Raw genomic sequence first — 72089 nt, forward strand, 5'->3', positions numbered from 1 at the left:
CCAGCCTAGGGGGGCTGCCCCTGAGGAGGTCTTGCGTCGTCCGCCTCACGAGGCTTGGCCCCTCGCGAGGGTCTTGAGTGGTTTTTGATGAAGATGGGCCGTACCAGGCCGCTGGATGAGCCACGCCCTGGGCCGTAGGCCGGCAAGTCTGGGTACCCCCGTTCCCAGGACGCCGACATGCACCTATACAATTTTCCATTGTATTGAGTGTGTTGGGGACACAAGATACTCTTTGTTATTTGGTTGGAGGGTTGTTTGAGAGATACCATTTTCATCCTACGCCTCCCAGATTGATAAACCTTAGGTCATCCACTTGAGGGAAATTTTCTACTGTCATACAAAACTCTGCGCCTGGAGGCCCAACACAAGTCTACAAGAAGAAGGTTGCGTAGTAGACATCAGAACCCTCCATGGACTCGGGCAAGCATTAGCCTTCGTGGGTTGAAGTCTCCATCAACGTGGACGTACGATAGCACCACCTATCGGAACCATGCCAAAAATTCTCCATGTTTGCATTGCGTTTGCACACTCCAATCCCATCCCTTTACATTCTTGAAAATTGCATGCTTTACTCATTCCGCTGCCTATACTCTTCTCATGCTTGCTTGAGATGTATTGGATGCCCTTTAACATATGCTAAACTCAACCTTAACTGGAAGAAATTAAAAACTGCCACTTTTACATGTTAAGGGTCTAATCACCCCCCTCTAGACCCCTCTTCACGATCCTTCCCAGACTCAGGCATGGACGTGCCGGCCCGAGTGGCCTCCACCAGTGGTGGCGGAGCTGAAGCAAATATCGGATGGGCTGATGACCGGCCTAGCCTCTCCTTAACGACCTCGGGGGTGCTTCTCCCCGAAGTATTGATGGGACGAGGTGTCGACCTTTTCCATGACGGCCACCTCTTCGACCCTCATCATGTCGACGTTGGGGGCCAGGGTGGACGTCGCCTCCCTTATCCCGTCATGCACTGGGGGAGGAGCAGCAGGCTCTGGAGTCCCGCTGGTGGATGGCAACCCGCTCGAGGAGCCGCTGGGGATCACCCTTGGCGGACTGCGTAAGACAAAATGCTCTATGAGTTTTCCCTTGCCAAAAATAACTTGTCAAATAGAAAGGCAGGATATAAAGACAACGACTTACCCTCGAGGCGCCGGTTTCTTCCTCCCCATCGCGAGAAGGTCCTCTTTCGAGTTGTCGGAGAGCTCGACTCTGTCAAACAACTTGCCAGCGGCTCCTAGCCTCCCAATTATGATTAACCCCTCTCGCAAGAATCCGCAACTACAAAAGAAGAATTAAGATAAATCTAACCATATCTTCAAACATATGGATCCAAATCAGCCACTTATGAATCAAGGCATAAACTAGGGTTTAAGCTTCTGTCACTCTAGCAAGCCATCATCTACTTATTACTTCCAAATGCCTTTCCCTAGGCCCAAATCATGGTGAAGTGTCATGTATTCGACATTTAAATAACACCACTAGAGGAAAGACAACATATATCTAACAAATTCACATGATTACTTATAACACGACTTCTCCCATGTCCTCAGGAACAAACGTAAGTACTCTCAAAGCATATTCATGTTCAAGATCAGAGGGGTATTGAATATCATTAAGGATCTGAACATATGATCTTCCACCAAATAAACCAACTAGCATCAACTACAAGGAGTAATCAACAATACTAGCAACCCACAGGTACCAATCTGAGGTTTCAAGACAAAGATTGAATACAAGAGATGAACTAGGGTTTGAGAGGAGATGGTGCTGGTGAATATGTTGATGAGGGTTGACCCCCTCATGATGAGATGATCGTTGGTGATGATGATGGCTTCAATTTTCCCCCTCCGGCAGGGAAGTTTCCCTACCAGAACAGCTCCACCGGAGCTCTAGATTGCTTCTTCCCAGGTTCCGCCTCGAGACATCGGCGCTTCGACCCGAAAGCTCTCTCTTGATTTTTCCAGGTCAAAACCTTTCATATAGCAGAAGATGGGCACCGGAGACCTGCCAGGGGGCCCACAAGCCCTAGGGGTGTGCCCAAGGGGGTAGGAACGCGCGCCCAGGCTTGTGGCCACCTGGTGGGTCCCCTCTGGTAGTTTCTTCGCCCAATAATTTTTATATATTCCAAAATAATTCTCCATAAATTCTCAGGACTTTTGGAGTTGTGCAGAATAGGTCTCTTAGATTTGCTCCTTTCCGGTCCAGAATTCTAGCTGGCGGCATTCTCCCTCTTCATATAAATCTTGTATAATAAGAGAGAAAAGGCATAAGTATTGTATCCTAATGTAATAATAACAACCCATAATGCAATAAATATCAACACAAAAGCATGATGCAAAATGGATGTATCATTGCACAACTCCTAGATGGTTCCATCTATCATGCTGGAACTACCCAGTGTCCCTGAAGGGTCTCGGCCATGGCTGGCGAAGGAGGATGGACTTGCTAGAGGAAAGGGATGCGGTATCGAATCTGGACGCTAGAGCTAGACGAAGCAGTAGATGGGAAGAATGGGAGCGTGGTCAGTTGCGTTGTCCTCCCTTTTGCTCTTATAGGCTTGTAAAAGGCCAAGAGTCCCCCTCGTTGCCCCGATAAACTCGGCAAAGATGTTGTTGAGCATATGGGGGGAAACAAAATCTTGATGATACCCCTGATAAAACGAGCACGATCTCCACCTCGAAGGGACGTGCCAGTAAAAAGTTTGCCTCGGGCTGTGATTTGAGGGGAGCAGTAACTACTTGACCTGTCGTGCGTGGAGCCGTTTCGATATAGTTTTTAGACTGAGTGGAAGTGTTCACACTGAGGTACTTGGCCTTCGGGAAAAGGGAACTTGTTCGGTTAAGCTTCGTCGGCATCCCTCCTTTGAAGGGGTGGTGCAAAAGTTACGAGGAACTCGTCTGTTGAGCCAAGGACTTCGGATCCGAGGTTATAGTCCTCCACATAAAAGACCAGTTTGAGGGCTACTAGCGATGTCCTGGATAAGGGGGTGCTAACCCACTCGGCCCATTCTCCTCAGATTAAGCAGACAAGCCTTCATTCGTGACCAAGGGGGACTACGGAGGTCGTATGCAGGAGGCATGATCAAGACTGCCTCCCTCGAAGAGTTGACATATACTCCAAGATCTCTATCGCTGCCTAGCTCCTACTTACTGACCTTGTAACCCTAGATATCCTCCCTGGCGTGTATATGAGCCATATGGTTTATCCCATAGAGGGGACATCAACACAAAATCATTCACGTAGCCCAAGAGTTAGAACACACGTTATGATCTCGAGGTAGATCAACTCTGTACTCGATATATCTTCATCAATACAAAAAAGAGCAGGATGTAGGGTTTTACCTCCATCAAGAGGGCCCGAACCTAGGTAAACATCGTATCCTTCGTTCCTATTACCCCCGATCCAAGATCCACAGCTCGGCACCCCCTACCCCGAGGTCTGCCAGTTTTGACATCGACAGTATGTGACTCCTCCAATGGTCCAATTAGTTTTTGTTCTAGTGCTTTATATATTGAAATTTTTTGGTACTATGGTGACATTGTTCTTAATCTTGCATGTCAAATTTATATGGTCCAAAGTAGTTTTGATGCATGATATAGCCTCTAGATGCCGAAGTGCAGTCGTGCGAATGATCATGCAACACTTTCTTGACGGATGCGGGAATTCTTGATTACTTCTACCATTTGGCGAACAACGCCGGCATTTTGCCCTTCCTCGGAGATAAGTGTGATCAGTACCTCCTCCTCACAAATACTTTTGTGCAAAGTTTTCATTTTCACTCTAGGGCGAAACCACCCACGGTCACATTCAACTTATATGATGTTCCTAGGGAGATTACACTAGATGAGTTTTGCGAGGCTTGTTTGATCCCACACGAGGGCAGCCTACAGATCCACATCCTGGTGACCTTGCAGAATTTATATCTAACATCACTGTTGGGGAGACGATAGAAGTTTCTGAGGCTAGAGTTGCTAGTTTACATTTCCCTATTTTGTGATGTTATTCATTATTTGCTGGGAGGTGTTTGACTGAACGGTGGTAGAATGGGACACCCAGCTCTCGGGACCTTGCTATTTTGTGCCATGTTGTTTACAGCGATAGGACCTTTAGTTTGGGCGCTATGATTGCTCGATGGTTACACACTAACCGCTCGAAGGGAGTGATCTATGGTGGTATTTATGCTTCTCGCCTCGCTAAACATTTTGAGATACCTATTAGGGACGAGGAGGCAGAGGAGAGGCTCTTACCTGTGAGACACCTAGATTATGCTATCATGGTTGGGCATGACTATTGGCGGAGGCAAGATGCGATTTCGCTATAACTTATTATTTAGTCAGGGCACTCGTGACACTATTACCCTGCCTGCACCCTCTTTTTTTAATCTTTACTCAGGTAGGTACACTATCATGCCCGCGGATATTTATGCTTATTGGGGCATGGAGCCGCCCCAAGTGGTTGAGCCAGAGCTGGCACCCGTGCCTGAGGCGGCCGCAGATCATGTCTACCAATGGGATCCACATGATCTTGTTTATCAGTGGAACCCCAATGAGCCTGACGTGGCTTGAAATTGCGCCGATAATTCGCCAAAGAGGAAGGGATGATGCAGCACAGCTACGATAAGTATTTCCCTCTGTTATGAAACCAACGTTATCAATTCAGTAGGAGAACCAAGCAACACTATGTAAACGGTACCTGCACACAAAGAACAAATACTTGCAACCCGACGTGCAAGAGGGGTTCTCAATCCCTCTAAAGTAAACAGATAGATAAAATTGTGATAGATTGGATAAATAGACCTTGCAAAAACACGAAATAAAATATGTAAAGAAAAGTGCAGCAAGGTATTTTTGGTTTCTTCGAATAATAGATCTGGAAACAATATGTTAAAAGATAGACTCGGGTGCGGTAGATTTCACTAGTGGCTTCTCTCAAGAAAATAGCATACGGTGGGTAAACAAATTATTGTTGGGCAATTGATAGAAGAACAAATAATTATGATGATATCCAAGGCAATGATCGTGTATATAGGCATCACGTCCAAGATTAGTGGACCGACTCCTGCCTGCAACTACTACTATTACCCCACACATCAACCGCTATCCAACATGCATCTAGTGTATTAAGTTCGTTGAGAAACGGAGTACTGCAATAAGAACGATGACATGATATAGACAAGATCTATTCATGTAGGTATATACCCCATCTTTTTATCCTTAATAGAAACGATACATGCGTGCCTTGCTACCCGTTCTGCCACTGGGTGAGGACACGACAAGATCGAATCCATTACAAAGCACCTCTTCCCATTGCAAGACAAATCAATCAAGGTGGCCTAACTAAACCAAAGATTCAAAGAAGAAATACGAGGCTATAACAATCATGCATATAAGAGATCAAAGAAAACTCAAATAATATTCATGCGTAGATATGATCATAAACTCAAACTTCATCGGCTCCCAACAAACACACCACAAAAAGTCGTTACAACAAATAGATCTCCATGAACATCGAGGAGAACATTGTATTGAGAATCAAAAAGAGAGAAGAATCCATCTAGTTACTGCCTACGGACCCGTAGGTCTATGGTGAACTACTTGCGCATCATCGGAGGAGCACCAATGAGGATGATAAACCCCTCTGTGATCATGTTCCCCTCCGGCAGAGTACCGAAATAGGGCTCTGGATTGGATCTCGTGGTTCTGGAAATTGCGGCGGCTGGAATTGTGTTTTGATCGCTCCCGTAGGGTTTCTGGAATATCTGAGGATTTATAGGGCTGGGAGATGGGGGAGGAGACCTCCATGGGCCCACCACCCATCAGGGTGCGCCAGCATGGTGGGCCCCATGGGCCTCCCCTCTGTTGCTTCCTTGGCTCACAAGTTGTCTTCTGGTCCAAAAAAATCTCCAAAAAGTTTCACTGCGTTTGGACTCTGTTTGATATGGATATTTTGCGAAGTAAAAAACAAGCAAAAAATAGCAACTGACACTCGGCACTATGTCAATAGGTTAGTCCCAAAAAATGAGATAAAGTTGCCACAAAATGAATGTAAAACATCCATGAATGATAATATAATAGCATGGAACAATGAAAAATTATAGATACGTTGGAGCTATATCATCATCCCCAAGCTTAATTCCTGCTCGTCCTCGAGTAGGTAAATGATGAAAACAAATTTTTTTTGTGGAATGCTGCCTAACATGTTCATCGCATATTCTTTTCTTTCGTAGCATGGACATTTGGACTTTTAGATGGTTCAAAGCTATAGTCTATATTTGACAAGAAGACTTTAATACTCAAGCACATCAACAAGCAACCATGCCTTTCAAACTATCAACACTAAAGAAAGTTATCCATATCCCATCATGCTCAATCATTGATCCATTCACGAAACACACTCTAATATTAGATACATCCAATGCACAAGTATGATCAGAGTGCTTCCTGATAACCCACAAGTATAGGGGATCAATTGTAGCCTCTTTCGATAAGTAAGAGTGTCGAACCCAACGAGGAGTTAAAGGTAGAACAAATATTCCCTCAAGTTCTATCGACCACGGATACAACTCTACGCACGCTTGACGTTCGCTTTACCTAGAAGAAGTATAAAACTGGAAGTACTTTGTAGGTGTTTTCGGATAGGTTTGCAAGATAATAAAGAATGCGTAAATAAAAACTAGGGGCTCTTTAGATAAAGACACAATAAAGTAAATATAGAGAGTGTGGAAAAGTGGTGGTAGGAGTTGCAAAATTGTCCCTAAGCAATTGACTACTTTACTAGACCGATAGCAAGTTTTATGTGGGAGAGGCCACTACTAGCATGCCATCCCTGACTTGGAATTCTATGCACATATGATTGGAACTATTAGCAAGCATCTGCAACTACTAACATTCGTTAAGGTAAAACCCAACCATAGCATTAAGATATATTGGTCCCCCTTCAATCCCGTATACATCAATTTCTATGCTAGGTAGAAGCTTCTGTCACTCTTGCCCTCCAATACATAGTCCTATCAACATACAACTAACCCTATGGTGTGATCCATGCGTGCTCTCATATGATAGGCACCAAAGTACAGAAACATAATCACAAGCAAATAAAATCAATCATAGCAATTCATCTACCACCGATAGGACAATAAAAATCTACTCAGACATCATAGGATGGCAACATATCATTGGAATAATATGAAGCATAAAGCACCATGTTCAAGTAGAGGGTACATCGGGTTGCGGGAGAGTGGACCGCTGTAGATAGAGGGGGGAAGGTGATGGAGATGTTGGTGAAGATGGCGGAGGTGTTGGTGTAGATCGCGGAGATGATGATGGCCCCGGCGGCGTTCCGGCGCCACCGGAAGCGAGGGGGAGAGAGCCCCCTCCTTCTTCTTCTTCCTTGACCTTCTCCCTAGGTGGGAGAAGGGTTTTCCCTCTGGCCCATGGTCTCCATGGCGTGGGAGGGGCGAGAGCCCCTTCGAGATTGGATCTGTCTCTCTACATCTCTCTGTTTCTGCGTTCTGGTAATCTGCCCTTTCGTCGTTTCTTATATATCCGGAGATCCGTAACTCCGACTGGATTAAAACCTTCGCCATGATTTTTTCCCAAAAACTAGCTTTCTTGCAGCCAAAGAAGAGCAGCAACCGCCTTACGAGAGGCCCATGAGGGTAAGGGGCGCGCCCCCTGCCTCGTGGCCACCTCGGGCACGGTCTCGCGTTGATTCTTCATCCCATATTTCCCAAATATTCCAAAAATATTCTCCGTCCGTTCTTATTCCGTTTGGATTCCGTTTGATATGGGGTTTCTGTGAAACATAAAACATGCAACAAACAGGAACTGGCACTGGGCACTGGATCAATATGTTAGTCCCAAAAATAGTATAAAAAGTTGCCAAAAGTATATGAAAGTTGTATAATATTGGCATGGAACAATCAAAAATTATAGATACACCGGAGACATATCACTTCCTAGTTCTTGCTTCATAAGAGAAGATGGAGACTCAAATAAAAATAAAAATTGCATAAAAGTAAATAGATAGGCCCTTCGTATTGGGAAGCACAGATTTGTAGAGGTGCCAGAGCTCAAATCTTAAATTGAGAGATAAAAAATATTTTGGGAGGAATACTTTCCCCGTCAACAAAAATGACCAAGTAATTATGTCGGGGATATCTTCCGACATATGCCAGGGGTGGATTATCATGGATGGGGACAAGAGTACGTCGTCGGGCTCTAGAAGCGGGAGAGAGCGAGACCGCATACGCCTATGAGTCTTAGCCAGGTTCGAGGCTCTCCTTGGAGATAACACCCCTAGTCCTGCCCTGCGGGGTATCCACATGATGACTATAGTAAATAGAGTATCTACAAGGTTGCTCCTTGAGTTGTTGGGCTAGAGGAGGAAGAAGGGCAAGGCTAGCTCTACTTCTCTCTCCATGTGTGTGTGATCCCTAGGGTTCTGAACCACTTACATGGGGAAGCCTGGGGAGTTGATATCGGCCTACCCCCAGGGGTTCATTATTAATCGGGCCGGGTGTAGGACCCAGCCGTCAGTGTCTTTGGGCGCCGGCTTCTCCGCCGGCTGCTGGGGCCCACCGCTTGGTGGGTCCCGCCGGCTGCCGTGATCTCGGCAGACAGGTAGGGCCCGCCGCTGCGGGCCACGTTGACTGCTTTATACTTAGCCTCGCCTCTGATGACGGAGGGTTTGTCGGGGGGCGTGGCTATAGTCCCACCGCCTGGGGGCGCTCACTGTAGCCACACCCCGTCTCATCTGGTTAATGGCACGCAGACTCCGAGGGGGAGGAGGGCCGCTTGCTGGGAGTCGGCCCGCCCTTGTTGCCGCCTCCTTAGGGTTCGCCACCTTCTAGTGGCTCACGGACAGGTTTGGCCCACCGCCTGCAGGCCGTACTGACCACCCGTCGTGGGAGCGTGGCTCCCTCTGACGTAGGTGATGTCATGGATTGCGTGGCAATAGCGCCGGGCGAGGGGTGTCCGCTTGGTACACCGCACTCTGGCCATGCTCTGCCCTGGATTCGGGGGTGGCAGGTCGCACTGTAGCCACGCCCCATTCTGTCATGGTTAAGTGGGTGCAAACTTTGAGGGGACGAGGTGCCGCTTGCTAGGAGTCGGCCACCTCATGGCCGCCTTTGAAGGTCTAGCCATCTTCCAGCAGCCGGCCCGTCTGAACAGGCGACCTAAAGGGTTGGCCTTTTGTCCGGGAGGCGTGAGGGGCGCAGCTAATACCATGGGGGGCTGATGACGCTACCTGTGGTCATTTACTCTGATAGTAGTCCCCGAAGCTGATGGGGCGCGACGGCTGAGACCGAGGAGCCTCGGCAGCTTCTTGCTCTGAGTGTTTTGGTAATCTTGCTTCGTCGGCCTTCTGGAGATGACGACTGGTGAATTCGAGTCATCATGGTGGAAGCCGGGTGGCACGCCAGCCGAGTGACGAGCTTGCCACCCATTGCTCGTTCGCCACGCGACGCCAGCAGACCAGGCCGGCCTGCCCGCCCACGTGCATGACGGGACGTCGCCGCAGGCCCGGGCCTGCCACTACAGGGCCTCGGCGTGTGCATGGATCCACTACGGCCGACGCGAATGGTTGCCCTTCCAGGGCTCATTAACCGCGAGCCGTAAAGGCGCGCGATACGCTGGGTCGTGCAGGGCGTGGGTGCAGTTAATCCCACGTTCCCCCACACTTGCCCCCTCGGCTCTGCCGCCGCGGGCCTATAAGTAGGGGGAGGAGGGGGCGGCAGAGCGCACACGCGCCCTCCTGGCCCTTCATCCTCTTCTTCTTCTCTCTTGCTGCCGTCGTGCCCTCTCTCACCGCCGGAGCACAACCGCAGCCTGCCATCGTCGGACTTCTCCACATCGTCGCGGCTTCATCCACGCGCAGCCACCTCGCGACACCACCGAGCGACCAAGCCCATGGCACGCGGCGGCCGCTCAGGCGACTGGGACGGCTCCTACGTCCATGACGACTACCTGGAGTTCCTCCGCCAAACGCGACGGCTTCCTCGCGCGTCGAACGTGAAGGTGTGTGTTCCTCCCGAGGCGGAGATCTCGCTGGCGCCGGCCGACGGCGAGCGTGTCGTCTTCCGGTCGCACTTCCTCCGCGGCTTCGGCCTACCGGCGAGTGGGTTCTTCCGCTCGTTCCTTGACTTCTACGGAGTGCAGCCCCACCATCTAACGCCGAACACGGTGGTGCTGCTCTCTGCCTTCGTCAGCCTCTGCGAGGGGTATCCTGGTGTGCTCCCCTCGCTCGATCCGGCAGCTTTAAAAAAATGTATATCGAAAAAATCATTGTTGGTGCACAATCATATTTTCCGGACAATGTTGTGCTTACCATCAGGCGCCTTCTTGGATTTTTTCAAATTTTCCTGTTCGGCGGTGACAACAGTTAGCTTGGTCCGACATTCTTCAAGCTCCTTCGACAGCGTGTTATTTTTCACCGTGAGTACCTGATGATATAATGACCCTTAGATCAGTTGGGCCAACTGCTTCAAGTCTCGGGGGCTATTGGCACATGATTATTGAATCTACTCAAAGTTTTTACCCACATATCCTTTGAAAGCTGGTGAGTGGCCCCGGCAAGTCCATCCCGAGCAGCTCGGATATATGCATCCGCAAAGCTGAGGGTGTTGAACGCCTCTTCGGAGAAACTTGGGTCGCGCATGGCCTCTTTCCGCCGCCGATTATTCATTGTGCTCTCCACTTCGGAATTGGTGACGGATACATTATCTGAATCCTCTTGGAGATGACAACCCGACATTGTGCGCGAATCAAACCTAGTCCTTGTGGCAGGGTCCGGGGCCGGATTGGTCGATGCATGGCCGGCCAGGTCCCCGGATATAGTCCAGCGTATGCTCTTCCTAAAATATGGCCCAGCGGAAAACGTCACAATTCGGTCTATCCGCCAAGTGCATGTTAAAAACTATAGCTCTTTGGTGAAGGTGGGGGCCCAGTAGTATCACTGTTTGCCTTTCTTTTCAAAGAGTCTCCTTGCGCGGGCTTCGCCTTCTTAGCGGACGCCTCTGATACAGCTCGGTGAGACGAGCGCCGCCCCTTCGGAGCATGAGAAAGTGTGGTGGGTGAGGCGTAATGGGAAAACTCTTTTGGAGGAGACATCTCCTGAGTACTTACATGAGAGGAGGGGAGAAGGCCGGGGTAATCGGCTATAATGGCCACTTCCGTGCCATCGTAGCTCGCCTGATAAAAGACCCCCTCCTTAAGTTCTATAAATATATCTAGATCTTCTTCAAGTCCAGGATTCAGGTCTCGGACATGGTCCTGTGGCTGCGGAGTAGGGTTGTAGAACCCCTCGACGACCTTTCTCCACTCCTATCAAAAATTGTCGGATTAAACTCGACTAGCATAGCTCAGGAAAGAGATTGAGTAAAGGCCAATAATCAAAGAAAAACTCACCAAGTCGATGGGGTCATACATGGGAAAGCCTTCCCCACAATTCAAGCGAGTGAAGTCTTCCTTCTCCCCTATGTAAAGGTCAGCTAAGATGGTGGCCAGGGGGGCAAAATTGTCTGGACCCTTGCGTCGACAATGGGATGCATTGTCCTCCCCATGGTAATTCCACATAGGAAAAGCTCTAAATTGGAGCGGCTGAGCGCATCGCGTTATTGAAATCGCCATTACCTCGATTATAGATGGCCTGGTGTAGTCAATTACTCTGATCTTGCTTGCTAGCCTCTTGACCTCGGCACTGTCTTCTTCCTCGAGGCTTCGGCGACGCCAGCTGGTGCGCTTCTTTAAAGTAGTACTGGAGAATTCGGGAAGACCGTGCCGGATTGGGTCCGGAAGAACGATGTCTTCAACATAAAACCATTCCAAGGGCCACTCTTCGGATGCCTTCTTCGGAGTGCCGGACAAGTATCATGTCCGGGCTATGCGCCATACATCGGCGCCGCCCACCTCGAATATAGATCCCTTTTGGGAGCGCGGGACGAGGAAAAAATATTTCTGCCATAGCTTGAAATGAGCCTCACATCCTAGAAACAGCTCCCAAAGAGCAACGAAGCCCGTGATATGGAGGATGGAGCCTGGCGTCAGATTGTGCAGTTGGAGGCCATAATACTCCAGGAGACCTCTGAGGAAAGGGTGGATAGGAAATACTACGCCTCTCAAAAGGAAGGAAACGAATCACACCCTCTCCTCTTTAGATGGATTGGGGAAATTCTCCGCCAGGGCTTCACCATTGAGGGAAGTTAATCCAGCCCGAACGGAGACTAGATCCGCGGGAGGAAGATATCCCTGCGTCTAAAGTTTATTCATATGGGCGTGGGATATCGAACAGCTTTACTAGTCGCCTTTTTGAGGGCCGCGGGGGCGTGAGGAAGAGCTAGGAGCGCCAGCCATGTTTGGACAATTTCCTATGGCGATTTCTAAGGCTTTCCGCGTGGTGTGGAATGGCATCTAAGATCTAATCTCCTTAAATAGAAGCCTTCTTTGCGTGGTCGAGGGGTTATTTGTAAAAAACACCTAGACCATTTGTATTCATTTGACACGTGGAAGCCGAGGCGACGGCAACAAAGAATCAATAGTATATGATATTTAATGTGGAGCCGAATTATCATCAATCCGAAGTATAAGGGAGAACCCACCTTGCAAAGCCGAAGACATAAAGCCGGATACTATGTCATCACTGAAGGCAAGTTCGGGGGCTACTGAGGGTGTCATGGATAAGAGGGTCCCCAGGCGTCCGGGTTATGTGACATGGGCCGGACTGATAAGCCGTGAAGATACAAGATAAGAAGGCTTTCCGCCATGTCCGGATAGGACTCTCCGTTGCATGGATAGCAAGCTTGGCGGCCAGATGTGTAGTTTCCTTTCTCTGTAAACCGACTTTGTACAACACTAGCCCCCTCCGGTGTCTATATAAACCGGAGGGGTTAGTCCGTAGAGGCTATCACAAATCATACAGGCTAGACATCTAGGGTTTAGCCAGTACGATCTCAAGGTAGATCAACTCTTGTAACCCCTATACTCATCAAAGTCAATCAAGCTGGAAATTGGGTAGTACCTCCATTAAAAGGGCCCGAACCTGGGTAAACACCGTGTCCCCCGTTTGCTGTTACTTTCGATCTTTAGACGCATTGTTCGGGACCCCTACCCGAGATCATCTGGATTTGACAACGACAGACCAATAGATGGGTCATGCCGGCGTGTGCTGTCTTGAATGGGCCCACCATGTCTAGACCCCAGATGGAAAACGGCCAAGTGAGGGGGTTGGTCTTGAGTGTAGAAGCCGACATGTGCTGCTTGGAGCTGAAGTGTTGGCATAGTTTGCACTTCTTGACCAAATTCTTGGCGTCATCCAAAGCAGTCTGCCAGAACAATCCACGGTGGAAAGCTTTGGCGACAAGGAATCTGGAGGCCGCGTGGTGGCTGCACTCGCCTTGGTGAATGTCTCTGAGGATTGCTTTGCCCTTCTCTGGCTCTATGCAGCGTTGGAAAACGCTAGTCACGTTGCTCCTGACAAGCTCTCTATTCACTATTGTGTATGATGTTGCCCGACGTTGCACCTGTGGGGCCAAGATCTCCTCGGCTGGTAGCTCTCCGCTCACCAGGAAGTTGAGGATGTGTTGCGCCCATGATGGTGCTTCAACCACTGACATCACGGCCACTGGTACCAGGGCGGTTGGGTTGGGAGGCGGCGGGACGGAGTCGGTCGCCGCTTTCTACATTGTTGAAGTCCCTGAGCCGGCTGTTGCAGCCCCCGGGCCGGGTGCAACTGCTGCAGTCCCTAAGCCGCCTGCTGAAGTCCCCGGGCCGACTGTTGCGGTCCCCAAGCCGGATCTGACTGTTTCAGGGATAGCCGGCACGAAGATGGACTCTGATTCTGGCGAAGGCTTGACAGACGGCGTGCGGAGGTACTGGAGGGAGACGTCAGCTGGTATCGCTTGCCGGGTGGAGCCGATCCGTGCGAGGGCATCAGCTTTCTCGTTTTCAGCCTGTGGCACGTGAAGGAACTCGCACCCATCAAAGTTTTTGCTAATCTGCTGGACGAGGAAGCGGTAGCTCGCCATGTTTGCATCCTTGGCGTCCCAGTCGCCAGACGACTGCTGGACTACCAAGTCTGAGTCGCCGTAGCACAACACTCGGCAGATGCCAATCTCTTTGGCCAGTCGGAGCCTGTGGACGAGTGCCTTGTACTCGGCCACGTTGTTGGAGGCGGCAAAGTGAATTTGCAGTGTGTATCTGAGCTTGTCGCCTCTGGGAGAGGTGAGGATGATGTCGGCTCCCAAACTGGTGAGCATCTTCGAGCCATCAAAGTATATCTACCAATGGGTGGAATCCGGTGCTGGCGGCAGGAACTGAGTCTTGGCCCAGTCAACGAGGAAGTCGGCCAGCGCTTCGGACTTGATGGCGGTGCGAGGCTGATAGAGGATGATGTGGAGAGCTAGCTCGATGGCCCACTTTGCCACCCATCCTGATGCATCTCGGTTGCCTATGATCTCGGCAAGTGGGGCGGTACAGACGACCGTGATGGAGTGTTCTTGAAAGTACTGCTTGAGCTTCTTGGCGGCAAAGTACACCCCATTACACATCTTCTAGTAGTATGGGTAATTCTCCTTGGAGGCCGACAATACCTCACTCAGGTAGTAGACGGGCGTCTTGACCGGCTGTGCCTCTCCGTCTTCTGGGCACTCGACCACGATCACGATGCTGACCACCCGGCTGGTGGCGGCGATGTAGAGGAGCATGGGCTCCTTAGCAGCCGGAGCCGCCAGGACAGGCGGCATGGTCAGCATCTTCTTGAGCTATAGGAAGGCTTTGTCCGCCCTGTCGTTTCACTCGAAGTGAGTGGTTTTCTTCATTAGTTGGTAAAGGGGAAGAGCCTTCTCACCCAGCTAACTGATGAAACGGCTGAAGGATGCCAAGCACTCGGTGAACTTCTGGACATCTCGCAGCCGGGTGGGTCTCTCCATCCGCTGAATGGCCTTGATCTTCACAGGGTTGCACTCGATGTCATGTTCAGAGACAAGGAGACAAAGGAGCTGGCCGGCTGGGACTCCAAAGACACACTTCTATGGGTTGAGCTTGATTTGGAAACGACACAAATTATCGAAGGTCTCCTCGAGATGCTCCAGGAGGGTGCCGCGCTTCTCCGTCTTCACCACAGTATCGTCTATATAGACATGGGCATTTCTACCGAGTTGCTTGAGGAGGCACTTCTGCATGCAATGCTGAAACGTGGCATTGGCATTTCTCAAGTCGAATGTCATGGTTAGGTTGTAGAAGGCTTTGAATGGTGTGATGAAGGCTGTCTTCAGCCGATCACACTGGTTCAGCTTGATCTGGTGGTAGCCAGAGTAGGCATCAAGGAAAGACACCAGCTCGCATCCGGCTGCGGAGTCAATCACTTGATCTATCCGAGGCAGAGAAAACGGATCTTTGGGGCAGGCTTTGTTGAGGCTGGTGTAGTCAGTACACATGTGCCACTTGTTTTTCTTCTTCAACACAAGGACTAGGTTGGCAAGCCACTCCGGGAAAAACACTTCCAAGATAAAGCCGGCTGCCAGAAGCCAGGCTATCTCTTCACCAACAATTAGTCTCTTCTCTTCTGACAGGCGGCGGAGGGGTTGCTTGACTGGTTTTTCATCTGATCTGACATGTAGTTTGTCCTCGGCAAAGTCCGTCGGAACACCCGGCATGTCTTTGGGAGACCATCCAAAGATGTCCCAATTCTCACGGAGGAACTCGATGAGCTCGCTTTCCTATATGCTATTGAGGTTGGTCCCCACGATAGCGTGGCTCTCTGGGTGTTCCTGGTCCAAGGGTATCTTCTTGGTCTCTTGGGCCGGCTGGAAGGAGCCCTGGGCCTCCGACACCTTGGGGTCTGGCGACAGGTCCGGCTGCTTGCTGGACATATCCACAACCCAGTCAACGAGTCACTTCTCTGCGGCGATGATGAGGGACTCGGCCAGCCGACTGCTGGCGGAAGCACATGCGGCTGACTTCTTATAGTCGCCGGCTATGGTGATGATGCCCTTGGTACCCGGCATCTTCATCTTGAGGTAGGCGTAGTGCGGCACCGCCATGAACTTGGCCAGAGCAGGCCGGCCTAGGAGCGCGTGGCAGGGGATCTCCAGGTCGACCACCTCGAACCAGATGGGCTCGCGGCAGAAGTGATCCTTGTCTCCGAAGAGGACATCTATCTTGATCTTGCCACTTGGAGAGCAGGAAAGGCCAGGTACAATGCCGTGGAAGACAGTCCGACTGGGTTGGCGCTGCTTCTCCTTGATGCACAGCTACTCCATGGTGTCGCGGTAGAGGATGTCGATGCTGCTACCGCTGTCTATCAGGACTCGGGAGAAGCGACATACTCGCCTCTCTGTTGAAAAGGTGGCATCCAGCACCATGGCGTAGGAACCCGGAGAAGGCATCACCTTCGGGTGGTCGGCGCGACTCCAGCTGATGGGCCTCTCGGACCAGTGCATGAACTCTGGGACTTCAGAGGCGACAACATTCACCTCACGATGCTGTTGATGCTGGCTGTGCCTGTCGTCAGCCACACTAGTGAAGACGACGTAGGCTCCATGCTCTTTGGGGAATTCATCTTGGATGGAGGCGACTGGACGGGAGGCGGAGGCGGCAGGCGGAGGCGGCGGTCCTTCGCCCTTCTGGGTGGTGTGGTTGGACGGCTTCGCGCCGCTGTGGAACTTGCAGGGAGCATCAAGGGTTTGCTCGAAGGATAATGCGGGCAACCAAGAAGGCTTGCTGCCCTTCTGACGCTTGGGGCCGGGCTGCCCCTGCGGCTGCTAGTCTTCAACTGTTACCACCTGCCGGCTGGTGGAAGCCGGCTGCGGGGCCTTGCGCTTGTTGTTGTTCGGGTGCTGGCGCCGACTAGAGTCACCAGCCCGCATCTGAGGAGCTGGAGGGAGCACCTTCCCGGACGTGTCCACCTAGAGCTCCGACTTCATAGAGGAGTCGGCAGTGGCGTACTTGTCTGCTATGATCAGCAGCTCGTCGAGCATGGCCGACTCGTCGCAGAGGAGTCTGTGCTTGAGCAGGGTGCCTTCTCTGCACCCGGCAGTGAAGTACTCTATGGGTTGCACCTCGTGCACCGCTTCGCAGGAGTTGCACAGTTCTGCCCACCGCGTCAAGTAGTCACGGGTGGACTCGGCCGGGCCATGGACGCACAGAGAGAGCTGGCGGGGCTTGGGCGGTCGCTTGTAGGTGCTCGTGAAGTTGCGGATGAAGACATCGGCGAAGTCCAGCCAGCTGTTGACGCTATAGGGCTTGAGGCTGTTCAGCCATGTCTGGGCCGTGCCCTGGAGCATGAGGGGAAGGTACTTCACGACAACGCGCTTGTTTCCATTTGCTATGCTGACAGCTGTGGAGTAGTCGACCAGCCAATCCTCCGGCTTCACGGAGCCGTTGTACTTGGGAGTGTCTTGAGGGAGCGAGAACCCTTTGGGGAAGAGCTCGTCGCGAATGCGGGGGCCAAAATAGGCCAGGTCGATAGCATCTTCTTCTTCTACTGCCAGGGACCGGGCAAGCAGCTCAATCCGGTGGCGGGTATCCTTCTCTTCGACTCCTTCACGGGGGCCAAGCCGGCCTCCGAGAGTCGGGTGCTCAAGAGGCGGCCGGGAGGCTCGCCTCTCCCTGCGCGGGGGGAGGCGGACGATCACCCTGCTATTCGACTGATCGAGGGTGGCCGTCATGGTCGCGCTCGATGGTGATGTGGGTACGCCACGTCCGACTGCGGCTAGCAGCCGGCTCTTGATCTCGCTGATCGCGGGTACTGCCTGTCGGGGACCAGGAGGTCGCCCCATGCTGTCGGCGGGGGAGGGGGAGGGGGCCAGGCGGGAGGTTCTTAGCCTGCAGGCCGGGTTCCACCACGCGGCGGCCAGCTTCTTTCTGCGCGGCGGCCGCGTCGAGGAGCTGTTGGACATGATCCGTCATGCAGCGGCGCCCGTCGCCCTCCAGGTGATCTAGCTCATCTGCCGTTGCCTGGGTGGCGCGCAAGTTCTCCATGGGCGTGGCCTAGACCGGGCTGTCGGCCCCCAACATGCTGGCGATGGCTGTGCCACGCTGCCGGACCGTGCCCACACGGCAGGGTTCGCCAGCAGCCGGCGTGCCGCAGACGTCGCGGTCGATCTCGCGCTGGTAGGCTTCAGTGAGGCGCCTCATGGCCTTCAGCTTGTTGGCGCTGTCGATGAGCGAGACGCGGAACATTTCCAGCGTCGCGCCGTCAGTGTCTGCCTCTATGGGAGTGGACAGGCCCCGCACTGCCGACTGCAGCGGGTCCTGGCCGGCCCCATCAGAGGCTCCGTCGTGGCTGATGACCAGCACCTCTGTGACGGTGCTGGTGCCGCTGTCCGCAGGAGGGAGCGGGTCGTCAATGATCACCATGTGGTCGGGGAAGGCGTTAGTGGGCGTCACGTCGACAGGTGGGTCGGTGGACCCGACAGACTCCAGGTTAGAGGTAGGATCATTGGCGATGTGGAGCTTGCCAAGGAGGTCGGCGAGGCAGCTCTCGGAGCTGGCCGCACCCGCGTCGGGTGCAGGCTCGTCGGAGAGGCGGATCCCGCCGATGAGATCAGCGAGGCTGCTCGCGGCGCAAACGGCTTCCGCGCTGCGTAGCGCGTCAACGCAGACGCCATCGGGCGTAGTGGGCTCGCTGCGCTCGCCAGGAAGGAAGAGGGTTCCCATCCAGAACCTGTTTCCGGAGGACGGTGCACCTTGCCCCATGGTGGGCCCCAAATGTAGGGGATATCTAGCGACATATGCTCGGGGGTGGCTTATCACGGATGGGGACAAGAGTACATCGCCGGGCTCTAGAAGCGGGAATGAGTGAGACCGCATACGCCTGTGAATCTTACCAAGGTTCAGGGCTCTCCATGGAGATAACACCCCTAGTCCTGCTCTATGGGGTCTCGGCATGATGACTATAGTCAATAGAGTAGCTACAAGATTGCTCCTTGAGCTGTTGGGCTAGAGGAGGAAGAAGGGCAAGGCTAGGTCTACTCCTCTCTCTATGTGTGTGTGTGATCTCTAGGGTTCTGAACATCTTGCATCGGGAAGCCTAGGGGGTTTATATAGGCCTACCCCCAGGGGTACAATGGTAATCCGGCCGGGTGTAGGACCCAACCGTCAGTGTCTGTGCGCCGGCTTCTCCGCCGGCTGCTGGGGCCCGTCGCATGGTGGGTCCCGTCGGCTGCCATGATCTCGGCCGACAGGTAGGGCCCGCCGCCTGTGGGCCACGTTGACTGCTTTATACTGTAGCCTCACGTCTGATGACGGAGACTTTGTCGGGGGGAGCGTGGCTACAGTCCAGCGGCCTGGGCGCTCACTGTAGCCACACCCCGTCTCATCTGGTTAATGGTGCGCAGACTCCGAGGGGGACGAGGCCGCCTGCTGGGAGTCGACCTCCCCTTGGTGCCGCCTGCTTGGGGTTCACCGCCTTCTGGTGGCTCACGGACAGGTAGGGCCCGCCGCCTGCAGGCCGTACCGACCGCCCGTCGTGGGACCGTGGCTCCCTCTGACGTAGGTGATGTCATGGGTCGCGTGGCAACAATGTCGCGCCTGGCGAGGGGTGTCCGTTTGGTACACCGCACTGTGGCCACACTCTACCCTGGATTCGGGCGGGGGGGGGTCAGGTCGCACTGTATCCACGCTCCGTCCCGTCATGGTTAAGTGGGTGCAAACTTTGAGGGGACGAGGGGCCGCTTGCTAGGAGTCGGCCCCCTCGTGGCCGCGTTTTGAGGTCTCGCCGTCTTCCAGCAGCCGGCCCGTCTGACCGGGCGCCCTAAAGGGTAGGCCTTTCATCCGGGAGGCGTGAGGGGCGCAGCTACCCCAGATGTCTTGAAATGCCATGGGGGCTGATGAGGCTACCCTTGGTCATTTACTCCGACAACTTCCCAATAATTTCCATGCTAGATACATCACAGGTGGTTACCAAACATAAAATAAAGTTTATTCCTTTTTCAACCATTCTTTCACAATCCATGGCTAGTCGTATTCACGGGTGCCTTCGGTACTAACACTTTCCAAGGAATTTATTATTTCACAACATAAAGTAAATTTCTTTTTCATTTTGGGACTGGGCATCCCTATTACCACCACACTCCCGTGCAATGACAACTGAATAAACACTCATCTTGAGAATAACACATCTAACATGGAAAAATATTGGCCACCCCCGCCGCTTCATGAGCGCTACGGGCACACAAAAAGGAAATTCATTTTCAAAATTAGATATGGCGCATAAAATTTACTTCGAACGGCACGGAAATACCGCATATTGGTAGGTATGGTGGACTCATATGGCATAACAGGGTTTAAGTATTTTGGATGCACAAGTAGTATTCCCACTTAGTACAAATGGAGGCTAGGAAATAGATTGAGAAGCAACCAACCAAGAAACGAAAATTCACATAAACGAGCATTGAGCATAACTAACACCGAATAATGCACCACAAGTATGATGCAATTTAATTGCATAACTATTGACTTTTGTGCTTGCATATGGAATCACAAACCTTAACACCAATATTCTTACTAAAGCATAATTACTCACCAACATAACTTACATATTACTATCATCATATCTCAAAACTACTACAAAGAATCAACTTTATTTTGTCCAGTAATCTACATGAAAGTTTTTATTATATCCCTCTTGAATATCTATCACTTTGGGACTAATTTATATAATGCAATTGATTTTGACAAGCTCAAACAAATTTAAGTGAAGAACATGAGCACAAAAAATTTCATCTCTCAAAATAATATAAGTGAAGCATGAGAGAATTTGTTCAAAAATTTACTAACTCTCAAATTAGTCTTAGTGAAGCATGAGAGTATTTATTCAAAAATTAAAGCACGCCATGCTCAAAAAGATATAAGTGAAGCACTAGAGCAATTCCATAGCTAAAAAAATTAAGTGAAGCACATAGAGCAATTCTAACAAATCATAGCATAATTTTGGTTCTCTCAAATAGGTGTGTACAACAAGGATAATTGTGACAAACTAAAAAAGCAAAACAAGAAAAGACTCATATAATACAAGATGCTCCAAGCAAAACTCATGATATGTGACGAATAAAAATATAGCTCCAAGTAAAATTACCGATGGTTGTTGGAAGAAAAAGGGGATGACTTCCAGGGCATCCCCAAGCTTAGTTGCTTGGTTCTCGTTGAATATTAACTTGGGGTTCCATTGGCATCCCCAAGCTTAGGCTCTTTTCACTCCTTGTTCCTTCATCCATCGTGATCTCATCCAAAACTTGAAAAATTCAATCACACAAAACTTAACAAAACCTTCGTGAGATCTGTTAGTATAATAAAGCAAATCACCACTTTATATACTATTGCAAACCCATTCATATCTTATTATTGCATTATACCTATTGTAACTTTCCATGGCTTATACCCCCGATACAATCCATAGATTCATCAAAATAAGCACACAATGCAACGAAAACAGAATCTGTCAAAAATAGAGCAATTTGTAGTAATCTAGACTCTAACAATAATTCTGTAACTCCAAAAATTCTGAAAAATTAGGACAACATAGGCAATTTGTATATCAATCTTTTGTAAAACCTTCAGAATTTTACGTCGGTTCTGTGAATTTTAACAATTTTATTACTGGAAGGAAAAGTTTCTGTTTTCAACAGGATCAAATCAACTATCACCCAAAGCTATCCTAAAAGCTTCACTTGGCACAAACACTAATCAATACATAAAAACACTATAATAATAGTAGCATAATTGTGCAAGCACTCAAGAACATGAAGAAAAAGGCAAAAATAAATTTTATTCATTGGTCTGCCTCCAACAAGAGCTATCGTTTTATGCCCCTAGCCACGCATAATGCATACATTCAAGTATTGCCATCTTTAGTTTCCACCTTCTCAATCACACAACTAGAATTCTTCAAGGATTTAGCATGCATATTTTGAATAACAACACTTCTAGGAATAAGATTAAAGAATTCATTCTTGCAAGTAGGGCCTTTTACCACTTCAACAAATTTGGGGTGAATACTAATCATTTTAAGATCTTCCTTGTTGCTACTAGAAGTGGCACCCTTGTTCTTAATGACTTTTTTTGATTTGCAAATTTTTCTGGGAGTTCTTTTGATATTTTTAACAGAAGAAAATGGCGAGCTTAAGTTACTTAAATTTCTTCCTACTTATCAATCCGAGAGGGACTTTCTTCTACTCTTTTGTTGGCTATGGTTTACTTTTCCTTTAATAATCTAAGAACATCTCCTGCTTTTGAGCCAATTTTCTTAGAAAGATTATGCATCCTTTTATCCAAATTTTCCATATGTTCTCCGGTGATCATCTTCTTTTCAATAGCTTCTAATATTTGCATAGCATGCTCAAGAGTTAAGATTGTTTCATTAGTGATGATAGTGGTGCACCCACTAGATCTCCCATAGCATTAAAAGCTTCCAAAGATGGACACATCAAGAAATTTTCACCGGTAATCGTATCAAGGATGAATCTATACCAAGTGGTAATGCCCACATAAAAACTGCAAAGAAGAACAACGATCCATTGCTTATGAATAGATCTATTATGAGCATTGCAAATCCTATACCAAGCATCTTTTAGATTCTCCCTCCCCTTTGCTTAAAGTTAAGAACCTCATTCTTGGGAGTACACGCAATAGAGGAAGAACTAGCCATAACGACAATGTAGGCAAGCAAGGCAACACGAAAACCAAAGATCAAAAGAGAAAAATGCGACATGGAAAAGAAGGCAAATAAAAAGGAAATTTTTTGTGAAGTGGGGGAGAGGAAAACGAGAGGCAAATGGCAAATAATGTAAATTGCAAGGATATGATATTTGTGATTAGTAACCTGATAGATGTTGATGATGTCTCCCCGGCAACGGCACTAGTAATCCTTTTGATGTGCCTTGAAACCGCGTCGGTAATTCCCCAAAGAGGAAGGGATGATGCAACACAGCTACGGTAAGTATTTTCCTTAGTTATGAAACCAAGTTTATCAATCTAGTAGGAGAACCAAGCAACACTATTTAAATGGCACATGCACACAAAGAACAAATACTTGCAACCCGACATGGAAGAGGGGTTGTGAATCACTCTACGGTAAACATATAGATAAATAGATCTTGCAAAAACATGAAATAAAATAAGTCAAGAAAAAGTGCAGCAAGGATTTTTTTTGTTTTTTCTGATAATAGATCTGAAAACAATATGATAAAAGATAGACTCGGGGCCGTAGATATCACTAGTGGCTTCTCTCGAGAAAATAGCATACGGTGGGTAAACAAATTACTGTTGGGCAATTGATAGAAGAACAAACAATTATGACGATATCCAAGGCAATGATCGTGTATATAGGCATCACGTCCAAAATTTGTAGACCGACTCCTGCCTGCATCTACTACTATTACTCCACACATCGAGCGCTATCCAGCATGCATCTAGTATTTTAAGTTCCTGGAGAAACTGAGAATAATGCAATAAGAATGATGACATGATGTACACAAGATCTATTCATGTAGGAATAGACCCCATGTTTTTATCCTTAATAGCAATGATACATGCGTGCCTCGTGATAGGAATAGACCCCATTTTGCATCATGTTTTCCTACTGTTATTTATATTCTTTTTATACATAATAATGCTTTTTGGAGTAATTCTAATGTCTTTCCTCTAATAATATGCAAGGTTCATACAAGGAGGGAGAACACCGGCAACTAGAATTCTGGACCTGAAAAAGCTACGCCAGGCCACCTATTCTGCACAGCTCTGAATGAGCTGAAACTTCACGATGATTTTTTATGGAATATATAAGAATTATTGGAGCAAATAACTACCAGAGGGGGCCCACTAGGTGGGCACAACCCACCTGGGCGCGTCAGGGAGCCCAGGCGCGCCCTGGTGGGTTGTGCCCTCCTCTGCCCACCTCTGGTGCCCCTCTTATGGTATATAAGTCATTTTGACCTAGAAAAATAATTGGAGCTCGAGGCCGAACTTGAGCAGGAGCACTTTTGCCCTCTGGTGGAGCGATTTCGCCATGGGAACTTCCCTCCCGGAGGGGGAAATCATCGTCATCACCATCACCAATGATGTCTACTACACAACCTTCTTCTTGTAGACGTTGTTGGGCCAACAAGTGCAGAGGTTTGTAGGACAGTAGCAAATTTCCCTCAAGTGGATGACCTAAGGTTTATCAATCTGTGGGAGGCGTAGGATGAAGATGGTCTCTCTCATACAACCCTGCAACCAAATAACAAAGAGTCTCTTGTGTCCCCAACACACCCAATACAATGGTAAATTGTATAGGTGCCCTAGTTCAGCGAAGAGATGATGATACAAGTGCAATATGGATGGTAGATATAGGTTTTGGTAATCTGAAAATATAAAAACAGCAAGGTAACTAATGATAAAAGTTAGCATAAACGGTATTGCAATGCTTTGAAAAAAGGCCTAGGGTTCATACTTTCACTAGTGCAAGTTCTCTCAACAATAATAACATAATTGGATCATATAACTATCCCTCAACATGGAACAAAGAGTCACTCCAAAGTCACTAATAGCGGAGAACAAACCAAGAGATTATTGTAGGGTACGAAACCCCCTCAAAGTTATCCTTTCTGATCGATCTATTCAAAAGTCCGTAGTAAAATAACATGAAGCTATTCTTTCTGTTCGATCTATCCTAGAGTTCGTACTAGAATAACAACTCAAGACACAAATCAACCAAAACCCTAATGTCACCTAGATATTCCAATGTCACCACAAGTATCCACGGGTATGATTATACGATATGCATCACACAATCTCAGATTCATCTATTCAACCAACACAAAAAACTTCAAAGAGTGCCCCAAAGTTTCTACCGGAGAGTCAAGACGAAAATGTGTGCCAACCCCTATGCATAAGTTCACAAGGTCACTGAACGCACAAGTTCATCACCAAAACATACATCGAGTAGATCACGTGAATATCCCATTGTCACCATAGATAAGCACATGCAAGACATACATCAAGTGTTCTCAAATCCTTAAAGACTCAATCCGATAAGATAACTTCAAAGGGAAAACACAATCCAGTACAAGAGAGTAGAGGGGGTGAAACATCATAAGATCCAACTATAGTAGCCAAGCTCGCGATACATCAAGATAGTGCCATATCAAGAACATGAGAGAGAGAGAGATCAAACACATAGCTACTGGTACATACCCTCAGCCCGAGGGTGAACTACTCCCTACTCGTCATGGAGAGCGTCGGGATGATGAAGATGGCCACCGGTGAGGGATCCCCCCCTCCGGCAGGGTGCCAAAACAGGGTCCCGATTAGTTTTTGGTGGCTACAGAGGCTTGCGGCGGCGGAACTCCCATCTAGGTTTCTTTTCGGGGGTTCTGTATTAATAGGAATTTTTGGCGTCGGTCTCACATCAGGGGGGTCTCCGAGTCATCCACGAGATAGGGGGACGCGTCCAGGGGGTAGGACACGCCCTCCACCCTCGTGGACGGCTCGGGACTCTTCTGACCCAACTCTTTTACTCCGGGGGCTTCTTTTGGTCCAGAAAAATTCGTCAAAAAGTGGCACGTCAATTTGACTCCGTTTGGTATTCCTTTTCTGTAAAACTCAAAAAAAAAGGAAAAACAGAAGCTGGCACTGGGCTCTAGGTTAATAGGTTAGTCCCAAAAATCATATAAAATGGCATATAAAACATCTAAGATGGATAATCTAATAGCATGAAACAATCAAAAATTATAGATACGTTGGAGACGTATCAACCAACAACTCTCCCATCTTGATGAGGGCAATCTCCATCAACATCTTCAACAACACCATCTCCTCTCAAACCCTAATTCATCTCTTGTGTTCAATCTTTGTACCAGAACCTTAGATTGGTGCTTGTGGGTGACTAGTAGTGTTGATTACATCTTGTAGTTGATTACGATATGATTTATTTGGTGGAAGATTATATGTTCAGATCCATTATGTTATTTAATACCCCTCTGATCTTGGGCATGATTATCATTTGTGAGTAGTTACTTTTGTTCTTGAGGTCACGGGAGAAATCTTGTTGCAAGTAATCATGTGAACTTGATATGTGTTCGATATTTTCATGGTATGTATGTTGTGATTCCCTTAGTGGTGTCATCTGAACATCGACTACATGGCACTTCACCTTATTAGGGCCTAAGGAAATGCATTGTGGAGTAGTTATTAGATGATGGGTTGCGAGAGTGACTCAAGCTTAAAACCTACTTTATGCGCTACTTCGTAAGGGACTGATTTGGATCCAAAGTTTAATGCTATCGTTAGATTTTATCTTAATACTTTTCTCATAGTTGTGGATGCTTGCGAGGGGGTTAATCATAAGTAGGAGGTTTGTTCAAGTAAGAATAGCACCTAAGCACCAGTCCACCCACATATCAAATTATCAAAGTAGCGAACACAAATTAAACCAACATGATGGAAGTGACTAGATGAAATTCCCGTGTACCCTCAAGAACGCTTTGCTTATCATACACTACAAAAAAACACATCCGTGATATTTTGAGCCGAACGAAAAAAAATTATGTCATACTTATGACACTTTTATGACGATAATTGTGACAAAAGCCGTTATCATCATAGAGGTGGTGGGCTCCTACTTCTATGAATGAAAATCATGACAGAAAATGGGCTTTTCGTCCTGGGCGGGCCGGAGACGCAGCTACATGACATTCTTTGGGCCATCCATGACGGAAAAAACCGTGGTAGAAGCGAGGGCGAGGAAAATATCAGGGAGTTCCCGGTTATGGTGGCTGGACGGAGGCCGAGCAATGCATGTTTCTCTCGTACATACACGCGTGCGTGCGAGGCGTTGCGCTCTAACTGAACCCGAGCGAGGCGTTGCGCTCTAACTGAACCCGAGCGAGGCGTTGGGCTCTAACTGAACCCGAGCGATTGCACTGCAGGCTATGCGTTACTGAACCCGAGCGATCGATCGATGGCTGTTAACTGAACCCGATCGATCGATTCCTTCGCTACTGCTGCTAACTGAAGCCGATCGATGCTGCCTCTAGATGAACAGTGAACGTTGTTGAGGGGGTTTGGATGAACAGCTCCCGGTGGGGGGGTTGGATGAACAGGAACCCGTGGTAGTAGAGGCCATTGCTGCTCGATGAACAGTACCCCGATCGATCGGGCCGGTGGATGAACAGGACCTCGTGGAGGGCTGGATGAACAGGACCCCGTGGAGGGCTAGTTGAATAGTAGCCGGTGGAGGGCTGTATGAACAGTAGCCGGTGGAGGGCTGGATGAACAGTAGCACGTGGAGGGGTGGTTGAACAGGGCCCCTGTGGAGAGGGCTGGTTGAACAGTAGCCGGTGGAGGAGCGCGCGGTGGAGGCTGGATGAACAGGAGCCCGTGGATGAACAGTCGCAAGTGGAGGCTGGAGGAGGTGGACGGTGGATGAACAGTAGCCCCGTGGAGGCTGAAGGAGGTCGATTGTGGAGATGAATAGTATCCAGTGGAGTCCCGTTTTGTGGTACGCCACACCCCTCCCGATGAACAGGACCTCCGTTTCGACCATAGCGCTCCAACACAAGTCCTTTTCCTCTGTTTTGCAGTACGCCACACCCCTCCAGATCAACAGGACCCCGTTTCGGCGGTAGGAGGTCCGTTTCCTCCGTTTTGCGGTATGCCAGACACCTCCCGATGAGCTGGATCCCGTTTCCATCGTGGCCGGTCAAACACAAGGTCGTTTCCTCCGTTCTGCGGTATGCCATGCCTCGTTTCCATCGGCTGTTCCGTCCAAGCGGTTGGCTCCCGATGAACAGTAAGCGTTCCGTTGCCTCCCGATGAACACGACGCATTTCGTTGCCTCCCCATGAACACGATGACGGCGCAGTTTCTCCGTTCCGATCCAACCACAGCCATGCACACGAGCCCTGGCCGTACATATCTGCGAGTAGGCATTCGAGACCCTGCCCGTATGTACGTACGTGGCCATATTTACTTTCTTGCACCCTGGCCGCTGTACGTACGTGTTCATGCTACGTGCGCGCCTCTACTACCAAACATGCGCGACCCTACTATGACACGTGCGTGCCTCTACATCGACCAGTATATATGTACACGTTCGCGGCTAGAATGACATCGCAACGTACGCTTTGACCAGGTGGGTCCCGATTGTCAGGCACTTCCTTGTGTGCGAAGATGTAGCTAGTGGGTCCCAGCAGTCAGGGGGGAACGTTTTTTCCGCGAAATACGATGGCCCGTCCGGTGTGTCCCTGCTGTCAGGTGGAGGAATAATTATTTTGCACGTAATAAGGAGGAACTTCCTTGCTGCGGCCATGGACCCAGCTGTCAGCCTCTCAATGTACAGTACTCTTCCGATGGAAGTCATTCGTTGACCACATTGACCACGCTGCGCCGAGAGCACCAAGGCGGTGGATGACGGCGAGTCCTAGGAAGGGAACAACGTGGAGCCGGCCGGGGAAGACGCCGCGGTGGATGCCCACGCGGAGAGGAGTACGAGGGTTCACTGGTTCGACTGCGGTGTGAGGCTGCCGTCGCCGCAGGTCCTGGCCAAGGGTGGGAGTAGTAGCGGGCGGTAAGGCCTCCGCGGCAGCACAGCCGGCCACGGGAGGCAAGAGCACATGGTGGTTTGGATGGCTGGAGCAAGAAAACCAGAGGTTGAAGAAGCAGGACGACCACTGGATGTTAACAATCAAATGATCACTGGTGATAGAATCGTTTGTCGACTAAGTTGAGAAAGCCCTCCGTCCGCGTCAACTTAGTAGGCCCACAAGTCAGCCTCCCACTATGGTGGGTCCCAGCTAGCAGGGGGAGTATTCATTTTTTGTGCGTAATAAGGATGCACTTCCTTGCGTGCGAAGATATAGCTGGCGGGCCCGAGCTGTTAGCGGGAGTATTCATTCTTTTTGGCGTAATAAGGAGGTACTTGCTTGCGTGTGGCCATGGACCATGTGGGTCCCAACTGTCAGCCTCTCCATGTACGTCCCTCTTCCGATGTTGTCACTTGTTGACAACGTTGACCACGCCGTGCCGAGAACACCAGCGCGATGGACGACGACGAGACCCGAGAAGGGAATGACCCGGAGGCGGCGAAGCCACAACAGTGGAGGGATGTGGGTGAGTAGAGGGATGGCCTTGCCAGTGGTGGGAGTAGTAGGGGCGGTGAGGCCTGCGCGGCAGCACAGCCGGCCACGGGAGGCGGGAGCAGGTGGTCCCGCCGGCGCTGGATTTGGCGGCTGGAGCAAGAAGATCAGAGATTGAAGAAACACGACGGCCGTTGGATTGACATCAAACGGTTACGTCTGCTAGAATCATTCCATATAATAGGCTCACAATTCAGACCATTCCATATTTTTTTAATAATTTATATTTACCTCATTGCAACTTCTTATGCAATTTATTGCAGTCCATTTTTTTGTTGGCCAGGGCCAGGGTTAAAAATTTAGATGAAATTTCGCATATTTCTGTGGGTTCCAAACTATTTTTAATACCGAAATGTCGAGCCATATTTAAAGTACTTTGAATATATATTTGAATTAGGTTAAAGCCCAGTGAAATTGGAATCTAAAAATGTGAAAAAATTCAGAAATTATAAAATAATTGCCAATTTGTCATCTGTTTTTTATATTTACAGCCCATTTCATATTACTTTCAAGATTTGCAGGCGTCATGAAAGAGTTGCATCCCATAAGTAGGCCTGGATTGGGTATTCTTCAGAAAAAATAAACTGGGCTCATTTTCACAAACAAAAAATAGCTGGGCTGGTCATGTGGTGAACATAAAATATAAGCCTGGGCTAGACGGTCCACAGCCCAGTTGAAACCCTGCTCCATCTCAACAATAACAAAAAAAATACTGCTCGAGTAGCTACGGCCCAGGTGCCAGCCGATCTTGTGCTGTTCTCTTGTCTATTGACTATATACGCTGACAATGTCATGGGTCCCAGATGTCAGGAGTATATATATAACAAAGAATGAGGAACTTCCTTGCGTCGGGCCATGGACATGGTGGGCCCCTACTATCATCCTCTCCACGTACAGTCCTCTGCTGATTCCTCTTGTTTGCTGACCATGTTGACAACGTGAGCGGGCGGCGCCGCGGGGAGCGCAGCAAAGTGCGCGGAGGACGACGGCGAGGCCTTGGAGGTCGGCGTTAATGATTTAGGAGACGGCGGGACGGCGATGCATGCGCTGAGGCGCAGCCAGCCGTGGGAGGCGGAAGCAGGCGGCCCCGCCGGCATTATTTTGGTTTTGGCGGCTGGAGGAAGATAGGACTGAAGAAACACTGCAGACTATAAAAGCAACAAGAGTACTTAACAACCTTAACTGGAACCAGCAGGGGCACTTAACAACCATAGCTGAAAGCAGTATCAGTACTTATATAGGTTCAACCATATATAGCACGCCTCGAACAGTGCTACTTAATTTGCCTATAGATAACCAAAGGGTGAGGCCGCCAAGCACCAGGACAAGGCCCAGGTGCCACCCCGCGCATCCACGACCTTCTGAAAGCGGCTTCATCTCGCAATGTGGTCAATAAATAAGATATTCGCTTTAGAGCCATGGAAAAGCGGGACCATAATCTTCTGTCCTATTCTCCAAGATGGACGGGCCTTCATTATTTGAGACCACCCATGAATAAGTATCTTTTCACCTCCAAGGGGAATGGAGTAGGTCGACATAAACATCATATTGTGACTAAGCGCAAGTCTGACCCGACCATGGTCAGGCATCTGTATAGGAACAATAAACCCGGGCAGTTCCTGTTTGAAGAAGATCACAGCGGTAAAACTGTGCATAAGCAAGAGTTTATGAACAACATATATAACAGAAAACAGCTCATACCATAAGTTTCTCAACACAGTTGGACCCGTTCAACGAGTGCAGGAGTGGCACACATATCCCACATGGCCTTCCACCATTGAAACGCCCGACAAGGACCTCAAGATGATCAATAAAGTGTAGGAACTTGTGGATGTCGTCCAAGTCAACTTCAGTGCCATGAGTAACACCCGAGTTCTTATAGAATAACAAACGAGTAGCCTGCTTAACTCTGAGAAACCTACATGTGCCACCAATTATAAGAAAATATTAGTTAGAAGTAGCATCTTCGTGAGAGATTCGTTGCTACTTCTAAAGTTAAATTGTGATTAGTTAGACAGAATAGGTGGAATAAGAAGTAATCAAGGAAGAAGCAAGAACTAGATACAAAACTAACATGGATGAACAATTGGAACAACGTCGGGGTGGAAGATCGCAGTGAAGATGAGACCAGGTTCTGCTATTTCCATCATCATTCGTGCGCCAACTTTCAGTCTGTAACACTTGAGAAAGTTTATCCATGTTCGGCCATAAAAAAGCAGCGATCTTCTTGGTTCATGAACCCAACTCGAAACTTATATACATGGCTTGTCTTCATTGTGACCATTAAACTGGTGTATTCAGTTATGGCAAGGCCGAGCATCTTGAGTACATGTGTTCTGGCAGAGCAAGGAATGCACTGCAGGAAAAATAATATGAGAACACAATGTATTCCCTATATCCAAATCTAGAAAAAATTTCCTCCTTCATGTCAGTGTTGACCATGGTACTAGTACCTTTTATCCAAATATAGCAATCCAAATTTCCAAATTAGTCGAAACATGTTCAAAAAACCCCACCCTCCCAGATAGAAAAGAGGATTCTAGGAACATACTGTGCGTGTTTTAAAATCCTCTGTTAGGATGAGAAGGAACAAGTGTGGTCTCTCGCCGAGGGCACAGAAACCTGTAGGGTCCTCGCACTTCGGGCACTACAAATGAAACACACTAGATTCAGTAGGAAGAAAAATGCATCAACGGCGGCAGCTGCCATCCTAGGAGTACCCGCGACCAAGGGACTTGGATTTATCAGGGATGGATGGAGAATTCGTACCAGGTTCTCCATGAGAAAACCCTATGCAATCGCCGAGCGGGGGTTTTCTCTAAACAAGTAGATGAGGGAGAAGGGGATTCAGGCCCAGTGAAATATGGCCGCTTCGTCCGGGGTTCAAGCTGGTAGGGTGGTTTTTTTGTGATTTGACGGCTCATGGGGCATTACTGCGGCGCTACGACCAGGGTGTGTCTACCGTGCAGTTGTGCATTCTAATTTGGTGCATATGGCGCGTGGACCCCGTTGCCGGATGCCACACATATCAGCGAAAGGAAGTAGAAATACAGGAGTAACTAGTTACACATAAATATATTTTTGACAGAGATACTCCCTCTGTAAAGAAATATAAAGATCTTTTATATCACAACTTTATACATAAGAAAAATCAAGGGGAATATATATATAACATATATATTTATGAAAAACGGAGTTTTTCTTAACATGGTATAGACGAGTTGGTGATGATGGTGTGCCTGCCATCCTGCAATATAGGCCGTCCGATTTATATCTGACGGATAGGAAGGAAACTATGGCAATTTTGCAAAAAGGTCCACACACCTCTCCACATTTGCAAATAAGGCCTTCCCTCATTCATCCTTTTCTCTCACCAGATAAAATACGCATATGAATGCATCTTGATGTTACGTGCAACGCACGGGCATTATGGTGGTTCAGTTGAGAAATAGTCACACATGCTGACGGTTCTGGACTTTGGGCCACAGGCCGGTGGGCCTGCATGTTTGGGGGGCCCATGTGTTCTACCTCAGCACTTTTCATATTGCAAGCGGTCGGTACGGCACGGGTTTTAGATGTCATCGCAAGGCGAATACACAAAATTGAATAAAGCACGACATCTGTTGGAATGAAATCAAACGACAGTTCCTAACAAGCAATCAGAGTTGCAATTCTATCAACGATACTGTCGTACTACTTATACACACAGGACACTTGTTTCACCATGCCAGATTATTACATCAAAATGTCTCGGAGGATAGATCAGTTCAACGGTTGCGTGCTGCTACTGAAGAATTTCAAAGTTGATTTGGACCATCTCACCTTGCCGAGTAAGTTCGATTTTGACATCATCCCCTACCGCAAGATATTATTTAGATTTGAACCTTGACCATTCTTTAGCATCAATCATCATGCGACCATCCTTTGTACTTACGGTATATTGAGCAGGTTCATTCACACCAAGGCTGCGCATGGTAGGAGAAACTTGGCCACGGTCGCCCGGATTGTTGAACGACTCCCTCGTTGCTCTAGGAATTCTCTGTTTGCAAACAAGAAGACATACACAAACAGTTATATCAACACAGTGAATCATGTGAAACAACATGGAAAGAAAAAAGAACGAAGCAATTGGGCGTCCAATGCTTACCAAGAAAGTGGACATGTTGGTTTTTGTAAGGACTTTGGTATATGAAGTGCGAACTGCAGCCCAGTCTGTTGTCGGTGCAACTGCTGGTTCCGTTGCCACTGCACGGGCCGGAGCACATGCAAGTGCAAGTGTTGGTGCAGGTACCGAAGCCATTGCTGGTGCCCGTGCTGGTGCGACTGGTAGTGCCGCTGCTGCTGTCGGAGATGGTGCTCCTTATAGAGCTGGTGCCGGTGTCGGAGCATGTGCCGGTGTCAATGCCCGATCCTCCGGTAGATCAGCCTGATCCGTTGACACGGCCGGTGCCCAATCCTCAGCTGGGTCAGACTGAGCTGCCGCCGCTGTCAATGCAAGAGCAACTGTCGGTGCTCGATCCGTTGCTAAATGTGGTACCGATGTGCGAGACAGCGGCGATCGTGTCTGATCTGCTATGATCAGCTTTCTAACTTGACTAGGCTCCGCGACCATGATCCAGTCTTTTCCTTCATTTCTTTTAAACGCGAGAAGGACTAATTGTGGCGTGTTTGTTAAACCAAACTGTAGTTCATCATAGGGATTCAGCTTGTACTCAGACAACAGACTGATCCAATTTTTTCCAGTAATATAAGTGATGGACTGTGCCTTCATTACTGACACGACATAATAAGTGAAACCTGCAAAAATAACCGTTGTAGAGCAAACCAAACGATTTATTCTGTGATGAATGTCACGTGGCAAAACCTGCATCGTAAAATTGCAGCAAAAGAAAGAAAACATGACATTAAATCAATAAGATCTTGACAGTAAATCAATAAGATTTACTTGATGTGACACAAGTGAATCCTTACTAGGAAATCACTATGTTGAAGTACTAAACAGAAGATTGGTCGTCCAACTACGCGTGGTATGCAGGGCCCCCGCCTACTCCCACAAGCAGGACAATCCAAAGGTCGTGACAAATCGTATGGACCGAACATCCATGGGACTGGAAATCCTGGTGGGTGCGATAAACCCTGCAATGCATACAGACTAAATTGAGTGGACAGACATTAACATAGACTCTTCTCAGGACTCACCACACACCAAAAGCGGCAGTACTAAACAATACAGGGTTCACAAACACAATTCAAGTACTGAACAATAGTACTTACTACAAACAAGCAAAGTTGCACTAATTAAACTCTGCAGACTATTTCATGCCACCGACCTGCGGGATGAACCCCGCATAACTGACTAGGCCATGGACTTCGTGAGAGATGTCTACCGGCACCATCACCATCTCCTCAACCTTGGAGAACCTAACAGAGTGGTCTTTCCACTCATAAACATGATGATGAAGACATGCCGCATCAGATTTGTCGGGAAGATTTACAAGAACCACACCCTTTGTAATCGAAGGCACAACCAGGAAATTGTTGTGGTCAAGTACAACCTCGAGAACACGCCTGACAATAATTCTACAGGAAAACACTAGTTCAGGACACGTGGCGATAAGGACACGGCAGCTGGATAGTTTAGCAGTAGAACTCATCCTCAGGTCTTCCAGTTCACATGGCATGACTTTGAGAACTTCATCTCCACCGCGGACCTGGTTTTAATTCAAACAGAAACCAAATATTTTATTACTACCTCCGTTCAGAAATATAAGATGATTCTCGATATTTTACTCCATATATGACTACATATACACAGAGAAATGAGTGAACAAAGACACTAGAACATGTCTTCGAAGGCATGAGAGCAGAGGGATTACTTGCAATATCCATAACAGAAGTTACTGATGCAAATATACCCTCTTCAAAGGTAGCATTGATGTTCATAAAGTAGTTGAAAGTAATCTATAAGAAATCAGTGTCAACCTCTCGCATGTTTTGGTCAAAAGAGGAATTTAGAACCGCCATTTGGCACACAAAAATCACATACAAGATCACCAAGAAAGTGGTACTACTAGTACTAGTACTGCGTGTTGGATGAAAAAACACGATCAAGATCGAGAAAAAGATCGTCAAGAAGAGATATTACCTGGACTTGCTTAATGAGGGATCCTAGAGAGGGGCACTTGGACATGGCGATGGCTTTGAGCTTGTCTACGGTAGTCTCGGTGGGGTGCTTGCGCTTCTTCGTACTATGAGCCTCGATGGTTTTTGCCAGAGCCATAGACATCACTTCGGCTGGTGTTCCAGCGTCCATCAAGAAACTGTCAAATAGAAATAAAATAAAAGAAACATAATCACTAACCCAAAAGAAGAACAGAGAGTGAGTTATAGGATCAGTCTCGGGGTTGCATGACCGGGCCTTGGCCAGAATCAACACCATTGATGCGCTCACCTTTCCTTCTTTGGGAGAGAAGAACAATGGCAGAAGTAGGTCGGGGTTTTCTTGATGAAATGAGGAACAAGATGAGGGAGAAGCGAGGGTTGGGTAGAGATGAAGCTGAGAGAGAAGAGTGAAATGATGGTTGCTTCGTGCGCCAACGTACTTCTGGAAAGGAGGGGGTTTTTTGATTTGACGTCTCATTGGCCATTACTACGATGCTTCGATCGGGGATGTCTACCGTGCAGTTGGGAACTCTACTACGGAGTAATTTAGTGCATGGCTAGTGGACCCTGATGATGGCTGTCCCACACGTCGGCGGAAGTAAGTAGCGAAGTTCCCGACGACCGTCGAGGAGGATGCGCATGGTTGAGCGAGTCCACTGTTTTTCTGAAGAAGAAAAATGATTACAGCAAGCATTTCCACTCTTACAACGGAGGAGTGCGAAACACGGTAGCCACTTGAACATACACAATGCTCGTACTACTTGGCATGTGCAGTGGTTCATACGTCAGTACTACATAATCTTGTTGCTAGTGTAGGAGTAAGATATGACGATAAAAAATGATGTTGTGCGCTTGTCAACTATATGAACAGTAAGGTAACTATATTGAGATGAGAATGCAACCAAACACACCCACACGCTTTGTGCTATAGTGATTGATCTGCACCGTCTGATTTTGATCAAACGGTCATGTTGCACCGAGACATGGACATTCCCATGCAAAGGACGCCTAAACACCACCGAAGTGCCTCTACTTCTTGAGGCGCACGACGTTGGTGATGCTGGGTGCAACGGCCCGCAGAGCCCGCTCCCGGTCGACGGGAGCCAGCTCGTCAAAGATGGCGTCCAATGGCACGAATGGATTCCGGTGACGGAGCCCTGAGAGGATTCGCCCGGCAACGGCGACGGCAGCCCACATCCCCTCTTTGTCCAGCTCCGCCCCCACCATCGCACGGAGACGGCTTAGCTCCTCGGAGATATAGGTGAAGAAGGAGACCAGGTAAGGAAGCCGCAGCTCGTTGAAGTCGATGGGGTGGTCGAACGGGTTTAGCCCGACGGCTGGCATGGTCACGCTGGCACGACGATAGGCATTGCGCAGCCGCAACACGTGCGTGGCAACTTGGTCCACAAAGTGGCTGAGGCGATCCTGGACCTCGTCACGATTGGCCCGCTCGCGCTCCAGTCGCCTCCCCTAACGGCCTATCGTATCTCCCGCTTTCTGCAGCAACGCCGCCGATGCCTCGAGCGTCATTGTGGTGGACGCCTGCCGCTTTTGATGCTCCGTGAACTCCCGCACATAATGGAGGAGCATGGCACTCCTCTCCTCCTTGAGCTCACGGAGCTCCACGTCCTTGTCCCTAAGCTCCGCATCCTTGGCCTCGAGCTCCTGTGTCAGGCGCCTCACCTCAGACTTCATGATCTGCGGCGCCGCCATGGCACGAGGTAGAAGCAATGGGCAGAGGAAGCAAAGGGGGCGAAACGGCTGAAAGGCAATGCAATCTACAGGAAGGCGGAGGGAGCCAGCCGAGGAGTGGGGAATCTTTAGGTTTTCACCATGGGAAAACACCAGTCGACGACTTCTCACATCAAGGAGCAGTGGGTTTTACAGGCGGAGTCATCATGACTAATTACTGCCGCGCGCCTACTCCCGTCATTAAAAAAATTAAAAATTCTGCCACGCCCGCGCACCCAAAGACCAGAGCAACGCCGCGGTGGATATTTAAATTTACCTACCAGCAAGGAGATAAAAAAGGGGTGAAAAAACAAATGTGGCGGCAGCCTTGCTAATCGGTCGCACTAGCCCAACTTGCTAGACACCATGCTTCACTGATGTACTCGGTGGGAAAGGTGGTCTTTCGTGATTTAACGACTCATTTACTTGCTTTGGTGCTACGACCGAGGTGGACCCAGAAAACACGCGGTAGGGCGTCCCACGTCTCGGCAAGGAAGAATATATGCGTGCACCACCCGGGACGACCCTGAAACCGCGTGGTAGGGTGTGCCACGTCTCAGCACAGAGCAAAAATGTGCGTGTAAAAATATATCAAACGTAGTAGTACCTATGGTTCGACCTTGGGACCCAGCCAGTCGGTCGAGAACACCCCACTAGCCACAAAGCTTCATCATACTACCGTGGCACGGAGGATACGTGTGGTTAGCTCCGTCTCGACCAGCCACAATGTCTCTTGTTCTAGGCGATTCTTCTATTTTCCAACCTTTTTTTAGTTATAATAACACCACGGCAAGCTAGCTAGCGCCGCTCTTCATGTGTGCCCGTGCGACTAAAGGTTAGACGATGGAGAGGAGCGAGAGATCGCAGACCTGGGACCCACTATTAAGTGACTCAACGGTCATGCACGTGTTGACGAGGCACTCCCTCTACTCTACTCAACATAATACTGTATAAAATCAAGTTATGGGACAAAGCCAACAACCGTTGTTGTTTCAGGCCATCGACTTACGCTTTGTAGTCCAGGTTGCGCGTTCGAATCTCGTCTTTCAGATTTGTTAGTTTTTGGTCCAAATTTGATCAATGACAAGTGGGACCCCCGTGTGTTGTTCCGATATTACAGTGTAGGATGGTTTTTTTGAACAAACACTTTGCGCGGTTAGACAAGTAACGGCACGAGTTACACGTATTTTGCAAGTTTACGAACAAAAATGACAACCACATAGAATATCACATCCACCCCGCAGCTTAGATGCTATGGTGATACGAGCAAGGTTGTCAGAATCGCGATTTTGAATCGGATCGGAGCTCTGATGGTAGAATCGTAAATCGTAGAATCTTCACTACCAGGATCGTAGAAACGTAGATTTTATGAACTAAAATCGTAGAATCAGATGGGTAAGTTTGGTTCGTAAAGTCGTAGAATCATATAACAGAATCGCGATTCTAACAACCTTGGATACGAGTTTTTACATCGTTGGAAGTGAGATCCAATGGCTTGGGAGTAGTCTTTGTAATTATGCACAATTTCCAAACTCTCCAAAGGTTTTTTTGCAAATAAAACATTCAGGCCTCGTGTGTGACGCTGCATCTTGGATCCAACGGCTCACCATTGCTCATATTAGGTGCTCCCTGTAGCTTAATTAGCCGCTACGGTGATACGAGCACCTAGGTCGTATGATCTGTGATCAGATGGCACATGCGTAGTACTTGTACTTTCTGCGCAATTCCGAAACTCTCGCAGCCGTATATTGCAAAAACATTCAAACCTCCTACTGTGGGCCGTTAGATCTCCGTGAACTGGTATCACCATAGAATCTACGGTGCGGGAGCACCTCATATTCACCCGTGCGAGAAAACATCAGGTGCTCTCGCAGCTTGGATGCTACAGTGAGACGAGCTTTGAGGTCGTTTGATCTGAGATCCAATGGCATCTGAGCAGTGTTTGTGCTTGTAAGCAGTGGCCGAACTCTTTGGGGGCTTTTCTACAAAAAACCATTCGAACCACCGAGGAGTTGTTGGGTCACAAATCCAACGGCTCCGAAGAGCTTGTATCACCAAAGCATCTAAGGTGTGGTAGCACATGATATTCTTACATATAGGAGAATATGATGTCCTCCTTCATCTTAGATGCTACGGTGATACGAGCTTCGAGGTCATTGGATATGGGATCCAAGGGCATCTGAGTAGTTTTTGTACAAATTGTGTGCAATTCTCAAACTCATTAAGGTTTCCTGTAAAAATATTAAGACATCACGTGAGCTGCTATATATCAGATCTACAACCTCCAAGCAACTCATATCAGCATATAGCATCTAAGGTGTGGGGGCAGATGATATTATCTCGGGTAGGAGGGGGAGCACAACCAATCGGTGTTTGGGAGCTAGGGTGGGGACAAATATAATCTAAACAATCCTAAATAGAGCTTCACAAATTTATCTAAGGTCGAGGGGTTAACCCCCGACAATCTACATAGCTCCGCCTAAACACAACATTTGCATGTACTGTAGTACTAGACTTAATATTCATGTTTTAGTTTCCTATTCATTTTAAATATTGAATTGAGCACCATGCATGTCTTACATTTTACTCCCTCGTTCCTAAATATTAGTCTTTTTAGAGATTACAAATGGACTGGCACATACAGATGTATATAGACATATTTTAGAGTGTAGATTCACTCATTTTGCTCCGTATATTGTCACTTGTTGAAATCTCTAAAAGACTAATATTTAGGAACAGAATGAGTATTTTTGAATTCGTGCCATACATGCATGGTTTGGAAAATAGATGCACTATACTTATTGGATTGTTGTTGTGTTCGTGTGTGTGTGTGTGTGTGGGCATATGCTTGATACATACAAAGTTTTCTCACCACCATATTGTTGATCTTTTAAATTTGAATTTGCAATGAAAAACTTACTAGGGATACCATGAAATGTGAAATCCACGTCGAGATCACTATATCACAAACTCACTCTAATTCAAGAAATCATCATAAATCAATTACCACTTCGAGATTACTATTTGCAAGGAATATACGGGCATTGTAATACACATAGATTCGTTCGGCAATTTAAAAGATTCCTTTCGTATTCTCGAATGGTACCCAACGGCTTACCAGCCAGACCTTGGCTCGTGTTGATCCTAAAAAACCGGGCCCGTGTCCTTCTGGTGGCATGCGTGGTACGCACATTAGCCAACCCCAACCAGTCGAGCCTCCGTGTTTCGAGTCGAAATATCTGGCGGCCAGAATTCCAGCCCTAGGAAATTCCTCTCATGTCCCCGGTCCATAATGACTACCAATGAACAATGGAGGGATGATTTAGTAACTAGACAACGTTACCTACTATGCCGAGCACGGTTCAATTCCCTCAGTTGCCGCTCCCCAAGGTCACCCGTCAACTGCATTGCCTAGTACTACTACTACTACACCAGGATGAGCACACAATTGAGCCTGTTTGTTCGTGCCTAGTACTACTTGAGTTAATATATCAGGGACCCCTCAAAAAAATATTTAATATATCAGGCAATGCACTACTACTACACCAGGATTATCCTTTTACTCTGCATATATAACTTGTCTGAAGTCTAACTAAGCAAAATGTTTGACCAAATCCTTTCTTAAGAAATACAACAGGACCGATGTATCACTTGAAAATTTATTGCATGATGCATGTTATGATGTTGGTTCCAATCTTGAATTTTAAATTTCAGAAAATCCAAAAGTGACCAGAAATTCATGAAACTGAGCATGGTCACGTGATATGGCACAAATATTCCTTTGTAATTTTTTTCTTCAATTTGAGACAAGCTGCTTATGGCAAGTTGCACAAATGAAGAGCCAAGGTATTTTGGAACAAAGACCTGTCACATTAAGGCGAACGCTTTCACTATTGAAACCGTGGGCGTTTACGTGCCGCCACGAGTCCCGCTTCTCATCGGCAGGTGCCGTCCGAGCAAGCGTGTGAGTCGACGGGAGGCGTGCGAGCAGACCGCTGCGCCAACTGACAGGGAGGCGTGCGAGCAGACCGCTGCGCAGGCTGAGTGAGCCCTTTGACCAGGCTCCGCCGCCCACCTTCGTCCTAAATGCTTCCACTTTTAATGTCACCGGCGCTGCAGTTTAAAATCAGCCCCGCACTACCCAGTATCGCTGCAATCTTCTCTCTTCCTCTCCGATTCTCCTGTCGTCTACCTCTAACCACCCTGACCTAAACGTACGCCATGCCGCATCAGGATGGTCTGCCCTTAGTATTCTAGTTTCCTGAGGAAGACACCCATCCGGAGTCTCAAGAACATAAGGCGCTTTGGGACGAGCTTGAACCGGCCTTGCGGGAATACGTCACGCCTGTCCCCGCTCCCGTTCCGGCTCCTGTCGCCCCGACTGCGCGAGCGCCCATCCCCGTGGCATTGATGGGCTAGGAGCCACACATTGTGGCCGACCTTGATGCCACGGGATTCCACGAGGTCCCCGCCGACTTTCACACGGCCGTGAACCTGCCGGCGCATGCGCCTGCGCATGCACTGACGCGCACGCCCGTGCCGGTGCTCGTGCACCTGCCAGCGCATGCGCCTACGCGAGCACTGACGTGCGCGCCCGTGCCAGTGCCCGTGCACACGAATGTCTCCGCCGCGCTGTTGCCAGCGCCTTTCCCCGCGCGGGTGCCAGTGCCCCCCTTAGCGACATGGATGGCCGCCGTCGACCGCTTCCTTGCACCAAACCCGGTCGCTTCCACCCGCTAGTTGACTCGCTCCTGGAGACCGAAGTCCAGAACATTGTGGCCTTCCTTGAAGCTAGGGCCAACGTCCAGGAGTACGCCAACAACGGCGCAAGACGCCGCCGTCGCCGTCGCTGCCGCCATCGGTCAGTGGCCTGACGACACACAGAGCACGGCAAAGGAGCCCCTTCCCACCGCAAGAAGCCCCCCCCCCGCCGCGTAATCTAAGTTTGCCATGAAAAACATTCGGATTGCCATGATTAAAATCGGAACGTTTATCATTTCCATTTATTTTAGATCGATCGTCGTATGAATGGAAAGTCGGAGTCAAATTGAATGAAATCTATGGTTTGATCGATTGAATGTTCTGCTAGAGCCGTATCAAATTAAATATAAAACGTCATCAAGCCACATGTATTCCTTCTCATGCAACAACCTAGACTACTTCAATGTCGAGCGCTCAACCCGTTTAGCGTGCAATTAATTTCATGCCAAAAATAGTGCTAATCACATAATAACACGCAAATAATATCCTACTTAATATCCGCATGCACTTAATATACTTCCAAATTAATGTGCATTGCATGTACACATTAACTAGTACTACTAGTACGTGAAACTGGTGCCGTAACTTGTGAACGCGTCCAGATATGGTCAACGGCAACATCGCCCGCGAGTTCTTCGTGTTTGCCCGTGCGTCTAAACGCAGAAGGGGAGGAGAGAGAGAGAGCACACATGGAACCCACCAGTAAGTGAAGGCGAATAGTACGTGCTAACGAGCCGGTCCCACTAATGTACTAAAAATAATATTACATGTTATCCATTAAATAGGCTGTGGTAATATAAAAACATTATACGAACAAAGGGGGGTACAACAAACATTGTTGTTCTACGTATGTTGCCTATTGATGTGCGGCTTGAAGGCCCTGGTTGCATGTTCGATCCTCGTCCTTTATTTTTAAATTTGTATATGGATCCAAATTTGTTTCATGATAGGTGGGCCCCACGGTGTGTAGTTTGTGGCACTTTAATTTGTGGGTCGAAATTTGTTCCATTCCAAGTGGACTATCGGTATGTAGTTTTGTAGCTTATTTGTAATAATCAGTGTTTTTTGCAATAATACCATGGTGGGACGTTGAAGGCGAGAAAGGACGTGCGAGAGAGTGATGACAGAGCAAGAGGGAAATCAATTCGGGGAGGTGCGAGGGTTGCAACGGTGTTTGGAGTAGTTGTGGGCCGAATCCTACGAAAATATGATCTACCACCGGAATAAATGCCTACACAAATTAATCCAAGGCTGGAGTCCCACTCGCAATGTAAATAGCTCCAGCTTTGTGAGGGATGGAGAGGTAGCTTCAATGTGTGGAAGATACAGCATGAGAAAGCAAGGTCAATCGAGAGACATATAGATAGAGAGACAAAGTGAGTGTGGTCCGGCATTCATTGAAAAGATATATATGCTCTGGAGAGATATTGTCCGATTGAGCTTTTGGGAAGGGTGAGGGCTGTAAGATAGAGCTTGAAAGATGATCCAGTCACAGACATGTAGATATATTTTGGTGCATGGGAGGAAGCAAGGTCAATCGATTACATATATAAAGGGAGAGAGATTGGGAGTGTGGGTCGCCGTGCGATCGAAAGAGTGATACGGGTTGGAGAGAGTGACCTAGAAAGACAATGTGCGTGAGAGAGTATACAATATGAATATGTAGAATAGGGCTCAAACATGGAGATATATCATTTGTGTTCGAGAAAGAGCGAGTTCAATTGAGACATATAAAGAGAGATAGAGAGAGAGAGAGAGGGAGGGAGAGAGAGAGATTGAGCGAGCGTGGCCTGCCAGGAGGTCGAAAGAGTGGGGGCGTCTTGGATGGACTGGCCTAGATAGACAATCTGCGTGAGAGAGTATAAAGTGTGTCGATCAAGGCCCGAACAGGGAGATATATCATTTGTGTGTGAAAGAAAACGAGGTGAATCGAGACTCGGATAAAGAGAGCGAGATTGAGCGAGTGTGGCCCGCCGTGCGGAAGAAAGAGTGAGACAGTCTCGAGGGAGTGACCTAGATAGACAGTGTGTGTGCGTGCGCATGAGAGGTTGGGGGCTAGATACAAAATGCATGTATCTAGCGAGAGAGGGTGGGAGGGAGAGAGATAGAGCTCGGCATGGGGTGAAATGGCGGGTGTGTGAGGTAAATACATTTAGTAACAAAGTGGAAAAAGGGGGTTGTATAGTTGAGAGAGTTAGCGATCGAAACATGGAGAGAAAGAATGAACGTGTGTTGGAAACCAATAGCTTCCTAAGGTGGTTAGTAGAGGAAGATTGACCGATACAGGAAGTATGTAGCGTGTGTGCCGAGGCAGGGCTAAAAACATCATTTGAATGTAGATAGTACTAGACTTAGTATCGATGTTTCAATTCGGTGTACATTGTCAGATTTGAACTGAGGACCATTCATATGGGTAATTATTTCGAATTCGTGCCATACTAGGTTTGGAAAAGTTGACATTGACTCGATTGTTGTGCTATTTTTGTCGGTCATATGTTTGAATCCATCCAAAAGTTTTCGCACTGCCATGGTGTTCATCATATACATATGAATTTGTATTAAAAAGTAGCGTGGATACAGTGAAATGCGAAAGCCACGTTAGAATTGGAGATCGCTATGTGACACACACTCTAATTCAAATAACTAATTATGTGACACACACTCTAATCCACGTTAGCGTGGATACTATTTCGTTTTTTTTTCAAATAACTCCTCATTAATTAATTTATAGTATCTCGTTTCGAATGACTAGTTATTTGCAAGGAAAACACGGGCATGGTAATACATACAGATTCGTTTGCAAATGAAAGAAGATTCATTTGCATTCTCAAATCTCCTCTCAAATGTAGGCGCACCTGTAGGATCGAAAGTATGTCTAGAGGGGGGTGATTAGACTACTTGACCAAATAAAAATCTAGCCTTTTCTCAATTTTAGTTCTTGGCAGATTTTAGCAACATAGACAAGTCAAGCAATCAACCTACACATGCATTTCTAAGAGTATAGCAGTGGAATGTAAAACAATTGCATATGAAGGTAAAGGGAGGAGTTTAAGGGAGCAAACGCAATGTTGACACGGAGATTTTTTATCCATTGTTCCGATAGGTGGTGCTATCGTACATCCACGTTGATGGAGACTTCAACCCACGAAAGGTAACGGTTGCGCGAGTCCACGGAGGGCTCCACCCACGAAGGGTCCATGAAGAAGCAACCTTGTCTATCCTACCATGGCCATCGCCCACGAAGGACTTGCCTCACTAGGGTAGATCTTCACGAAGTAGGCAATCTCCTTGCCCTTACAAACTCCTTGGTTCAACTCCACAATCTTGATGGAGGCTCCCAAGTGACACCTAGCCAATCTAGGAGACACCACTCTCCACGAAATAACAAATGGTGTGTTGATGATGAACTCCTTGCTCTTGTGCTTCAAATGATTGTCTTCCCAACACTCAACTCTCTCTCACAGGATTTGGATTTGGTGGAAAGAAGATTTGAGTGGCAAGCAGCTTGGGGAAGGCTAGAGATCAAGATTTATGTGGTTGGAATGGGATGTCTTGACCTCAACACAAGTGTAGGTGGTTCTCTCTCAGAAAATATGTGTCGGAAGTGTAAGCATGTTCTGATGGCTCTCTCCATGAATGAAGAGTGGGTCGAGCGTTATATATAGCCTGCACACAAAATCTAACCGTTACACACAAATCACCAAACTCGGTGGGACCGATTCAGAGAACTCGGTCAGACCGATTTGGTTCATAATGTGACCGTAGGCATTTCGGTGGGACCGACACGTCAACTCGGTGGGACCGATTTCGTTAGGGTTAGGGCATAACGTAATCTCGGTGAGAGCGATTACACAAACTCGGTGAGACCGATTTTGGTAATGGACAAACAGAGAGTTGGTCAGGCAAACTCGGTGGGACCGATTCGCTCATCTCGGTTGGACCGAAACGTGACGAAAAGGAAACAGAGTGTTTGCATTGCAATCTCGGTGGGACCGATCGCTCATCTCGGTTTGACCGAAACGTTACGAAGGGAAACAGAGAGATTACAGTCCCATCTCGATGAGACCGAGATCCCTATCGGTGAGAGTGAAAAGACTAGGGTTTCTTGCAATGGCTATGTCAACTGAACTCGGTGGCTCCGGATATGAAATTTCGGTGGGGCCGAGTTGGACTTTTTGGTTTGGGACATATGTGGATATGAGAAAGTAGTGGAGGGTTTTGGAGCATATCACTGAGCATTTTGAGCAAGAACCTCATTAAGCAACACCTCACCCCTTCTTAATAGTATTGGCTTTTCCTATAGACTCAATGTGATCTTGGATCACTAAAATAGAAAATGTAGAGTCTTGTGCTTTGAGCTTGAGCCAATCTTCTGTCCTTAGCATTTTGAAGGGTCCACTTTCTAATCCATGCCATTCCAATCATTGAGCTTTCCTGAAATATTTGTCTTGAAATAGTATTAGCTCAATGAGCTATATGTTGTTAGGAATTACCAAAACCACCCAGGGATAGTTGCACTTTCAATCTCCCCCTTTTTGGTAATTGATGAAAACATATAGATCAAAGCTTCGACAAATGATAATAAGACTGAAAAACATCATCGCTTTGAGAAGTATGTGATAAGCAAGAGCTCCCCCTAAATTTGTGCATTATTTAAAATTTGCTCTTCCATGTCACATACATCTTGGTGGAGCGCTCAAAATGATAGAAATTAAAAAACATGCACTCATCACCAAGCAAAGTGAATGATCATAAGAGGATATGAAAGATAATATCATCCAATAAGCATTAAAGGTAGCATATGATCAAACAAGTATCTCACAAGTATATCACACAAGCACACAATAAAAAGTTCAACCAAATTAGCAAGAGAGATAAAAAAGCAACACTCTCTCTCGAAGCCTATGATCTATACATTTTCCCCCCCTTTGGCAACAAGTTACCAAAAAGTTCAAAAATGCATAGTGCTAAACGACTCTCAGGCTTGATCTTCGGTAGGAGGTGTTGAGAGAACTCCAAGGATGAAGGCTTCAGATGAAGTAGCTGCAGCTGGTGGAGTAGCTGCTGGAGGTGGAACTGGAGCTGATGTTGTTGCTCTTGTGTCAGGAATTGGCACTGCAGCAGACCTCTGTCCTCTGGGCACTCTAGCAAAAGCATCTGTGGTAGACTTGCCCTTCTTCTCCTCTGCTTCCTCCTGAAGTTGCTCAACTGCGGTTTGGATCTCTATTACTTTGATATCCAGGTCATAGAACTTCTGATCAATGATCCTCTCCAAACTCTCCTGGTTCTTGGTCAGTGTGGCCAAGCCCTTCTCAATCCTCAGGGTGGACTGGATCAGATATCCAAGCTGGTCTTGCTTGCTCTTCAAGAATACCTGAGATACCTCTTCTACAGTTGGCATCTTTCCAGCTTTTTTAGCTTTAGCCTTCTCTCTCTTCTCATGTGCTTGAGCTGAAGATGGTTCATTCTCATTCATCACCACTGTGTTGTCTTCAAATTCAGGGTATACGGCCAGGTGCTCCTTGTCCAAAAGATATGTGCCTGTGCCCATCTTTGAGTTGATGAGTTCCTGAATTTGTGGGGCATACCCACAACTTCTCTTCTGGTCAGCAGTAGTCCTCTTGATTCTCTCAACAATCAAACTCATGATCTTGAACATCTGTGGGACATCAAATATATGTAGCAAGTTTATTGCATGTCCTCTGATCATCTTGTGATCACCTGACTTGGGTAGCAGTGTGTGCCTTAGAATCCAGTTTATGGTAGGCAGACCAGATAGCAAGAAGTGGACAGATCCAAACTTATGTCTATCCAAAGCAGCATCTGGGATCTCCTTGTACATGTTGGCCATTGTATTTTGGACTTTCTTCTTCTCTGCATAAATGTCCAAGTCATCCTCATGTTCCTTAGGAGCATTGATAAGCGTGGCCCACTCATCAACTTTAGACTGGTATCTAGTACCCTCAGACATCCATACTATCCTTCCATCTGGATAGAAGTGGGCAGTGGAGTAAAACCGCAGGATCAGCTCATCATTCCACTTAGTGGGCTTCTGGGCTACAAATGTGTCAAATCCACATGCCTGGAAGCTATCATACACACCAGGGAAGTGATCCTCATTTTCCTTGATGAACTCCCAGTCAACCCATCTCATGTCACACACTATGGGCTTCTTATCAAGCAGAATTGTCTCATAGAAGTCCTGTTGTTCCTTAGTGTGAAACCTGTAGTCCATAGGAGTTCTTCTCCTGATAGCATATAGATCAGACTGTCTCCATAGTCTCAATCCTGCATCTTTCCTGATTTACATGTTTTCTGCAACTGGGTGTGCATCATTGTGGTCAGGGATCTTGGGTTTCAGCTTCCTCAACATTGACCTTCATCTTCTTCAGCAGCTTCAGGCACTGGGGCCTTGTTCTTCTCCTCAGCAGGGATGTTTCTAGTGCTTCTCTTGGGTTTAGGCTTTGGAGCTGGAGCAGCAGCCTTGGGAGCATATTTGGGCTTAGATGGAGCAGCCCCTGATTTGATTGCATCTCCCATGAGCTTTTGAGTTTTGGGTGCTGGTGCAGCATCCTCTTCCTCTTCATCTTCAGAATCTTGCCTCATTGAGGGCTTGCCAGGAACTCTGGCAGTAGTGGTTCTGACCCTCTTGTTCTTCTTATCCTCATCAGCTGCTTCTTCATCAGATTCAATGGTGAACTTCATGGTTTCACCTGTGGCAACTTTTCTTGGCTTAAACATGGGCTATCTTCTTGCTGGAGCCTTTGTTTTCAGTCTAGACTTTGTTGCAGCAGTTGTGCCATACTCTTTCTTCAGCACCTTTTTCTTTGAAGTGGCTTCATCTTCAACAGCCACATAGTCTTCATCCTCTGAATTAGAAGTTCTCTTCTTCCTTGTCCTGGTCAAGTTGCTTGGTGTGCTCTTGCTGCCATCATCATAGCTGCTAGAGCGATCTGAACCCTCAGTCATCTGCACCTGTTGCTCAGATCTGTTCTGACTGTCACTTTGATCAGACATCTCTGCAAACACTACGATAGCAGACCTTGTGAATAGGTTATAGATGAGGTAGAGTAGATGAGCATCACAAAGTACAAGAGTTTTGCAAAACAGATGACTTAAAAACATAGTTTTAGTTCTTCACAGAAAGCATTTCGGATCTACCGATTTGTATACTCGGTGATACCGAAGCAGCTTTTGGAACCTAAACCAGTGAACTCGGTCAGACCGAGTCACAGTTTGGTGGTACCGAGACTGCTAGGGTTTCACAGAGAATCAAACTCGGTCACACCGATTTGCAATTTTCAGTTAGACCGAAAACGCATGTGCTCTGGCCTAAGCCAAATCGGTGAGACCGATTTCTACAACTTGGTCGGTCCGAGATGAATTCGGCGGAGACCTAACCCTAAATTTTCAAATCAAAACTAATCTACGGGATATTTTCTCTAGACAGGATGATTGCAATCGTGGCAAGAATCATGGCAAAGCATTGTGCTAAGAATCACAGTTATGGATTAGCACAAAGATCAAGTGCGTACCCTAGTTCGGCGGCAAACTTGCTACGGCGGCAACGGCAGGGCAGATTGCCGTTGACGGCAGCGGATACCAGCGGCGGGAGGTCGCCGGCGATGAGAGGACGATCCGGAGACCCGAGGAGGCAGAGTAGGTTACGCACGGGCGAGGAGGTTCAGAAAAATTTCCGAAATTTGGCCCATCAGAACATATAACCTGACCCTGTCGGTGTGACCGAGTGGAACGACTCGGTGGCACGGAGATGCAAAACTGAAAGCAGTTACTGCAACTCGGTGTGACCGAAAGGTTCTAATCGGTTGCACTGAGATTGAAAACCCTAGATCAACTTAGTGACTCGGTAGGACCGTAAGGGATGAATCGGTCAGACCGAGATGCACAAAGAGGTTTTGGACGTTTAAGTCTATGACGAATCGGGAACTCCGAGTGCTCCTCACACAGAGTGGTTCAAATCTGACTTGATCAAACTTTGTGATGTAGCATGAATAGAGTTTGAGACGAGAAAAGCATAGATAGCTAGATGGAGTTCTTAGGCATTCTTGTCCATCCATTTGGCAAAAGAAAGAGCCAAACAATCAAAGCAACAAATGGATGTCCTTGAATGAGTAAAATATGCATCCAACATGCTCACACAATTAAAATGGCAAAAGAAATATGTGCCAAAGCATGCACAAACACTCTAGCATCTATCAACCAATTGGCGATGACTAGGTCATCTATATATGAGTATATTCACTTAGGAGTCAAATGAGAACATTTGATCATAGGTCATACTCATCGTTTAAGCATAAGTGGGGATACCACTTTTACATAAAGCTTTGTTGTGTTCACACCATTAGAGTTGCTTTAGCTCAATTGATTAGAGTAAAGCTCCCCCTAGATGTGATATCCCCCCTAAGAGGGATGAACTAACCTTGGGTTTTGTCGATGATGACTTCATGTAGGTGTTGAAGATGTGGATGCTCAATGTTGATGTAGATCATTCGAAGAAATCCATTGGAGTGAGTTGCACTTTCAATACCTACACGGGTTAGTCCCACAAGGAACAACCAAGGATATCCATAGACATAGAGTGATGTGTACACAAGATGTTGTCCATGAAAGCATTAGGTTACCTTGTCCCTTGTCTTACCAACAAGAGGGTTTGTGACTCCTTGAACTAGTGCAAGATATGGAAGTTGTTTGCACATGTCCTTGCCAAAATGATAAGAGTGAAGTATGTTGGTGGAGTCACCCTCAAGAACTCTCTAGTTCTTCTTCTTCTGGATCCACACCATCTTGATGGGAATCCTTGGAGTTGTAGTTGTACTTGATGAAGTAGAACATGATGTAGTCTTGGGAACCCACTTGACTAAGGCCTTAGGTGCTTCTTCAAGTGCATCAATCTCCTCTTGAAGCTTGTCCTTACCTTTTTGCTTGTGGTCTTGTGGTGGAAGATCATCTTGAGCTAGTGTCCCTTTGAAAGAAGTAGGATCATACTTCTCTTGTTGAGGAACAAACTTCGTCTTGGGGTATTTATCTTCTTCCCACTCAACTCCATTGGCATTGAACTTTCGTTCAAAACCAACATCTTGATTCTTCCCATGTCTTCCTTGCTTGCGTACAATTTCCTAAAATTGCTTACTTCCGGCAAGGCTCTTGTAAACACCTTTCTCTATAATTCCCTTCAATAAGCTATTTTCTTACTCAAGTGTAACTTGGCTAAGAGAATCATTAGTGGAATTAAGAGAACTACTAGATGCAACTACATTGGATTTAGCATGATTGTTGTTACTACTAGATGAAGAATCTTTCTTGCTCTTGTTGCTAGATTTAACTTGTGGCATGTAAGTAGACAAGAGTAAACGCTTGGCAATGTAAGAAGAACTTTTCTTGCGAAGATCATCATTGATTGCCTTTAAAAACTCATGTTCTTGCTCAAGGTTGAGCTTTTCAAAGCGTAGCTTGTCATGAATCTTTAAAAGTTCTCGATGATCTTCCAAGGTAGTTTCATGAGCTAACTTAAGAGTGTTTAGTTCTTTAGTTAGACGCTCAATCTCCTTCTTATCATCATCATTTGTTTTATCTTGATTAGCATGATTAATTGACGTTTCATCATAGTTTTCATCACTAGAGTTGTCAACAAGTAAATCATCATCACCTAGCAAATCATCTTCATCACTATTGAAATCAACATACTCGGGGTGTGTTACCTTTGGACCTTTAGCCATGAAGCATCTTCCAATTCCTTCATTTAGTGAGTCAAATATGTCATAGGAGTTGGTTGTCACAAGTGCTAGTCCGGCAACACCTTCACCTTGAGTATATTCGGAGTCGGAGTGATAACTTCTTTCGGAGTGATGGTCGGAGTCGGAACCGGATACCCGTTCACCAACATGAGCTTGATGTCTTCTTTTTGTGTAGCTCCTTGATGACTTGTCCTTCCTTTCCAAATCTTTGCTTCTCCGAGAGGGTCTTCGTTCATAACGATCATCTCTACTCCTTCTTTCTCTTGGTGGTGATTCTTCTCTTCTACTTCCTCTTATGGGAGAATCTTCTCTTCTTTTGTAGGGAGCCGTTCACTCATTGGAGTAGTGTCCGGGTCTTCCACAATTGTAGCAATTACGCTCACGACTAGAAGATCTTTTGTCATTGTAGGACCTTGACTTGGAACTTCTTTCCTTGCTTCTACGCTTGTAGAACTTGTTGAAGTTCTTCACCATTAGACTCAATTCTTCATTGAAGGTTTGCTTCTCACTTGATGATGTGGGAGCATCACACGAGGCTTTGTAAGCACCACTTGACTTGTTGTGAAGCTCTTCCTTATCCTTGAGTGACATCTCATGAGCAACAATTCTTCCAATGACTTCCGTTGGCTTGAGATCTTTGTAGTTGGGCATCATTTGGATCAATGTGCACACGGTATCATATTTTCCATCCAAGACTCTTAGGATCTTCTTGATGATGAATCTATCGGTCATCTCTTCACTTCCTAAGCCGGCAATCTCATTTGTGATGAGAGCAAGCCTAGAGTACATTTCAGCGACACCTTCACCATCCTTCATTTTGAACTTGTCAAGTTGACTTTGAAGCACATCCAATTTGGATTCCTTGAAGGAGTCGGTACCTTCATGCATATCAATCAAAGTATCCAAAATTTCCTTTGCATTCTCAAGATGGCTGATTTTGTTGAATTCTTCGGGGCACAATCCGTTGAAGAGAATATCACAAGCTTGAGCACTGTATTGTAGCATCTTCAACTCTTCCATGGTAGCTTCACGGTTTGGATCTTCCCCATCAAAGAATTAAGCTTGCAAGCCAATACACACAATAGCCCAAGCGGCGGGGTTATGTCCAAGAATTTGCATTTTCATCTTATGCTTCCAACTAGAAAAATTTGTACCATCAAAGTAAGGACCTCTATGGTGGTAATTTCCCTCGCTAGACGCCATACTCTCCTAGGTTGTGAAACCAAGGCTATGACCACCAAAAGCTATGGAAATCAAAGCAAATGGAAACCAAAGCTCTGATACCACTTGTAGGATCGAAAGTATGTCTAGAGGGGGGGGTGATTAGACTACTTGACCAAATAAAAATCTAGCCTTTTCCGAATTTTATTTCTTGGCAGATTTTAGCGACATAGCACAAGTCAAGCAATCAACCTACACATGCAAACCTAAGAGTATAGCAGCGGAATGTAAAACAATTGCATATGAAGGTAAAGGGAGGAGTTTAAGGGAGCAAACACAATGTTGACATGGAGATTTTTTATCCGTGGTTCCGATAGGTGGTGCTATCTTACATCCACGTTGATGGAGACTTCAACCCACGAAGGGTAACGGTTGCGCGAGTCCATGGAGGGCTCAAGGGTCCACGAAGAATCAACCTTGTCTATCCCACCATGGCCGTCGCCCACGAAGGACTTGCCACACTAGGGTAGATCTTCACGAAGTAGGCCATCTCCTTGCCCTTACAAACTCCTTGGTTCAACTCCACAATCTTGATGGAGGCTCCCAAGTGACACCTGGCCAATCTAGGAGACACCACTCTCCAAGAAGTAACAAATGGTGTGTTGATGATGAACTCCTTGCTCTTGTGCTTCAAATGATAGTCTCCCCAACACTCAGCTCTCTCTCACATGATTTGGATTTGGTGGAAAGAAGATTTGAGTGGAAAGCAACTTGGGGAAGGCTAGAGATCAAGATTTATGTGGTTGGAATGGGATATCTTGACCTCAACACAAGTGTAGGTGGTTCTCTCTCAGAAAATATGTGTTGGAAGTGTAGGCATGTTCTGATGGCTCTCTCCACGAATGAAGAGTGGGTGGAGGGGTACATATAGCCTCCACACAAAATCTAACCGTTACACACAAATCACCAAACTCGGTGGGACCGATTCAGAGAACACGGTCAGATCGATATGGTTCATAATGTGACCATTAGGCATTTCGGTGGGACCGACGCGTCAACTCGGTGGGACCGACTTCGTTAGGGTTAGGGCATAACGTAATCTCGGCGAGACCGATTACACAAACTCGGTGAGACCGATTTTGGTATGGACAAACAGAGAGTTGGTCAAGCAAACTCGGTGGGACCGATTCGCTCATCTCGGTTGGACCGAAATGTTACGAAAAGGAAACAGAGTGTTTGCATTGCAATCTCGGTGGGACCGATCGCTCATCTCGGTTTGACCAAAACATTACGAAGGGAAACAGAGAGATTACAATCCCATCTCGGTGAGACCGAGATCCCTATCGGTGAGACCGAAAAGACTAGGGTTTCTGGAAGTGGCTATTTCAACTGAACTCGGTGGCTCCAGATATGAAATTTCGGTGTGGCCGAGTTGGACTTTTTGGTTTGGGACATATGTGGATATGAGAAAGTGGTGGAGGGTTTTGGAGCATATCACTAAGCATTTTGAGCAAGAACCTCATTAAGCAACACCTCACCCCTTCTTAATAGTATTGGCTTTTCCTATAGACTCAATGTGATCTTGGGTCACTAAAATAGAAAATGTAGAGTCTTGTGCTTTGAGCTTGAGCCAATCTTCTGTCCTTAGCATTTTCAAGGGTCCACTTTCTAATCCATGCCATGCCAATCATTGAGCTTTCCTGAAATATTTATCTTGAAATAGCATTAGCTCAATGAGTTATATGTTGTTAGGAATTACCAAAACCACCCAGGGATAGTTGCACTTTCAGCACCAGGCAGACCAGGGTTGTGCGTGGTGATCGCGTGTGTCGTATGGTGGCTTAGCACCCAGCCACCCACCCGGACGATGCTTCGGTGCCTTAAGGCACCTACCTTTGTGTCTATGACATGTGGGCCCAACAGGTGGCTGGCCCACATGTTAGTGACCCAAAGGAAGGTGCCTTTAAGGCACCGAAAGTGCATCCCACCCACCCCCCTCCCTCCCCTCCTCCCCCCCAAAAAAGGACGACAACAAAATAAGTTCGCGCTTCCACGTTTCGGATTGAAATATCTGGCGGCCCCTATTCCAGCCCTGCAAAATCTCCCTTCTCCACTATCCCCTTCCACGCCCAGATTGCTCAAATCCCCAATTCGCCGCCAACCCAAGCAAAGTTTGAATCGCCCCTCGTCTCGTCTCTTTCCCCACCTCTATGCCGGACCACGACGACGGTCGCACTTCACCACCGCACCGGAGCTACCTCATCTACGCCCTCATCCACCGCACCGGGTGGTCCACCGACAACGTCGGCTGCCGCATCCGACGTGCCTCACAAACACCGACTTCCACCGCATCAGGTGCGCTTCACCGACGCCGTCTCCCACCTCACCGGGGCTACTTCACCGAGCACATCGTCGCACCTCCCCCCCCCCTCGAGGCCGTTGGGGCTTCACCAACGGCCTTGTACACCGCATCGTAGTGCTCCGCTGCCACACAAGATCTGCATCCGTGCGCGGCCAGCGAACGCCAGCGCATCCCCCTCAACAGCTCTGAAGTGACCCGCACTCTAGCCAGGCGAGCATGCTCAAACGCCGGCCTGAACTAGGTATCCACACATCACTCCCTTGTGCACTGTTCCAACGATGTTTGTATATCCTTTCACTGCTCTCTTAGCTTACACGCCTATGCAACTCTGATTTTAACTCTTATTTCTTCTGGAGATATCATCTAAAACAAGCAAAACCATTTTTTAGCGAAGCATGACGGCGCTATGGGATCTGGTACACATCCTGCACACCCATATAACCTTGTAAGTATATGTCCTCTGGTACAACAGCAAGGTCGATTCCTCTTATTTGATCAACCATTCACCATGTCAAAAATGCAAAGCGGGATGCAAGGAGCACAAGGCCTGCACATCAAAGCAAGTGGTAACATGGACATGTACATGGAACATCCCAAGCGCAAGCAGAGCTGCAGTGAGCCCGTACAACGAGCTAGCGTAAGTCCCTACATTTCATTTAATTCGTACTGGCATGCATGTACGGTTTGTGTGCAGTGGCGGGTCCACGAATTCAAGTTACCAGGGGCAAACATTTAACTTAAAAAATACGAAGGCACTTGCACTCCAGAAATCAACATAACTTGAGAAATGAGAAGCTACATGCACTTTGAAAACCAGCTAATGATCCAAAGTAGTCCAGATTATAAAACACTAAATGATGCAAGCAGCAAAAAACACAAAATGCAACATGGTGTACAAGGACTACTAACATGGCATGTACCTGCTTGAATTATTCGTTTTATGGCTGGAAATATCGAAGTGTAATTGCACCTATAACTGGTGCGCAAACTGCATATCAATATATCTATCCTGCACACTTATGCCAATAGTTTCAATCAACAGATTAGAAAAGTATTCATGCTACGTTGTCATGATACGGGGACTTCCTGGAAGATGGCCTCGACGTTTCCTCAAGCCATGAAAATGTACTATAATTTGCTTGTCATCAATGCCTACAAATCTCTATGTCTCTCTCAACATAGCAGATCATCATTAGACACTAAATACTTCAATGGGAGCTTGCAAAATGCTTGCATTAGATCCCTCATTAGACACTATATGTTCATCACCAGGAGCATGTAAAATGTTTGCATCAAATCCATCATTAGCAGTCTGTTCATTAGACACTTCAGGCTCAAGAACAACTTGAGCTTGTATTTTTGCACCGGAAACTTGATTAGATACAACATATTCAGTTAGTTTAGTATTAATTGGGGGAGTTATAAAATAAGCAGAAATTGGTTTCATTTTCTCATAGATTCCCTACATACAAGCAGTTTTAGAACACCGTAAGCTTTAACTATTGGCCAGAAATTGAACAGTTGAATTAGATATAATCAGGGATGTGATGTACCTGCTCGTTGCGCATGCTACTCTTGCAAGCTGCGACTGTCCGTTTGCGCAAGCTCGATGCCATGCCCGTGCTGCCGCCGTTGCCTCCCACGCAGGCTATACCCAGCGTTGGATCTTCATCTTCTTGTCCTTCCGTTCGATTGAAGCCCGACGACCGCCCTCCAACGAGGGCGCGAGGAAGTGCTGTGTCGGTCTGTCCAGCGGTGGCTAGGTTAGGACCAAACCAGACTGGAGGCTGGAGCGAACGAATTGGGATTTTTCCTGCTGTCGATCGATATGGGAAGCACTCGTTTGGGCCGCGAGCCTGCTATAGGGCCTGCCTTGCACTTACGTTATTGGCCCATCCAAATTGAAACATTTTTCTTCATTTTTTACATTGCCTGCTTGTGCGTTGGGCCGAACAAAACTAGCCTCGGCCAACCTGGACGACTCAAATTTGGTGCACACTTTCCAGCCACCTGAGGCCGCCGCCCATACCAGCCCCTATGGTGGCGTCGCCCCTTTTTGTGTGTATGATTGGGGTAGTGAAAAATATTCCAGTGGCGCTTTTGATTTACCCACAGAATGGTTAATTGCTTGTTTCTATGAACTGAGTTCGCCAATAATGTGAAGGATGCCAGTCTTTTCATCCTATTGTAGATTGCTTAGATCTCGATATGCCAAATGTAATCGCATGAAATATACAGTAAAAGACAGTGTGATGTGTGTGGCTACAACTAGTCTGACTACACGTCCTCATATAACATATCAAGGATGCACCATCTTACCAGATTAACCATTCGGCTTACCAATGCTGTGTGGGAAGAAAGAAGTATTGGGATTGCGTATCCAAGCAATTGATGGCATGGACTACATTTCTGCATTTTCCCTAACGTCTCACTTGTACGAAAACTATTAGCAGAAGAACATTCATTCTCAAGGGACCACAGAATCTCGCAACTATACTGCACACTGCATTGCTCTTGTGAGTACCTCTTGCCCTGTATGACTTTCATAGCTGTTTGATTATGTAGCACCACTGCACATGTTAGCCTCGTTATCGTCCATTTGGTGGACACTATAAGATCCGTATGGACTCTTACATAAATTTAGAATCAACCCAATGCTTTTGAAGAGGCTTAGCTCTGCAGTCCTCTTGTAAGGACTGAAAGTCATCTATCACTTTACTTACATTAACAGCTACTCCCTCCGTCCCATAATATAAGAATGTTTTGTACAGTACACCAGTGTTCAAAACACTCTTGTATTATGGGAAGTGGGATTGGTTCATTGTGTAGCATTCTGCATCTTATCTCTCTCGCCCACCATTTACTAAAATATATCAGATCTATATCTAATTTTACCAAAAAGTTGAATACACCGACAATGCCAGTGCAGAAGTGTAGCCCATTGGTCTTGTCATTACATTTGGTCCTGTAACGCTTGTACTTCCAGGGATTGGTAGTTGATTATGCAGCATGAATCTGCATCTTATCTTCATTATCCTCTATCCCTTCCAGCATTATCATATCTATAATTACTCTTACAAAATGTAGAGTACATGCAATGCTTATGAAGAAGATTATGTGTTGAAATTCTTGAGTTATCCTTCCCTTGACATGGAGAAGGGCATTATAAAGCCAGTGTTAACTGTTAATGTAAGTCAGTCCTTCTAAACCCTTTATCCTCAATTGTTGTTTAATTTGCTCATACTCCCTATCGTTTACTACTGCTTAGTTTGCCGTTTCTATGAAAATGCATGTTCGCAAGAACCGTAAGTTCCAAGTTTTACTTGTAAAACCAAATTCCTTATTCATACCATGCACATTACTCAATACTCCCTATATGTATGCTTGTTTTTTGTGGATCTATAATCTAGTGTGTGGTGAAGCAGCCCACGCATGCACCTTGTCATCTCCTGTTTTATCTTACTGATGTGGCTGATGATATGAACAACATGCCATGCACATTCACCAAAATAGATACAATGATTGTGTTTGCCCTTCATCTTTGCTTTTTGTGTTGACATGGTAATCCAGTAGTGTGGTGAAGCTCCCCGCATTATGAACAATGCCAAATTATGCTTTTGATATTTTGAACTTACTCTTTATTTTCTAATTTGAAATTGGATGGAATTGACAGCACAATTATCATCTTTGTTTATACACGTGGAAAACCTGTCATCTCTCTGCCTTTTTTAGGGTGATATGCCTGATGGCATGCACAAGTCTGCTGAAGGCTGTGAGACGAACCCAACATATATTGGAGCAAAGAAGGCAAAACATCTTGAAGATAGCGAGACAACCCCAAAGTCTTGTCTTGATGCAGTGTTCAAGTTACTTGAGACTTGCAGTCAGACAAGCTCACAGAATTCGCTGTCTGAATCAGTTCGGCTTCTTCAGTCCCAAGTTCTAGCAGAAAGGCATTCTGCAACTCAACTTCGACTCGAAGTCCTATCTCTAAGAAAGATTGCGGAGAACACCAATGAGAACCTCATTGCTAAACAGCTACACCTGGAAGCTATGACCGACATGCTAGGCCGCTCTCACAGCCTTGCTCAGCAGCTTGCGCAGCAGTTCCCGTGCAAGGCTAATCTTTCTTGAACTGTCTTGGAAGTGGTCTCAGTTCAGTATGATCTTGTTACACTGCAATGGTGCCCAATTTTTGTAATCTGCTTCTTCGTTGTGCTTTATGATCACTGGTCGTGAATTTCGATGCCCAGTGGATGTAATATACCATAAATCCTTTATTGTATATTGTAGGTTATTCTAAGTTAGTATGCCATAATTTGTTTATTGGATAGAGTAGGTTTGTTCTTAATTCCTACTAGTTACTGCCATCATTCGCTATCTGAAAAAAATCTGATGTAGTCGACCGGGCCGAAACATTCGCCTCTAACGGGCCTGGTTTTTAGCGGGCCACAATTGGGCCGGCCTGCATCTTTCTTGGGCCCGAATGGCCATTGGGGCCTTCACACTTTGCGCTAGCCCACAACTTACTCCGGCCTATATTCGGCCCAAATTTTAGTTGGGCCTTTTGTGGACCCCGTGCTTAGATTAGCCCAGGTAGCGTTGGGCCATTAAAAGGCTGAATATTCTACTGGTCTATTACGGCCCAAAAGAAACCATGGGCCTTTAGTAGCCCGAAATGCATGTTGGGCCTCAATTTTCACTAGTCGACGATGGTCCTTCTGCAGGCTGAAATGTAGACCGAGACTTTTTTGGCCCAGTTATATGACGGGCCGTTACCAGGCCGAAACATACATTGGGCCTTAGTTGGCCCACTGATATCATGGCCTTTAAGAGGCCGAAAGCTTAGTACATGCATCAATGGGCCAAATTTTATGACAGGAATTTAACAGGCCCAAAGTCACGTTGGGCTGAACTGTTGCCACCTTTATCACGGGCCGTTAGTGGGCCGGATGTCGCGTCGGACCATATATGGCCATGGACAGCACGGGCCATTCCCAGGCCGAAAGACATAATGGGCTGAAATGGGCCCATGTCTACATCCGGCCTCTAACAGGCCGAAATTCACTGGGCTGTAATTGGGCCCAAATATTCGGCGAACAATTAACGGGCCAGATCTGGCATCGGGTCATAAATGGGCATTTATTAAACAGGCCGTTATTGGACTGGCCCACTAGTACCTGAGTAAGTACTACGCGCCTTTGACTGGGCCGACCTTTTTAACCCATATGGGCCTCTGTTGGGCCCTGCCACGTGTCGACGTATCATAGGCATGTCTCCTCCAATGGACAGGCGACATCTGGCCCACCGAGGAGCAGACATGTGTTTCCTCCGGCAATTGAGAATTTTACACGTGGAAAATCACCATTGGTCTGGGCTGTTAACGTTTATCGGGTCCAAAACCGAACCCGATAGCTTAACGATGAGCCGTTACGGTGGATGCCACGTGTCGGTCACCCTTGATGAAAGCACTTCTATGACGCGCGATTTATCGTCATGCAAGTGGACACTTCCGTGATGATAATTTTGGTAATGTCATGGAACACTTCTACGATAGCATAGGTATGACTATCTTGATTCTGTCATAAAATTGTCATGGATGTACATGCATGACAGAAAACGTGACCTATTGTGACAAACACATATCATCACGGAAGTGTCTTTTTTTAGTAGTGATAAGAGACCGTTTTGCCCTGTACTTTTCCTCAAAAGGATTGGGCTACCTTGCTGCACTTTTGTTACCATTACCATTACTTGCTCGTTACAAATTATCTTGCTATCAAACTACTCGTTACTTATAATTTAAGTGCTTGTAGAGAATACCTTGCCGAAAACCACTTGTCATTTCCTTCTGCTCCTAGTTGGGTTCGACACTCTTACTTATCAAAAGGACTACGATTGATCCCCTATACTTGTGGGTCATCAAGGCTCTTTTCTGATGTCATTGCTGGGGAGTGAAGTGCTCTTGGGAAGTGGAAATCGGTAAGGAAAAATTATTACTATGTGCTGAATTTTATTGTCACTTGTTACTATGGAGGACAATCCTTTGAGGGGTTTGTTTGTGGTCTCTTCACCTCGACCCGAACCACAATTAGTCGCCCCTCCACATACTGCACCTACTTGTCACATCCCTAGCTTTACCTTGCACTTGGACTAGCTTGGTTGTGCATCAGGTCTAAATTTTATTTAAACTTGAAATGGGGGTGATCAAGCCCTAGCACTTTAAAATTCAAATAGGTCCAGTTAAAAACACTTGCATTCAATGTTTTCCAAAATGTTCTTATTAATTGTTTGATATTTTTGGCAAGGCTTTTGTACCAAACAAAAAATAATGAACATTTCTTAGGAATATTTTGGGCACTCAATTAAATCATTATGTATTTTTGTTTGGGCTTTTAATTGTTATAATTATTTTAAATGCTCAAATAATTCCGAAACTAAATGTGGGTTGCTGGAATAATTCAGTTAAGGCCCACAATTATTTTCAGGATTTATAAAAGTGATTTGGCATTTTGAAGCTAAATAACAAACAAACTGCAAAATAGAAAATAGAAATGAAATAGAAAAACAGAGGGGAAAGGACTTACATGCGCTTACCTCGCCATCCCTGTAGCTGGCCCAGCCCACCTCCCGTTGGCTTCTCGTCCTCGACCTCTGCCAGTAGGCAGAGCCGAAGGCGGGCACGGCGCGCGCTGAGACCGCCACCTCCTCCCTGCCTGCCTCACGCATCCGCGGCTGTCTCCCAGCGCCATAGAGACGACCAGGAACCCCCCTCACTCTCTAGTTCTCTCTCCCCCACGCTCCTCTGCTTTCCCTCCCCATGGCCGAGCATGCCCACCACCACCGACGCCGTTCGTCATGGCCAGAGTCACTGCCCCGCATATCCGTCGTGTCCATAAGAACCGCCATGTCGCTCTACTTCTCCTCGTCGAGTTGCGCGACGCAGGATGCCCCACAACATCGCCATCTTCAATGTCTTCATCGTAGACCACCGGAGATCGTCATCGCTGCCCCATCGTCTCCAGCCCTCCACCGAGGCTGCTGACCGTCCATGCGAGTTCGCTGTGAGGACTCCTTCGTTTACCCCCTCCTCCCATGCTCATTCTCGTGCCGTTGCTGCCGTCCCTGCGAGCACCGAGCTCCGTCCATTTGCCATGGCTGGCGAACCTCGTGCTCCGGAGCTCTTCCGCTCGCTCCAGTAGCTCCCGCATGCTCGCCGGGTCCCCAGGATCCCGGGGCAACCCTCTGCTCTTTGGCTAACACACTGCAGCCCCTACTCCCACACTAGCCGAGCTCCGGCGCCGCGTAGCTGGCTGCCGTCGCTGCCACCAGCCCCCCCAGCTCGCCCGGCATGCTCCATCAGATGCGCCTCGCTCCCAGCGATCCGTAGCCGCAAGCCGCGCGTGAAATGATGCCTCGTAGCGTGTTTCCGGCGAGCCTCCGCCATGCCTAGACGTCGTCGGCGTCTAACCAGTGGTTAGCCCCGGTTTAGGTGACGCATTACCCCGCACAGTCACTGACATGCGGGCCCCGTAGAAAATTAACCCCTTTTTAATATCCACTTAGCCATTGTGCCGCTGATGTGTGGACCCCACATGTCAGGTTTGACCTAGACACTGCCTGTTGACCTGCTGATGTCACTGTGATATCATGCTGACGCAGTAAACTATTTCTAGAATTTAATTAAATCTAAATGATTTATTTATTTTTGGAAATTTGCCTAAACTTCTAAAATTCATAGAAATTAAACCTTAACTCCAAATGATATAATTTATATATGAACAATTATCAGAAAAATGTGAAGAATCTGTTTATTGGATTTTCATGCATGTTGGAATATCTTAAGGCTGCTATATATGACAATTTGAATAAATGGCATTAGAAATATCACATATGGAGTTTGATTTTGAACCTTGAGTTCAAACCAACTTCATTTAACTTGTTACTAGTTGCACTAGCTCAATAAACAACATATTGCCATGTCATGATCATGCATCATATTGTTACATTGCATCGATTGTGTTCCTTCTCTATTGTCGGTGTTTGTTCCCCCTTAGTAGACGTTGTTCCAACGATGTGATCGATGACACTGATGAAGAGACAATGTTATCTTCGGATGTGCCAGGCAAGCAAACCCCCATTGAGCATTCCGATACAATCCCACTCTCTTGCTCTTGGTCTTCCTCTCTTTTACTGCGTTAGGACAACAACGATTCAACGGTTACTTGTTGTGGTAGTTGAACCCCAATCCTTTCCATGACCTGTCTTTGCCACAGTAAATAGTTGAAACACACTATCATGAGTAGGAGTTGTTTGAGCCATGATGTGCCTACTCATTCATGCTTGCTTGTCATGCCTACTATTGCTTAGGGTCGTGTCGGGTCTGATTCATCAGGGATGAATTGGAATGTGGTGAACATGTCCTAGTGTTGATAGCAAAGTGTGTGAACATGATTTGGTAAAGGTAGCGATGAGAGGCCATGTAGGAGTACATGGTGGGTTGTCTCATTGGGACCGTCTTCAGGAACTGAGTTCCGTGTCTGTGATCCAAGATAGTTACTACCAAACATTGGGCTCCGGACACTCCAAGCTCTCTCGTCTTATTAATCGCCTCGATCTCTGTCCAGGAGTTGCAACTAGTTTCTGGTGTTTGTAGGTTGTGTTAATAGTCTACCATGTGGCACCCGGTGCAGGTGGGCTTGGGACAAACTAGGCACGGTGGCACGGTGTACCAAGTGGCACCCGGATGGTGGGCTTGGGAACCCTGCTCACATCGTTTGGGGCCGTAATGGAAACCCCGGCCGGACTTCCTTGCGGATGGAACTCGAATAGGTGGTAAACCTGACTACAGACTTGTGTGGTTAGTGAGGTCATGGACGACACCCTCGCTGAGCTTCTGCTTGAAGGTTGCCGAGTACTTGTCATGTAAACATCGATAAGTGGTGAGAGAGTGTGTGAAGAAGTACACCCCTGGAGGGTAATATGATCTATTCGAATAGCCGCGTTCGTGGATATGGACCACTTGGAACGCTTACATTGTTCATAGATAACTGGAAGTGGATACTCTATAATGCACAAGATAAGCGTGAGTGCTATGGATGACCTTCTCGTAGGGACACGGGAGCAGATCCATAGTGGTGTATTGATATAGTGAATATGTAGACTCGTGTGCGCCACCTCAAAGAAGTTACTGGCAATCATAGTACAGGATAGCCACCGAGTCAAAGCTGGCTTGCTACAGTTAAACGCCACCACCCCTTTGTTGATACTGATGCATATGTAGTTAGTTCTGATGTAAGTCTTGCTGAGTACATTTCTACTCACGTTTGCTTAATTTATATTTTGCAGAGGAGACTTCAGTCTCACTAGTAGTTCCGCAGGGACTTCGACGAGTAGCTTGTTACCTCAGCTAGAATTTTGTACCCTTGGGAGGGTCTTGTAGATAGTCAGGCTTCCTAGCCTTTTTCTTTTGTAGTTTTCTGTGAAGGAAATATGCCCTAGAGGAAATAATAAAGTTGTTTTTTTATATTTCCTTATATCATGGTAAATGTATATTGTTCATGCTAGAATTGTATTAACCGGAAACATGATACATGTGTGAATACATAGAGAATACAAAGTGTCCCTAGTATGCCTCTACTAGACTAGCTCGTTAATCAAAGATGGTTAAGTTTCCTGACCATAGACATGTGTTGTCATTTGATGAATGGGATAACAGCATTACGAGAATGATGTGATGGACTAGACCCATCCGTTAGCTTAGCATGATGATCGTTAAGTTTTATTGCTATTACTTTCTTCATGACTTATAAATATTCCTCTGACTATGAGATTATGCAACTCCCGAATACTGGAGGAACACCTTGTGTGCTATCAAACGGCACAACGTAACTGGGTGATTATAAAGATGCTCTACAGGTGTCTCCGAAGGTGTTTGTTGGGTTGGGATAGATCAAGATTAGGATTTGTCACTCTGTGTATCAGAGAGGTATCTCAGGACCCTCTCGGTAATGCACATGACTATAAGCCTTGCATGAAATGTGACTAATGAGTTAGTTACGAGATGATGCATTACGGAACGAGTAAAGAGACTTGCCGATAACAAGATGGAACTAGGTATGAGGATACCGACGATCGAATCTCGGGCAAGTAAGATACCGATGACAAAGGGAATGATGTACGTTGTTATTGCGGTTTGACCGATAAAGATATTCATCGAATATGCAGGAATCAATATGAGCATCCAGGTTCTGCTGTTGGTTATTGATTGGAGATGTGTGTCGGTCCTGTCTAGATAGTTCTCAAACCCGTAGGGTCCGCACGCTTAACGTTCGATGATGATTTGTATTATGAGTTATGTGTTTTGGGAACCTAAAATTGTTCGGAGTCCCGGGTGAGTTCACGGACATGACGAGGAGACTCAACATAGTCGAGAGGTAAAGATTGATATATTGGATGATAGTATTTGGACACCGGAATGGTTTCGGGATGTTTCGGATATTTCGAAATAGTCTGATACCAAAGCAGTCCGGACCCCGATCCTATGTCACACCGATCTAGCATGTAACACATCATATCACTTTGCGGCCTCACGCATGGTATTCCCACGGGTGCCACCTTACCTGGCCCGGGACCATTTGCGCCTTTTGGCTCACGTATATGATAATGTCGCTAGCATCCATATGAGAGAGAACCCGGGCCAACATGACTAGTCGTGAACCCAAGGTGGCACTGACTTATGGGGACAGGCATACATGAACCAGCATCGAACGTGTCCGTCATCAGCGTGTGAATCCGGGCTGTAGCAACTGGGCTAACAGGACTCCGGGAACCCGGGCTGTAGCAGGCTAGCAGGACTCTGGAAGTCACCCCGTGACATTTCCCCGAAGGGACAGACACAGGAATGAAGTGGATCACATGCCGACCAGTCTAAGTGTTCTGGAGCAGTAGTAACTGGGCTAGCAGGACTCCGGTAAACCGGGCTGTAGCAGACTACCATGGCTTAGTGGAAGCACTAGACTACATTTCCCCATAAGAGAGACTACCAAGGATAAATAACTAGGTTGTCGGATCCCACACATACCAAGCATTTCAATCATACACACAATATGCTCGATATGTGCAAATACAACATGGCATCACTACATGATTCTACAACTCAAGTATTTATTCAATAGGCTCCGAGGAGCTAGATATTACAAACATGGGTCTGATGACCCTGCATTGAAGTCATACGAGCAACAAGCACATGCGGAAGCTTAACATGTCTGAGTACAGGCATGTAGATATGAAAAAGAGTGAGAAGCCTGACTATCTACCAGATCCTGCCAAGGGCACAAGATCGTAGCTGAGGTAACAAGCTAAACGTTGAAGTCCACACGGAACTACTAGCAAGACTGAAGTTTCTCTGCAAAAACATAAATTAAGCAAACGTGAGTACAAATGTACCCAGCAAGACTTACATCAGAACTAACTACATATGCATCATTATCAATCAAGGGATGGTGGGGTTTAACTGCAGCAAGCCAGCTTTGACTCAGTTGGTAACCTGGACTACTACTGCAAGTAACTCTTCTGAGGTGGCGCACACGAGTCCACATATTCACCATTTCAATACACCACTATGGATCCGCTCCTGTGTACCTACGAGAACGCCATCCATAGCACTCACGCTTATCTTGCGCATTTTAGAGTATCCACCTTGACTTGTCTATGAACTGTACAGGCAACCCAGAAGTCCTTTACCAGGGACACGGCTATTCGAATAGATCATTTATAACCCTGCAGGGGTGTACTTCTTCACACACGCTCTCGCCACTTACCATCATGTACACGTCGTGTATCTCGGCAACATTCAAGCGGAAGCCTGGCGAGGTAGTCGGGCACGACCTGACTAACCACTCAAGTCTCTAGTCCAGGTTTATCGCCCATTCGGGTTCCATCCGTGAGGAGATCCGGACGGGGTTTCGCTCACGGCCCCAAACGATGTGTGCAGGGTTCCCGAGACACAAAATGGGTGCCCGGTACACCGTGCCACGGTGTATCTACCGCATCATAGCCCACCCCTATGGTCAGCGCTACGCACGGCCTCCAAGACATATCCTACAAACACCAGAAACTAGTTGCAACTCCTGGACAGAGATCAAGGCGATTAATAAGTCGAGAGAGTCAATTAAGGATCCCAATGTGTGGTAGTAGCTGTTCATGGATCACAAACACAGAACTCAGTTCCTGAGGATGGCTTCTATGAGACAACCCACCATGTACTCCTACATGGCCTCTAACCGCTACCTTTACCAAATCGTGTTCACACTCTTAGCTCACGCACAGTAGGACATGTTCATCACCATTCCAATTCATCCCCGATGAATCAGACCTGACTCAAATCTAAGCAGTAGCAGGCATGACAAACAAGCATGAATGAGTAGGCACATCTAGGCTCAAACAACTCCTACTCATGCTAGTGGGTGTCATCTATTTACTGTGGTAATGACAGGTCATGCAGAGGAAAGGGGTTCAACTACCGCAAAATGTAACTGTTGAGTCGTTGTTGTCCTAATGCAGTAAAATAGAGCCGGAGCGAGAGAGTGGTATTGTATCGGAATGAACAAGGGGGTTTTGCTTGCCTGGCACTTCTGAAGATAGTATAGTTCTTCATCGGTGTCATCGATCTCGTCGTCGGAACCACGTCTACTGAGAGGGGACAAACACCGGCAATAGAGAAGGAAACACAATCAATGCAATGCACAATATGATGCATGATCATGACATGTCAATATGCTGTGTGTTGGGCTAATGCAATTAAAACCAGGGTGGTTTGAGCTTATTTGAATCAAAGGTTCAAATACAAGCCTAAACTATGAACTCACATAAGTGCATGAAACCAGTACAGATGGAAAGATTGGATTTTTCTGGTCATTTTTCATATATAACTTATTTCGTTCTAACTTATTTCATATATAACATTTTCTGAAATAAATAAACCATTTAAGATTTATTTAAATTCCCGAAAGAATTACTGCGTCAGCATGACGTCACTGTGATGTCAGTGGTCAACAGGACCGGTCCAGGTCAAACCTGACCAGTGGGGCACGCGTGTCAGTGGCTAACTAAACTAACCTAGTTTAATTAGCACTACCCTAGGTTAAACTAATTAAGTTTAAACCTAAACTAGATTAGTTAGCCAGGCGGGGCTCGCATGTCATAGACCCAGGGGAGGTCAAATCCCCTGGTCAACAGGGGCAAAACCACCGGCGTTTAGCCACCGGCGGCAGCAGACGCGACGGAGGGCTCGGGCTCGCTCCTCCTGCATCCAAATGGACGGCAGAGAGCGACTATGGGGAGCTGCAGCTCACCCGCGCCCGTTGCGGCAAGCAGCAGCTAAGGTGGCCGGAGACGACGGCCACGAGCTCGGCAACAGAGGTCGGAGCTCGGGCGTGCTCGGTTCGGTGCTAGGATGCACGGCAGGGGGGCGCGGAGAGGTGCTGCGAGCTCCTGGGGGTGTGGCGAACGCGGTGACGTGCTCGGTTTCGAGCCCGCGTGGCTGTGGCCATGAAGGCGGCGTGCAGAGGCAGCGGTACATGCAGGTGCGGGTGGCGCATCGGCTACGGCGCACGAGAGCGAGAACGGAGAGGGGGAGAAAGGTCAGTGGCTCACAGCGGTCACGACAACGCAGACGGCGGGCTCGAGGAGGAACTAGAGCGAAGCAGGGCGGCGAGGGGATCTCCGGCGGCCGAACTAGGAAGTCGGTGGTGGGGCTTCGTTGGAGCGCGTCCAGCACCGCGTGAGCCTTCGAGGAGGCATAGACGATGGAGGCGGAGCTCATGGGCACGTCAGAGGGGCGAGGGGGTGCCTCTGGGCGCAGCAACGATGAGCGGCGGCGACGGCGGCTCTCGGGTGATGCGAGGGAGAGAGCCAGAGGAGGGAGAGAGGCACGGGGAGAGCAGAAGAGCGGTCGGGGGGGCTGCATGGAGTCATCTGACGAGGCCAGGGCGAAACGGCAAGTAGGAGGTGGTCGGGCGTGTGCCGACATGCGTCGGCCGCGCGCTCGTCCTCCTGGCAAGGAAGAAGACGACAGGGGAGGCGGCCAGGTGGGCTGGGCCGCACAATTTTGGGCTGGCTGGGGGTGCCAGTTAAGACAGGTAAGTTTTCTCTCCTCTCTACATTTATTTTCTGTTTTCTAAGTATTTTGATCAGTTTTGAATTAGTAAACATACTAACTCATTTTGTAAAATCCTGGAAATAATTGTGGGCACTATTTGAATTATTTCCAACAGCCCCCAATTGCTTTCAGAAGTATTGAAGCATTTAATATATTTATAGGCATTAAATGCTCCAATTTAGATACAATATGATTTAATTCAAAATCCATGAATGAGCAAGAAATATGCTCATCATTTTCGGTAGAGGTTTTCACCTTTATCAGAAATCATGTACATTTTCAAAGGCATTTTGGGTTCTTTGAAAAAGATTTTATTTGAACCTATTTGAATTCTTTTGGTGCTAGGGTTTGATCAATCCCCATTTCATCTTTACATAAAATTTAGACATGATGCAACAGACAAGTGCTAGCCTAGTGCAAGGTAAAGCTAGGGATGTGACAACTCACCCCCACTAAACAAGAATCTCGTCCCGAGATTCAAGCATAGGGTAAGATGAAGGGGGAACGAAAACTAACACAATCTTCATGATCCAGGTGGAACTTCATAAAGGCATTGATTCAATCACCATCTTTGTCTCGTCGTCTGGCTCTGAGAACTCCAGCCAACATGACAACAAGAGGAAAAGGAAACTCTAGAAGGAGCGATCTTCTCAAAGATCGAATAACTCAGGATCAACTCACGGAATGAGACATAGCAACATCTCTCGAGCTGGGACACGAAGCACACATCTAGAGGGATGGAGTGGAATAGATGACGAGGGTTCACTAGGTAGACGACAATTCCACACCTAAGAGGGTGGTGAATGGTTGTCAACGTAGCGAGGATTTGAGTCGCCATGATACCATAAGGAGACACCCTAGAGAAGGATGACTTGTAGAATTATCCCTTAAGTGGCAAAAAGAATTACTTTTGATTCAGAGATCAATAAAATTCTCTATACTATCCTAGGGCAAATCTCGAGCAATCGTTTGAAGGAGTCCGAAAGAATGACATACCCTGACTAGAATGGATGATGTGGACTACCTTGTTGAAGACAACGTAATGGATGATCTCTACTTATCATCGGAAATGGATGGAACCCGTGGTAGGATGGCACAACGGCGGTGCAAGATGGGAATAAAAGGCAAATGCTGGGAATGATTCTAGTAACTGGGGAGAAACCCAACAGTAGAGAGCGAGCCCACTGTTTGGAAAGGTTATAACATAACCGAGGAAACCGAGAGCACAAGGATCCCTAAGGAGCAACTTCTAGAATAATTCGCACGAAATCCTCATGGAAAAGATAGTCAAATAGCTCAATCAAGATACTACATTTATAGATCTTCCGGCTAGGTGTGTCGGCCAGAACATCAACCTTGTCGGGGCCTACATCATAGGTCTTGGAAAAGTTCCAGCCATCATATCTACCTGAGATTCAGATCTGGTTGGTAACAGGATATTTTAGACAACATGTCTGGAAAAGAATGTTTGCAACACAAACCAACAAGATGACGTTGCGAGATTCTCGGGAAATGAACTACGGTAGCATGCTCCAAAACATGAGCTGGTTCTGCTAAACACATGTGAACATGCTGTACCAGACAAGCATGACCACATAGTAGTCTTACAATGAAACACTACCGAGTCCTAGTTGGGAACAATCTCAAGGATATCGAAGCCCTTGCATAAGTCATATGATTAACTCTTATGAAGAAACTTCTTCTCCCTGAACAAATCAGCCAGTGGCTTGGTGCGCTAGGGAATACATATGGAATGGAGGTAATTAATCTACCAAACCACAGAATACTTCGCACATGCATGACTGACTTGGGACGATTCCAGGGGAAGCAAAACTAACATTCTCAAATTCACGGCGGCAACTTGCACCTAATGCACTTGAACTTGGAGAAAGTCACTTCTTACACCAAACATGTATTTCATAAACGGGACATGAAGATAATGCTTACAAAAGTTTCCAACACTAGCTTGATGTTCAACATGAATCAAGGAGGAGACAAGATGCTGCTGATGGGCTCAATAGCAACTCATCGGAATTTCCATATCACTGGACTTCCACCATCATGTGAACATGGTGATAGCATTGGTCAGACCAAAAGATGCAATGGTGTATGCTCGAGGGACCCACCACGAGTAAGAAAACATTACGAACATCGTTGGTTCTGATTTGACTTGACGATAGCCCATACTCAAGTCAAATTTTGACAAGACAATAGATCCAACAACTGATCACGAGGATCAATTGGTGAAGATATCATCTTTATTCAACACACACACAAACAAAAAAATATCCCTTCATAAAGAACCAAATTTGGCAAAGCTTTTTATCTTCCAACTCTCCAAGTTGTTTTTTAGCTTAACCAACTAGCTCAGGGGTATCCAACACATATTCATGGAGAAGGGGTGGTGAAAGATCGTGGATGTCGCCTAGAGGGGGGGCTGTGAATAGGCGCTTTAAAATAATTACGGTTTAGGCTTGAACAAATGCGGAATAAACCTAGCTGTTAATTTGTCAAGCACAAAACCTACAAAGACTAGGCTCACCTATGTGCACCAACAACTTATGCTAAGCAAGATAAACTACTAGGTGATAGCAAGATATATGACAAGAAGCAATAAGGCTATCACAAAGTAAAGTGCATAAGTAAAGAGCTCGGATAAGAGATAACCGAGGCACGCGGAGACGACGATGTATCCCGAAGTTCACACCCTTGCGGATGCTAATCTCCGTTTGGAGCGGTGTGGAGGCACAATGCTCCCCAAGAAGCCACTAGGGCCACCGTAATCTCCTCACGCCCTCGCACAATGCAAGATGCCATGATTCCACTAAGGGACCCTTGAGGGCGGTCACCGAACCCGTACAAATGGCAACCCATGGGGGCGGT

Source organism: Triticum aestivum, chromosome 4D, assembly GCF_018294505.1.
Source record: "Triticum aestivum cultivar Chinese Spring chromosome 4D, IWGSC CS RefSeq v2.1, whole genome shotgun sequence".
In the NCBI taxonomy this organism is placed as follows: Eukaryota; Viridiplantae; Streptophyta; class Magnoliopsida; order Poales; family Poaceae; genus Triticum; species Triticum aestivum.